A 72,089-nucleotide genomic window follows, 5' to 3' on the forward strand; every position below is an offset into this window, starting at 1 on the left:
TCGAATGGGATGATTTATACAATTCAGAAAATCAAAATAACCTGTCCATTGTTAAACAAAGCAAATAGGTACCATACTTCATTCCCCACTGGTTATATGTACATGAGTCAAATCTTGGACTCATCTTCATTAGTTAGGGGATTGTACTGCCCCCTAACTACAAGGAGTTTGACCAAATTAATTTTTCTAAACTGCCAGCTTGGCACATTTAATTTTCATTTACTCACCCCACTTCTTTTAGGGGCATTCTCTATTCTGTTCCTGCTCTCCTGTCCCCTAGTGCATCTAGCCCCACTTGGCCCTGGACTTTCTCACTGGCTAGAAAAAGATGTTCTTACAGTTACCAAGTGCCCTAGTGCCACGGTCCCAGTCAGTACTGTCCTCACTGAAGTCCAGTTCCCCTCCTGCGGGCGTTGAGCCTCCTCCTGGATCTCATGGGTTAGGCCGCTGGCTGCCGGGATCAAGGCCGTTTTCTGGTGCAGGAGCTGGGAGTGGTGTAGCCAGGTCTGGATGCCGTCAGCCTTAACAGCCGTGGGCATGCTTAGGGCGACAGTGTATAGTCCTTTCCAAGTTGGGGTGAGTCCTTGGGTCGTGAACTTCTTTACCCACACCGAATCCTCAGGCTGGAAAGGATGTACAGTGTCTGAGGTGGCACTGGCAGGGCGTCTCGAACAAGCTTATGGGTGGCTCTCTGGATATACTGCAGAGCCTGCAAGGACTTGAGCAAGGAATGGTTATGACTTTTAACTTATAATTCCTCCCCTAACTTTGGGCAGGATAGGGGGAGGTCTACCAAACATAATTTCAAAGGGAGAGAACCCCTCCAGGTTGGGGGTACACCTGGCCTGTAAGTAGGCAAAGGGCAGGAGGTTGGTCCAGTTTTCACCGGTTTCTGGGATAAATTTAGTTAAAATCCTTTTAGAGTCCTGTTCATACCTGCCCTGAATCTGTGGCCGGTATGCACAATGGAGTTTCCAATTTAAGCCTAAGACCTTAGCTGTACTTTGAGATACCTTGACTACAAGGCGGGGCTGTTATTTGATCCTATAACTGCTGATAGTCCAAATTTAGGTATAGGCAGTTTCTGTCCTGGTGGCATAGGCTTAAATCCATCCCGAGAAAGAGTCTATAAAAACTAGCAGGTACTTATACCCTGATGCCGGTGGCTTAATCTCTGTGAAATCTACCTCCCAATGCTCTCCTGGGGAGTTCCTCCAGGCCTGAATTCCTAGGGGGACCCTCTTACCTTGCTTAGCATTTATCTGTGACCTGCCTCACAAAAGTTCAGAAGTCTTGGTGATACCTATGTGGGTAGCCTGGTGTAACTGGGCAACTAAAGTCTGACCTAGAGCCTCTGGGACCAACAGTCTGCCGTCTGGTAGAGTCCACCAACCATTTGGTCCTCTGATAGCTTGCTTCTGTTCTGCCAATTCCTCCTCTTGTAAAGGCCCCACTGGTTTTTGGGCGGCTTCCTTGGCAGCTTGGTCTGCAACTCAGTTTCCTTGAGCAGTCTAGGGTAACTACCACCTCCTACTGCATACCAGATTTCATCCTGAACATAACTGCTCCCATCTTGTACATAACAGTACCTTGTCTGGTGATGATAGCAGGACATCTGTCAAGTCTGGGCGAGCTGCGTCTGTTACCTCTATGCAGTCATGGATGGCTCCTCTGGATCATCATCTGGGAGCAGGCTGGCAGGGTTGATGGCCAGTGCAGGGCTGATCCAGGAGAAGAACTTGGCACTGGGTCACCCTGGTGTTTGACATCCATCTCTTCAGAGCATCTCAAAGGAGGGCTTCCACAGCATGGGGTGTTGTCAGGACTAGTTCCTCCTCAAAGGCCTGTTGCTCCACTTTGGTCCAGTTTAGCAATCTCCGCGAACCCCAGTATCCACAGGCGGCAGTATCCAACTGTCCCGTGTTCTTTCCAAGGTCCACAGTCCTCTTTGATGTCCAAGGAAAAAGGCAGTTTGTCCGGTGGCTCCCTGGACTGATGTCTTCTTAGATGTTACAGGTCCCATTGGCTCTGTCAAGACTGAATAGGCTGCTCCAGAATACACCAGGAAACTAACAAATTATTATTCTGGGCTCTAAGGGGTTCAAGGTAAAGGAGTCCTGGCCCTATTAGTCCCCTTCCCTGAGTGTAAATCCTTCAGAGTCTGAGTTTTCCCTTCAGCCTTCCGCTTTCCTTTGTTAACCTCCCAGGATATTCTCTCTTCCAGTGCCCCTACTTCCTACAATAGGCATACTAATGCCTTCCTAGTTTGCTGCTGGCCTTTCCTTTCCTTAAGCCCTGTTTCTCCTCTGGGGTGTCCCTACTGTTAAAGACTTTCTGGGCTACCTCTACCAGCTGTGACCAATTCATTCCTTCAAATCCTTCTAATTTTTGAAGTTTTTTTCTAACTGCTGCCTTTTAAGCCCTCGCCCCCCACCCCAAACCCCCAACAGAACACGGTGAAAAGTGTCCAAGGAGGCCTTGTCCCCGGGGGTTCTTGGGTCTCATTGGGGCGCAGGGAGGCACAGGGAAATTTCCTCCTCACCACCTACTCAAACTAACCCCTCGGGGGATGAGAGGCTATTACAACCCTGGTAAGCAGAGGGCGCGGAGATGGGAGCCTGATAGGTGGAGGTGGGGAGCTTGGCGCAGGTCCCCAGGTGACCAGTGGAGGTGCTCCTGCCACGGGGGAAAAGCATTTTCATCTGGCAGCCCTTTTCTCTCTGTTCCCACTGGGAAAAAGCGCTTGCCTCCAGCCAGCAATGGTGGCATGGTGGGGGCCAGCAGCCCTTAGCTGGCCAGGGGAAATACGCCCGGCATGTTACAAAGCACTCCTGTGGCAGTGGGTTGGGTACCAGGCCCCTGCCATCTTACCGGTCCCCTGTGACAGAGCAGCAGTCAGGTCTCTCCCAAGGGAGTGCACTGGAAGGGGATTTCAGCCCCTCCTCTGCTAGCAGCAACCCTTTCAATACATTAGACCAGCTTCATTCCCGCCCACCTTTACAGATTAATTCAGCACAGGCAGGGGGAAGGGCCCATAAAATCTCTGCCCTGAGGAACTGTGAGCCCCACCCCTGAATGTCCCAATCAGACAAGAAAAGCCACAAATACCTTTAAATCTACCCCAGAATTCTAAAATCTCAACCCAACACAGAAATATCACAGAGCAAATCAAAGTCCCTAGTACACAAACATAGACAGAAATTTTTACTAGTTAGGCGGGCAGATTCCACCTCTGACAGAGAGCAAGCGCCCTTGGGAAAAGGCATTTTGCTATCGGTCAGAGCATTCAGCTGAAATTAAACATTTTTTCCCACAGACTTCTACACTTACATGAAAATAATTATATCTAAGTAGACATACAAATTTCAAATAAACATCTACACTTACCCCTTTTCAGGGAACAAATACTTTTACAGTCTTGGGATCTGGAGCAGATAACAGAAACCCTGCCCAAGTCCCCTGATGGGGCCCTGACAGAAACAAATGTGGGGGCCTTTGGCGGGGGGGGGGGGGGTATAAAGTCTCCATTCTTCCTTTCTCGGCACTGCTAAGGACAGGATCATTGGAGAGGTCTCTTCACCTAGGCAAGGCTGTGCTGAACTATCTGGGGCAAAAGTGGTTTCTGCTTTCATTTTGGCTAAAAGGTCTTTGCCCATTAGAGGGACCAGGCAATTTGGCAAATACAGGAATTCATGAACCACCTGATGGCCGCCTAACTGACATCGGCGGGGGCGGCAGAACAGTCTGCAGCTGTGGTCCCGGTAGCTCCAATAATGCCTGTCCTGAGAGGGGAGCTACCTTCTGAGTAACTACCGAGTGCTCTGCCCCTGTATCACCCATAAAGTTCACAGTCTGGCCCCCGATTTTCATTTCGACCATCGGCTCATGGGGGCCCAGTTGGAAAGAGCCCAGCCTGTCCTAGTCAGAGTCAGTTGTTGCCAGTCCGAGGAGGTCTGCCTCAGGCGGCTTTGGTCAATAGCGGCTGGGTGGTTTGGATGGCCTTGCCAGCTTCTTCTGGCCTGCTCCTGCCCTGCCTGCCTCTTCACTTCTGCTACCAAACCTTACTCTGTCCCTTCTTACACATGCAGAACCGGACCCAAGGCGGCGAGGTTTGAGCAATTTTAAAATTCCTTAACATACATTTTAAGACAGTCAAGTTTGAGTTTGAGGAGGAGCTATTACCCATGTTGCAGGGAGGGACCGGGTTGCCTCCTCCTTAAAAAATACCAGAATAAAAGAACTAATCAAAACAAGGCTTATTTTCTAACTTCATTTGTCCTTGGGTGTGGACAGCAAATGACACTAATCAGATTGACATGATATATTTAACCTTTGTTTAGGGAAGATAAGATTTCTGCTCAGTTTCCCTATTTTACTGGTCCCAGCTTACTGGCCTATCATGCATTCAACTTTCTTTGAACATTTCTCTTTTCCTTCTCATCACATACAAAACCTTCACAAATTTCACACTTTCAAATTAGCCTTCAAACTTTCTTTCTATGTCCTTCAAAAATGCATAACCATGCCTCAGACCTTCCATTAAGTATTTCTCTTCATCTTCCTCCCATGGCACCAAAGCCATACTTTCCAGTTAGTTAGAACTCTTAACCTTAATTTTTAGGTGACATGTAAATAATTGACATTCCTCAGATTAGCAATACATTCATATTTTCTAAGAGACACAAACAGAAATTTCACTAGCTAAACATTTTAAAGAAAACAAGACTAAATAGACACGACAACTAGATACATTCCCCATTAAGAACTTTGAATCACCATGGAAACTCAGGAGATGTTTAGAAGGTGTTTTTTCAAAGGAAACAAAACAGAAACAAACATAAAAACACTTTTACACAGGCGCATGCCACATTTATACCACAAAATACCAACAAATCAGTTTCAATTGTGCCGAGATACAGAACAAGTCCCTGAACAGAGGCAGTAGAAAACTGCCTAGGAACGCTTCTCTTCTACCTTTTTTAAAAGATAGGCCAGATTCGAACCCTTTTCCAGTCCGAGTTTTGACTTCCCTCCTGGAAGTCCCAGAGACGGTGAATACCGTCTAGAAGCCATTCCTCCAGATACAGGACAAGTCCCTTAGAGATCCTTGATAATCTAGATCAGTAATCCATTCACACAATCCCCCAAAAGTTAAAGAGGAAGGAAAGAACCATTCAATATCCTCCAAGAGGATTTCGGCGAAATGACAAAATCGACAGACTGAACACATTGGACTCACAAACAATAACCAGAACCAAAAAAAGCTAACAAATAAAACCAAAAAAGACTCACAAAAACCAAAGCCAAAAAGGCTTACAAACAAATCTAAATCCAAAAACCAAGCACAAACAAACAAACAAATCCAAAACCAAAAACCAAGAAAACCAAGGCCAGAAGTACCCTCTGACGTCTCAGGGGTACCAGGGAAGGAGAAGTCAGGCCGCGTCCAGCCCTTCTCACAATCCACCACCAGTGACCGGTCCCAGAAATCCAGAGCTTACCTCTAGAGGTTTTTCAGGTGACTCCGATGAAAATTTTTTAGGGACGGGCGAACGTCCCCTGCCTGTTCGCTGGATCCGAAGGGAGTTCTCCGGGGCCCTGGAACTTCTCAGGGTGCGCACCCCCTAGAGATCCCTCAGTCTCCACGAACAGCTCAGGGGAGGTTTTGCCTCCCTTTGCGTCCAAAACAGCACCCCTAAGGGGCTGCATCTCACTGGAGCCTCCAAATGTTGTAATGTACCCCGCGAATCACAGAAGGACGCCTCAATTAAAGAGTCGAATTAAAGAGTCACATTTATTGCAATCCGGGACTATGAGGGGACATTCCCAAATCTCATAGTAATAAGATGGTGGCAAAACCAGACTTATATAGGCAAAAATCACAAAGGTATTGATTACATCTCAGGGTTTGGAATGAGGCACCTGGCTCGCAAAAAAAGCAGATTACAGAAGCAGAATTAAGCATGTTAATTACAGTTTCGGGTCTCGGGGTCGCTGAGTTGATAGAAACACGTTATCTAGAGCCATCGAGGTAATTTAGAGTAATTGTGCTGTTCTGGCCTCGGGACCACTAAGTCAGGTGGAACGCACCACCTGTGGCCACTAAAACAATTTAGGGTAATTGTGCTGTCCTGTTTCCCAGGTACAGAAGAATGTGCTTCGATAACCAGTAAGATCACAATCAATGGGATAGTCATTCAATCAATAAGGCATTCAATCGAATGGGATGATTTATACAATTCAGAAAATCAAAATAACCTGTCCATTGTTAAACAAAGCAAATAGGTACCATACTTCACTAGTCTCTATCAATTTATGCGTTAGCCCCTTCTCCCCTTGCTACAAAAAAGACTGCAGCATTTATGGCCCCTAAACAAGGGGCATCTGGAGAAGAAGATTGTCCACCTGAGTGAAAAGGGATCCCTGGTAAAGGTGGGGATCACTGGAAAATTCGGTGAGGAGGTTCACTGCATATAAAGCTTTCACCAAGCTTTGGAATTCCCAATACAGAGTGGGTGAGAACATCTTTTTCAAGCCAGGCTATAATGGGGAAGAATTTGTTTAAAAGGCAAAATTGTAAAGAAATTGAAATGTGAAAAGGTACTCTTTTAAATCGGGCTCAAGGAAAATGAGGGGCCTTGTCATATTTAACTACATGGGGTCTTGTTCAAATTGCAAAATGCCTAATTTGTATTGGGAATCATAGGTCTGTAATAACTAAAAAGGCCCCTGATGCTCCACCTCTGGTGTGGAAAACCTCCTCAGCTAGAGAGATTAAAGCTGTCAGCTCCCTAACAGGGGGACTCTGATGCTTTGTTTGAAAATTATCATATGACGCCTTGGGAAAGGCAGAGTTTAGCTAAAATAATTTTAAAGGGTAGTCAATGTTATGGAGAGAAATTTCCAAGAACTGTGATATATAAATTCTTGTCTATACGTTTGTTGATCTGTCCTTTTTCTTTGGTTTAATGTGTTTCTTGTTAGTCTATTAAGCATGCCTTTAATTTAATAAGAAAGGAAGCCTGGGTGGCCACGCCAGTTGCTAAATTTCCCCAGAGCAAGCAGGATGTGAGGGTGGGGAGACACGTGGTGATCCTGTAAAATCTATGCCTACTCCTGAGAGTGCTATTAAAAAGTCTCATTTTTGCCATGTTTTTTTTTTTTTAATTCCCTGCTCTGTCATTTAAAATTTTGAAGAATTTAAAAATGCATCTGGGATTTCTGTACTCATGAATAGAAACAAGCTAACTTAACAGAAAAGTGCACCGTTCGTTTTTGGATGGGTTTTGGGCTGAGCTCAATCTCTTTATGGATGCTATAGAATAAACTGAAGATTGTTTTTTCCTCAAAAAGATGGTGAAAATGACCCAAGGAAAAAATACAGGCAAGGTTCTAAGCAACAAGATTAGTAGTTACATAATAATGGATAGTTTTTGAATAATAATGGACCACATTTGAAGGTTAACACTAAAAGCCACTAAAAGTCAATAAGTTATCTCTGTTATAGAATTTGCCAAAGAAAATGCCTTAGATAATAATAATTGGCTTTCAAATCTCAAAATTTTTGAAACATGGATAAATAGATGTAACTGAAATGAAGGATTTGTAGTAGAGGTTTTCAGTGATAAGTACAGGTATATTAACAGAGGAGGGGGCTGGTCGTATTTCCTGCAGCAGAAACATAGTTTTCCAAAGTTTTTGGCAACTTAAAGCTTTGGAGTTTTCTAAATTAAATAATAAAACTTATTAAATATCTAGGTAAATATGTCCTTAAAAATGTGCAGTTAATATTAATCTGAGAAATGCTAAGTATTTAACTTGCCATCTAAAATTTAAGGTTTCTAAGAGTTTAAAGTTCAAATTAAGTTGGGAGAAATTATATAGTTGTGATAACAAAATGCATAAAGTATGGAAATATATTTTTGAGAAAATAATTCTTATATTTTCTCTGGAGAAATTGGTAGTGTAAAATATATTGTAGTCATTATGTATACTATGTGTAGTAAAATTTCAACCTAAAATATAATATGTTATATGGTCCAATTAAAAAAGATGATTAATTCTGTGATCTGAATCACATTTTTAATATAAAAACCAGTTTGAATTTAATTGATATCTTTTAAGATAATTATAAAAAGTATATAATATAATTATATAATCATTGGGATATATATAATTTGATGGTCTTTGCAAGTTAAATTTCAAGACTTTAACCAAGAGATGGCCTTTGGAATATTCCAAGGGCCCTGGAATGATTTAAGTATTTATTCTCTCTTCTTAAAATAAATATTTTTTTAATTAGGCCAATCTAATATATTTGAAATCCCGTGGACAGCTTTATCAAATAAACATTAATAACTATATTACATTTATATACATATATTTTAAATGTTATAAAAGTTTTAAGCTCTAAGAGAGGGCAAGGAAGATTACTGAATATTTCTTCAGCAGTGGAATTTTAAAAACAAAAGCAAACAAAAGCCCCAAGCAGCCTGCTTCTCAAATAGGCTGGGAGATAGGATGGCATCTGTACTTCATAGGTCAAATGTCTAAGTTTACTTACTTTACTTTTTCAATAAAGATGCCTACTTTAATTACTTAATAAATTAGCTTTTTAAAATATAATCAAAGTCTCATATAATTTCAGATATATGAGAAGCCAAAATGTTAAACAATTGATTCTAGTAAAGTCCTCTGAAATAGTTACTGAGACCTCCCATAACCCCTCTGTGTATGCAAATGATCACTAGCCAAAAAGATTGCTGTCTAAAAGTAAATTTTAAGACTAATAAAAGGAGAAATTTTAAAATCTCCTCCACTACTATTTACAGGATAAACTCTAGGTTATTATTCAAGCATTAAATCTGATCATTAATGAGTCACCATAAGTAAAAAGAGAGTCACTGGAAGGCAGTATGAGCCAGCATCTGAAAAGCAATCAAGTTTGTTGTTTAGTTTAAAAGAAAGAGTTTTAAAAGAAGCGCTCTAAATGTGGCTTAGAAATTACTCTGGAAGGAAATAAAGGGAGATTTCCTTCAAATATCTGGAAAACTGAAGTTAAATGTTAATGTATTAGGTCTCAATAAATAAATAAATAGTTTACATTTTGCCTCCCTAAGAAAAGCTTGTGCTCAAACATTGTAGCAGAAATTCAATTAGTGTCCTTAAGGTAGAAAATAAGCCTTATTTCAGACTGATTTAAATTGGAAAATTGAAATAAGTGAATATTCAGGGGAACTTAGTTCTACTAGGCAGGAATTTATTCTTGGAGCATTAACTATTTTTTACTGGTAGTTCATCTCATAGTAAAAGCTGCTTATTATACAATGAATGAAGGCCAGTCATACTTCTGTGCAAAGAATTGAATTAAAAGCTACCAATACTTCATTGCAGGATTTACAAAAGCCTCTTAATATTATTTAACACAAAGAAGGGGGGATAGTAGAGTAATTTCCTGTAAATAAATTACATCAGCCTTAATTACTTAAATTTTTTCACTTTAATTTTTTTTTTTCACTTGTAATGCTGATGGCGAGACACCCATGGAATTACACTGGTGTCAGAATAAGCCAAATGAAAATGGTCTGGAAAAATGAAAAACTTCTGAGTCTAGTTTATAGAGGGAATGGTCCCTTTACTAACCTTTGGTCTAGGACAGTGATGGTGAACCTTTTGAGCTCGGTGTATCAGCATTTTGAAAAACCCTAACTTAACTCTGGTGCCATGTCAGATATAGAAATGTTTTGATATTTGCAACCATAGTAATACAAAGACTTATATTTTTGATATTTATTTTATATATTTAAATGCCATTTAACAAAGAAAAACCAACCAAAAAAATGAGTTCGCGTGTCACCTCTGACACACGTGTCATAGGTTCACCATCACTGGTCTAGGATATGCTTATGTATTTCCAGAAAAATCCTCCAAGCCCATGTGAATTCCTGTAACAATGGATCTGAGAGAGGAACTGACCAGACTCCAGCCCCAGATAGCAGTAGCCCCAAGCAACATGCTGATGAGACAGAGGAGAGTCTAGAGATGGGGGATCATAAAGACGACTTGCCATGCTGTGTGTTGCTGCAGGTTGCCCAGGACAAAGCCAAAGAAGGATGGACCTGCATTGCCATTGCTCACCATTTGTCCACCATCCAGAACTGAAATATCATTGATGTCGTATGACAGCGGACAGTGATTGAGAAGGGAACCCATAAAAAAATGTTGGACAGTGATTGGAAAGGTAACTCAAAGAACTGTTGACCCAGAAAGGAGCTTACTGCAGACTGATTCCTTTGATGCCTGGCAGCAATTTAAAAGGACATGAAAGAACTCATTCCTTTTTTATTGAATTTAAAAATCTTAAGAGGATCCGAGCACTGCAAATAGCATACATTCTTGTTAAAATTATTAAAAATCAAAAAGGGGGATATGCTGATGGCTAAGAACAGTGGTCAGCATAATAAATGTGAGAAGTTCATCAGAAGGCTGATGGACTTTTTCACCAGGGCTGAAAATCTGCATATTATTACCTGCTGCTAGTTGAATGGCTGAAGGCAGTTCCCCTAACCTGATAATCCTTTGTTTACCAACCGATACCATTGATGTGTGTTTCCTTTGCTGAAGGGCAAAATGTGTTAATAAATGTGCCTGGGTCTGGACATTTGGGGATTCACTGCACTAGAGAGCTGGTTTCCCCCTGGCCCCCAAATGCCTTCCAACTATATATTTCTTGTCCAGTCTATATCCATTTATGCTTCAGACTCTTCTCCAGATTCCTGAACGCTTGCTGTGAAAAGACTGAGGCACACTTTTTTCACTTTTTGTGTTACAACTACTTTCCTCATTTATGTTGTAAGTTCACCTTCACAAAACTCCTCTGGATGCATACCTAGAGTCTCCAGAATTGCAGCTTTATCAACATTCCATCACATCCAATTTCACTCCTAGAAATATCAGTTTACCTTTCTTGGCAATTTCAGCTTTATTGGACCATTCCCTCTTTCAGTCATCCAATTTTGTACAATGTCATATGAGTTTATCAGTGGGAGACAATGAAGCAACAAAGCAACTACATACTTTGCTAGACTGTGGAAACTGAATAACAGATGCACAGACTCTGAAAGAATTCATGAGATTGGCCACTGATCATGATGCACATCTGTTATTTTTCTAGTGCTTTGAAGACAGTGAAGTTGGTACAATGTAGTTACTCACAGGTAATATACTATGGTGACTACAATTTGCACCTTGTTGCTGAGAGACTGGTCTTAATTTAACTAGACTGAAATTTAGGCATCTCAGGACTGTGCAAAACCAGGATCGCCTATACTCATTTCCCGATTGGTTCCTAGCAGAGAGGTTACCAACACAGAAGCTCTCAACATTATTCATTTTGTAGTCTTTGGAACCAATTCAATCAGGTCAAAGGTGGCCAAAGCCGAATTTTGATATTTGCAAAAGTAAGTCCATACTTAGGAGAAACAAAGTTACAATCTAATTTCTAAGAAACAAACAAGTAGTCTGAAACAAAACCTTTCCCTTAACAAACAGGTAATTTGAATGTCCCATTGGGCATATCCCTTTCCCTATTAGTCCCTCACTCCTCAGGCCTCTCCCTTTTGTCATCAAAACAATTCTTTTAATCAGAGATCCTTAAAGCTTAGCCTTCAGACTCAACCAGGGCTTTCTAATGTACAGATTGCTGAAAATTTGCATTTCTAACAATTGCCCAGATAAAGTTGATGCTACTTGACTGAGGACCATCTTGAAAACCACTGCTTTGGGTGGTAAGCTCAGGAATGGAATTGAAATGTTTTCATTTAAGTAGAGAATTTGTACATTTTTGACTATCAAAACTTTGTGATTAAAGGATTAAGTGATGAGACAGATAGTACCTTCTTCAAGCCAGTTCCACAATTCTACAGCATACCATTGTTTGCAGTATAAATTCAGTCTGTACACATATAGGGTGTCCCAAAAATGTACACGCACACTTTGAATAATTATATTAATGTTTATTTAAAAAACATTTCATTTTCATAATTGATCTATCAGCTGTTACAATGTGTATACATTTTTTGGGACACCCTGTATACACAAATTTTAAAATTTTCAAAATAGCTATTTTGAACATTTGCAAAGTCTTTTGTGACAAAAGTTAAAATCCAAGGACAAAAAATACAAAAGTTTTGCTGTATAGCAGAAATAAATAATGTGTTTATGTTCCCACAAATGGCTTGCTTTTTGAATCAAGTAAGCTTGGAAGATAATTTAAAAGATCACAGGAAATCAGAATAAAGTATGTAGTATAGTTAATAGAATTATATCAATATTAATTTCTTAATTTTGATAATTGTACTATGATTGTATATGATATTTACATTGCAGGAAGTTGGGTAAAAGGAGGTATACAAGAATTATTTGTATTATTTTTGCAACTCTTCTTTAAGTCTAAAATTTTGTCAAAATTTAAGAAGTTTAAAAAACTCACAGGAAGAAGAGCACTCTGGCATACCTATACTTGTACATCAAAGAAAGTTTTCACCTATGAAAAACTACTTGGGTTTCATTGTTTATTTCTGTATAAGTACCGCGAGCTAACCGATTGCGCCACTGGAGATCCATTCATTGTTTATTTCTACAGGTTAGTTCAGTTGTCATGTTCTTTCTCAGGTTATTTTCGGAGATGGTTTAATTGAGTTTTACTGGGACACCAACTGAACTTTGGTAGAGGTGTTCAAAATGCCTGCAGATGAAGTTTTTTGAAATTGGTAACATTTCACTCTTATCTTCATCTTCTGAAAAATTTTATTTCTCAAACGGATAATATATCTATAAGATTAAAGTCAAAAAAGGTATAAAAGTACTTACAGTGGAGAGTCATCCTCTTACTATTGTCTAACTGACACCTAATTACGTACTGTATTCTCTCCAGATTCCACCAATGATATTAAATTCTTCTGTATCCTTCAGTATTTGTTAAGGCACAAGGAAGGAAATGGTGTCTATTTTACAGAAAATAAGAGCATACTTTACTTTTCATCATCACTCATCCTTTTTTTTAAAACTTAATATATTTTCGAGGCATCATTTCCATATCTGTATAATAAACTTGTTGATCCCTTCTTAGGGCTGCATTGTATTCCATTGCATGGATGTACACAGTTCATTTCACTGATCCCCTTCAATGGACATTTAGATACTTTCCATCTTTTGCTACTATACACATCACTCTATGAACCGCTTTGCAATTTAGGAGAGTGTTGTTTTAGTATACTCACTTTTTTGATAAACAATAATAAAACTTGTACAAAATGCAACAGAGCATGAGGGTCAATGGTGCAAAAGAAGTCTTCCTCATAGCCCCTTCCTTCCAGCCCCTCCCCCCAGAGGTAACCACTACTACTTGCTTCTTTGCCATGAGTACTATTTCCAGCCACTTTTATCTAATTTTTAAAAAATCCTTGGCTACTGGATTGGTCCTTCCTTCCTTGTTAGCTCACTCGTCTCCTGCCTTGTTCTACTCCTTTTCTCTTTCTCCTTCTCCTCCTTTTTCTTCTTGAAGATTTCTACTTTGAAATTTCATTTATGCTGGGCATTAAAACAAAATTCTTTTATATACTACTAGAGGCCCTGTGCACAAAAATTTGTGCACTGGTGGGGGGGGTTGTCCCTCAGCCCCACTTGTGCCCTCTCACAGTCTGGGACCCCTCGAGAGATAACAATCTGCTGGCTTAGGCCCACTCCCGGGTGGCAGAGGCCAGGCCCAATCCCTAGGTGCAGCCCCTGGTTGGGCTCAGAGCAGGGCCGATTGGGGAGTTGGAGTGCCGCCCCCTGTCATGCAGAGAGCAGGGCGGATCGGGAGGTTGCAATGCCACCCCCAGTCATGCACAGAGCAGGGCCAATCAGGGGGTTGGGGCGCTGCCCCCTGTCACACACAGAGCAGGGCCAATCAGGGGGTTGGGGAGCTCCCCCCAACATGCACTGAGTAGGGTCAATCAGGGGGTTGGGGAGCTCCCCTCATCACACACAGAGCAGGGCAGATCAGGGGGTTGGGGAGCTCCCCCCTGTCATGCACAGAGTAGGGCCGATAGGGGAGTTGGGGCACCGCCCCCTGTCACACACAGAGCAGGGTGGATCAGGGGGTCGGGGTGCTGCCCCCGTCACCCACAGAGCAGGGCCGATCAGGGGGTTGGGGTGCCACTGCTGTCACACTCAGGGCAGAGCCGATGGGGAGGTTGCGGCTCTATCCCATCACACACAGAGCAGGGCCCATGGCGGGGGGGGTGGTTAGGGCGCCTTCCCCTGTCACACACAGAGCAAGGCCAATCAGGGGGTTGGGGAGCTCCGCCCTATCAGGCACAGAGTAGGGCCGATCAGGGGGTTGGGGCGCCTTCCCCTGTCAGGAACAAAGCAGGGCGGATAGGGAGGTTGTGGCCCTGTCCCCTGTCACACATAGAGCTGGAGTGTGATCAGGGGGTTTGGGCGCTGCCCCCTGTCACGCTGCTCCAGGGGCCAGGAGGCCTCACGGCTCCACTGATCCCAGGCCAGGAGGTCTCGTGGCTCCGCTTGACACTGGGGCAGTGAGGCCTCACGGCTCTGCTGATCCTGGGTTTGGGAGGCCTCACGGCTCTGCTGATCCTGGGTTCGGGAGGCCTCATGTCTCTGCTGATCCTGGTGCTGGGAGGCATATTACCCTTTTACTATATGGGATAGAGGCCTGGGGCACAGGTGGGGGCCCGCTGGTTTGCCCTGAAGGGTGTCCCGGATCAGGATGGGGGTCCCGCTTGGGTGCCTGGCCAGCCTGGATGAGGGGATGATGGCTGTTTGCAGCTGGTCACACCCCCTTCAGGATGGGAGTCCCCACTGGGGTGCCTGGCCAGTCTGGGTGAGGGGCTGAGGGCTGTTTTCAGGCTGGCGGGCAACTGAAACTCCCAACCTCTCCTTTTTTCTTTTTCTTTTTTTATTCTGGGATTTATTTACCTTCTATAGCTGTCACTGGAGCTGAGAGCCGGCTTTAGCTCTGAGGCCAGCTCCAGCTTGAGGCCTCGGCTGCTGAAAGCAGGGATCTGGGTTTGTTTGGGTTCTATAATTGTAACACTGTTTGGTCCTGCTCGCTCCAGCTCTGATGGATGAAAGCTGGTATCTGGAGTTTCGTTTAGCTTCTATGTTTGCAACAATGTTTCTTAGAGAGCAAGCTCAGAGTCCAGAAAGGAAGGCGGGGAACCTTGGCTTCCTCCGTCACTGTTGCAAGCAAGCCTCCTGTTCACTTCAGCTGCCTGGCAGCCGGCTGCCATCTTGGTTGGCAGTTAATTTGCATATCGCCCTGATTAGCCAATGGGAAGGGTAGCGAAGTTATGGCTAATTACCATGTTTCTCTTTTATTAGATAGGATCTGTCCTATAAAGTGTATCTCAACATTGTTAACAGACAAGGGTATTCCAAACCTGGGGGTACATTATCGTTTAGAAGTCTTCTGTGGACAGCCATTGTGCCCACTCATTCTAACAGGTCCTCACAAGCGTGAGTGTGCTCATATGAGCCACTCTTCACTAGGTTCCCTAGGAGGGGAGGAGTGCTTCCCTTAGTCTTAACACTGTTCTCAACATTGAGGGGCTCACAAGAAAGTGCAGATTTTACAGGACAGGACAGCAATTCTGGGAAAATACTATAGCATACAAGTCATGCCTGTTCACTCTTGTTCCCCCCTCCTAGTTGGTGAGTGCTGAGCTGGACAAGGTGAGGGAGCCAATCTTTGTTATTCTGGGGAGCAGCAAAGACCATTGGAGTAAAAGTAACAACCTGTAAATGTCCAAAGTTACCGAATTTGCAGTCAATTTGTAGAAATGAATAACATATGAAAAAGTAGGCCTAAGAGACTGGACAGTTGATAAACAATAGTAGCAAAGGTTATAAACAATAGAAGCAAAGGTGACTGAAAATGACAAATGGATATTTGATACTGGCTACACAGAGGTAACAGTGAAAATTGTCATTCTTTCAGTAGTAGGAAACTGCATTGTTTTTACACTCATGTTCAATCATGAAGTACTCAGAAGCATCACAAGGATTTGTGTAAAGATGGCACTCTTATGAAAAGTGAGAGTACACACCCAGAAGGGTGACAAAAATTTTGCTACCATTTCAGAACATAATTTAGGCAAAGAACTTTTATTTGCTTCATGTTGACAACAGCTGACATACCTTGAAACATACCCTATTTCTTTTCTCAAACTACAAGTCATCGCTCCTTGATTATATGTAACTAAACAATGCTATTGGCCTTAATATAGCTTTAATATGTACATATGTACTTAGATAGTCATGTTAGTTTGAATAACAATACTTAAGACTTTAAAACACTAGCTTTAGCCTGGCTGGCATGGCCCAATGGTTGAGCACTGACCTATGAACCAGGAGGTCACAGTTCAATTCCCGGTCAGGGCACATGCCTGGGTTGTGGGCTCAATCCCCATTGAAGGGCCTGCAGGAGGCAGCCAATCAATGATTCTCTCTCATCTTTCTAAATTTCTCTCTGCCTCTCCATACCTCTCTGAAATCAATACAAAGAAAATAAAAAAAATAAAAAAACGGTAGCTTTAAACAACTTTATCAAGTCCAGAGTGGGTCAAAAGTAGGTTTACAATTGTGAGTATATGAAATAGAGTTTATTTGTATATTACTATTTATTAATTATTGTTTTAATTTCCATACAAACAAGTGTAAATCTACTTTTTCCCCACCCTGTATATCATAATTGTATGTTTCTATTTAATTCATCTCAATTTGAGTTTTCTGAAGGAAAAAGTGTTCGTGCATAAAGATACATACATAAAAACATGCAAGATGTTGTGTAGGAACTATGCATTTTATTTTTTCTCTGTATTGGAAAACAATTTTTTTATGAGTTTCTGCATGATTCTGCACATCTTAAGAGCAGAGGCAATGACTAATTTTGTTCTGGACTATCTTTCAAAGCTGTTTGTACAAAGAACAGCCCTAGGAGATAAGAGACTCTGACTCCATCCAGAGCAAAGGGAAATTTTACTTATTGTCCTTTATAATAATGTCTCCTTCTAGCACAAGGGTCATGCTGTCTTAGTGCTCATCCTATATAATAAAAGGATAATATGCTAATTAGACCGGACGTCCTTCTGGACATCCTTCCTGATGAAACCAGGGCCAGAGGTAAGCCAGCCCAAGTCCCGGGCGCCTGTGAGCAGCCTGAAGAAAGCCAGCCCAGGTGCAGGAGGGAAGCTGCTGCCGGCAGGCGGGAAAAGTAAGGCCTATTCTTGCATGAATTTGCATGCATCGGGCCTCCAGCCTATACTATTAAACGGGTAATATGCTAAATAGACTGGGTCAACTGGACATCTCTGGTCATCCATACATCTACTAGTCTTCCAGTCCTCCTTGCAGACAAAGCCATGGTGGTGGGGGACGAGGCAGATGTGGTTAGGGGCGATCAGGTGAGCAGTTAGAGGTGATATGGCCGGCAGGGGAGGACAATTAGGGGCAATCAGGCTGGCAGTCGGAGGTGGTTAGGAGCTATCAGGCAGGCAGGCAGAGTTGTTAGGGGCAATCAGGTGGCAGGCGGGAGCAGTTAGGAGCCAGCGGTACTGGATTGCTAAAGAGATGTCTGGCAGTCAGACATGCCCGAGGGTCCCAGATTAGAGAAGGTGCAGGCCAGGCTGAAGGACCCACCTCCCGTGAACGGATTTTGAAATCTGGGCAGGCACATTCAGCTCCAGAGGAACTATGAGGGGAGTTAGTGAAGAAATCCACAGAAGGCTGTTGCCCTAGAGCGCCTCCTGTGGCTCTAGGTCAACATGGCCAGCGGTGGGGGAGAGCTACTCTCCAAATAAGGAAGGATGAGGCCAGGCCTGAGCTCTTGCCTCTGAGTCCTCACTCACTGCATCTCACTGTGTGACTTTCTGAGAGTCATGGCTCTGCTTCATTCCATCTTCTTGTTCAAACACAAATGTTTCCTTTGAACAAAGCTAACCCAGAACCATACAGAAAAGGGGCTTCTTGGGCACAATTCCTGTTTAGCTAAGTTGACCAAAGCTCCCAGTTGGTAAATATAGCTTAGGTAAAAAAAAAACAAAAACAAACAAACAAAAAAAAACCTGGTACCTTTATTTTTTCCAAGAGCTACTATTTTATCTGTTTTTAATAATAGTGGTATTTCCACACACTCAGAAATGCCATGTAGACAAGATAGGAGACAGAAAAGCTGCCAGAATAAAGGTCTTTTGCTAGGTTCAGGCTTCTAATTCATCAGTCAAATAGAAGTTAAGATTACTTTCAGAAAATAATTTCTCTCCTTTCTGTTCTTTTTGATGGGAGGAGTCCTGTAATTGTAGTTTTCTCACTTGTTTTTCACAAGCTTAGTCCATGAGTATCTAATGGTACTTCCCTGTTAATATGGCAGGTGCCACAGGTATTGCAGTAAATGAAATAATTTGAGGTGGGTCCTAGCAGTGTTTTATATCCATAATGATTTCATATGCTTATTCAGTTGTTGAAATATCTTAAATTATGTGCATTTGGGGTCAGTCTGGTTGTTAGAGTTACTAGGAACCACAGATCAGCTCCCAGTTTCCTTGTTTGTGTTAATGGCATTACTATTCCCTTAGACACCTAGACTGGAAAACTTTTGTCATCTTTGACTTATTCCTGTCCTTCACTTCTCATACTCAGTAAATAATCTGTTTATAAGTCTTTGAAAGGCCATTCATACTCATATTATACTCTTCATTTTTATTGCAACAAACCTAGTGAATATAATGCTTAGTTAATTGTCTGTCTGTCTGTCCATCCATCCATCTGTCCATCTATCCATCCATCCCTCTATCCATCCATCCATCTATGCCTTGTCAATCTCATAACCTTCTTATTTTTTAAAAAAATTGAAAGACAATAAAGAGGAACATTGTAAACTTGGATTAAAAGGAAACAGTAGGCTTAAATCAATTGTTCTCACCTTGGGATGCATTAGAATCAAGGGAGAAGTTTTGAAAAATACTGATACTCAGAAAAACTCACAGAGATTTGGATTACTATGGTCTAGAGCTCCCCCGGTTATTCTAATGTGCAGCCAGGTTGGGAACTGTGGAATTGAAAATGAGGGAGTGGCTATTAGTAGCCACTTGATATAAGCTGATTACAACCTTTGAAACATGTATGGCTGCAAAGACAAAAGGGGATATATGCTCTGTTAAATACATCTCACTGTCTGACAAAATATTTTCCCCCAGAATTAAATTCTAAAAGTAACACAGTTATGTTCCAGTAATGCAACAATAGCTACCCTTTACTGAATGGTTGCCATGTGCTAAGCATTATGGCAGTTACAGGAATTACCTCTTTTAAGTCTCACCAGACACCTATGATGTGAGCATATTATTATTTTTTTTTAAAAAAAATATATTTTATTGATTTTTTACAGATAGGAAGGGAGAGAGACAGAGAGCTAGAAACATTGATGAGAAAGAAACATCGATCAGCTGCCTCCTGCACATCCCCCACTGGGGATGTGCCCGCAACCCAGGTACATGCCCTTGACCGGAATCGAACCCGGGACCCTCCAGTCCGCAGGCCGACGCTCTATCCGCTGAGCCAAACCAGTCTCGGCGTGAGCATATTATTAACCTAATATTTCAGATGAGGACACGGGGATGTTGATAGGACTTAAGTAAATTTCCAGCTTTTGGATTCAGGCTGCCTAATAGCCAATGCCAGTGCTTGACTCTGTCATAGTTTGCCCTGACCAGTACTCAGAACAGCATCAGACACAATAAGATACTTAATAAGGGTTTTTGTATTGAGATAATGATCATCTCAGATTCAGAAATGTGTTTTTGTAATGCCGACATTGATAATAATACCTCATGGTAACTTGGTGTCATGAAGTCCAAAAGATCTGACTATGAATGCCAGCTCTGTCATGTAGTAACTGTGTGACCCTGAGCAGGGCACTGGGAGCTAGTTTCCTCATTGTAAATGAAAGGTGGTCCTGGGGACCTGAGAGTTGTTGTGAGGACTAAGTCACACACCAAACAGAAACTGTTTAGGATGGTAAGTGGCTCCAATAGGCACTCAGTAAATACCTATCACAGAAAATTAAAAATCTCTTATCACTTTTGATTCTATTAGATTTCTACTTTTTACCATTATTTGAACCAGAAAGATAATTTTAAATTTTCTTTAAACTTTTTTGAGCTTTGATACATTTTGCTAGTGAAAATTGGTAGGTATCCTATTAACATAGAATATTTTTTGTTTTCTTTTTTGGTGATTATCTAGATCTTTTTAAAAAAATAACAAAACAAGACAAATCACTCTTAACTTTGAACTGGAAATAAGGAGAGAGTGAAAAAAAAAGAGAGAGAGAAAGAAGGGAAGGTAGAGAGATTCCTTAGATTACTGGTGGAAACATCACCCACAAATCCTTGATTTAGAGCCATGTTGAGGTCCTGGTGGTAGGGAAGGCCCACTTAAGGGATCCTCTCATGTTCCAGAGTTGCACTATGAGTCTCCATGGTAGAGCGTGCTCTCTGATCAACTGGACTTTGCTGCAGGATGGGTGTGAATGAACCAGGAGTGTGAACATTAAGATCAAACTTTATTTCACCCAGAAACAGAATGATAAAATGGCATTCTTCTCTATTGATATTCTATCCCATCTTCTTGTCCTTCCATTCAGGGCTGCTGACTGGTTGCTGGGGCTATTGTGCCAGGCGTGGAGATTCTGCCCACTGGTCAAGAGGCCACACTCTTAGATGTTGGCTCTGCCCCTGCCTGCCGAGGTCGGCCCTTGTACACGCAGGGTCTTAGTTGCTTCTGTAAGTATAGTAAAATTTTGTTAGTATGGTGTTATCATTCAAAAAGAGAAGAGTGAAGCAACCAGTTGACAAGAGGAGACTTTTTCCTGATATCATTGGTTCTTTATTGAAAAGTACAGATAATATTTGAAATGGAATAAAATCTCAGATGCTCAAGTGCATCCGATAACTTGAAGTTGCAGTGGCACATGCCTCAACAGGCCACTGTAGCTGTTTAAAGCCCTGTCCTGTTTCACTAGCCAGAACACAGCAAGGATTATGAAATGCATACTTCCCTCATATTAGAAACAATTAAAGACCATCATATTGTCCCTTTTTTGTAAAAATCAGCGCTCTTCAAAGCCCTAGCAAAAGATGATTTGATAATAAGTTGTGGCTAGAGAGGCATTTCCTCATAAAATTTCTGAATAAATTTTCTGTCACATCTTATGATATTCCCTTCTCAACTATAAAAAAAGATTTCCTTCTATGTCACTACTCCTGCTTTCCATTGTTATCATTAAACTCAGAGCTGCTAAAAACTAAGGATTGCTCATTCTAGCCTCAGCAACAAATACACAAACAGAAAACTCCTATTTCAAAGCCTTGTTGCAAAGAGTAGTTTATGAGTTAATAGAAATTATTGACTTCTGAGAAACACTCTGACAGAAAGAGAATTATCAGAATAGCTTTGTGAAGTGGGAGTAACTATTTGATATGACTAGCCCGTTTGGAAACAGAAAGTCAATTAGTTTACTTCCCCCTGTCCTCCCTTTGGCCAGTCTGTCTTTCTTCTTGTCCCTCTTTGACCTCTCATAGCTTTTATTATTATTTTTGCCCTATTAAGAAGTTCACATTCAGTCTCTTGACTTTCCTTCTTTTCACATATGTTCAGGGACCAGATGCCACCATTTATTCAGAATGGCAAGAATCTATGTATGAAAGTCGATGACATCCATTCTAAGGTACATATTTGTTATTAGAAAAGCAAGTAGTAGTAGGCCACAAGGCACATTTGTTTGTCCACTTCCTGTGCTAGTTAAGAAAACTCGTGAGGAAGACTCAGAAAGGATGTAGAATCCTGCACACAGTTTTGTGTTGTTCATAGAAATTGACGGTGTCCCCATTGGGAGTTTCACCACTTCTCTCTAGGCTGTTTGAAGCTTCATGGTTTTTGGTGCATTATATCAGGGTGTGTGGACAATGGTTAAAGGGGATGGTGAATTATTAAAGAAACACCCATGGCTGCATACATTAATAAAAAGCATCAGAGAGATCGAAATCATGAAATTCTTTTGTTGCCACAGTTGGATTCATTCCATTAACTGGCTTCCAGGGGCGTCCAGGACACTTGCAGGAAGTTGTTTCTGGGAAGTCAGATATCAGGTTAAATGAAAGGCTATTGGGCTCTATCTGGATTTCAGGGATCCAAGAATCATCATTCTCTGTGGGAGTTGGTGGTGTATTAGTCATCATAGCTGCAGTGAGATCTAAGTCCCGAAATTCAGGAAAGGCAACTTCTACACCTGACTGGGCTAGGGAGGGGAGGGGTATTGGCCCTTCTGTCTTCTCTTGTGTCTGTGTAGATATAGTACTATCTTCAGAAGAACTTGTTCTCCAACCATTGTGCTTTCTATTCTGTTTTCCTTTATTTTTATGTTTTTCATGGCCATGACCTTGCTCATATTTATGTCTATGTGCTAGGCCATATTACCTTTTTTTTTTTTGAGCTTTAGTTGTTTTTATTTTTTTAAAAATGGAGTAGGATATTGAATCAAATGATATCATGTATGTAAAAAACAGAACTCTTAATTATTATACAACAAGAAAACAAATAATCTTATATAATATAAGCATTGTATGCTAATTAGACCGGACGTCCTTCCGGATGGCCTTTCAGACGAAGCTGGGGCTGTGAAGGAAGCCCGGGTCCTGGTGCCAGAGGGAAGCTGGTGCGTGCATCAGGCCCGTAGTGTTGAATATATAAACTATGCCTAACACAATTTCTGACACATATTGGGTTCTCAATAGATGTTGGGAGGAAGAAAAAAATGTGAAGGAGAAAGAGTAGAAGAAGGCAGATGTAATGTTAAATGACTTGGGCATTTACATGAGACAGAACAGATCTGTGACCTTAACTAAACAAAGTATTTTTTTCTCATGTGCAAGATCATATCATGGCCTTTATCATGCTCATTTTCATGGCCATGGCCAAAGCCATATTTTATTTGCTTTTCATGGCCCCAGCCATGGTCATGAATGATTCCTTATTCTTTTTCTGAATCCTTATCTTCGTCTTGAGCAGGTGCCATGGAAGTGTGGGGTGGACTTACAGTTGTTCCTTCTTTTGTTTCCGCCACTTTTACTGATCAGAAAGATGAAAAACCTGAAGGTCTTTTTAGCAATGTGGTCTAACCAGGAAATATTAAAATGAATGGATTACTGTGGAAACCACACTCTCAATGAAGAAAGAAAGGACTGAGACCTGGCAATGTTAACTTGGTTTACAATGGAGCAAGTCTTTAGCCAGGTTTTAAATACTATGTTAATATTGCAGAAATGATGAGAATGAATATCTTTTCCTCTTTTGATTGATTTTATAATTTGTGGACATTTCTTAATAATACTCTCTAAACTTGAGAGGTTTTTCTTCATCTGGAAAAATTGGGAGTTTGAACTACATAATACCATGGCACATTATTTATTAATTGATACTGGTTCTATTAGCACAATTACAGTTTTTATACCAAAAGACCCTAAATAGCTTTATGGACTGAATATATATGCAGCATGTGCCCACAATTACTTTTTTGGGATGAAACACATTAGGACATATTCACAAGCTTGAAATGCAGCCTTTGTATAACGTCTGTGTTAGAGTACATATATACCTATACAGGGCAAAAATCTAAATCAGAAAAAAAGAAAGACAAGAGGCAACTCGCTTTGAAGATCTGGATGATTTCTATCTACATTTCACTACTGGTGAGAACAGGATGCTGGAGGCAGTGTCAGTGGTGCAAAGAGCATGGTCTTTTGCGTCAAATAAGCCAGAGCCTAGTTATTAGCATCATGTGAACACGGATGACTCTGATTTGACCTACACTTGCATCCGTGCACCACTAGCTTCACTTTTCTCATCTCTAAAATAGGAATAACAGCAGCACCTGCCTCAGAGAGTTGTCAAGAGAAAAATATGTGTGAAGCCCTCAGTTCAGTGCCTGGGACAGAGCAAGCACTTGATTATGTTATTATTCACTCCAGGATCTCAGCATCTTTGTAATTTTTAGTGTCTCATCCTTGACAATGGGAAAAGTCTTACTTACCTCCCAAGGTTCTCTTTAGAATTGGAAAACATGATACAAACTAATGCTTCTCACACTTGAATGTGGGTATGAAACCCTGGGGACCATGCTAAAATGCAGATTTGGATTCAATCAAAGTGGAGTGGGGTCTAAGATCTGTATTTCTCCCAAGTCCCTTGGATGGAGGCAGATGCCAGTGAAGCATCTCAGGCACATCTTAAAGCCCCAGAGCTAGTATTGGCTCTGCACAGCAGGGGCTGCCCTTCATTAAGGGACAGTCTCCTGAAGGATGGGACACTGACAAAGGGTGAGATCAGGGGACTGACTGTTGTTTTCCTTTCTAGACATAAAAAGGAGAGGTCAGCACAGAAATGTGAGAGTTCTCTCTATTCTAAAAGGATAGTCCCCCAATTCATTTAAATAGTGGTTCATTTTCAACCCCAAATAGGACATTGCAGAATGATCAAAATTTACCCAAGCTGACTAATTAGAATCATACCTTTCCTGGTGATTGACATTCGAAAGTAGAGTCAATTCTATTCTTCTCACCTACTGGATAGTAAACATCAAAAGTGCATCTTAGAATTGCCTATCAGTGAAAAAAAAAAGTCAAAAGAGAAAAGTGTTATTCATGAAATACTTATACAAGTATAAAACATCAAGTAGATATCCAGGGAATAACTAGAGAGTTGCATGACTACTTACTCCATGTTTTTTGATCTCACAACTTTCGCTCAACTCTTCATGTCTTTGCTTGGAACATGTGGTTTCCCTGGCTGTGAAGTCAATAAAATATTTGAATCCACCCACCACCTGGAAAATTAATTAACACAAAGTAGAACCTCCATTAATATTATATAATAAATGATATGTTTTTACCCTAAGGGATCTTAGGGGAGAATATTAAAATTTTAATTATACACTGCTCAAATGAAAGGTATACAAATAAAGTACAAATGTTTGACAATTAACTTTTAGTTTGTATGCATGTGTAAAATATTTGGCTATTGGTTGGTCTTGTTTCCTTTTGTGTAAAAGGAAACAAGGCTACAATTTTTATTTTATACTTTCTGAGTTTTATTATTCAATAACATTCAAGCGCTCAAGTAATAGAATCTAAGAAGAATAGGAAGAAAAATTTAAACATTTTCTTTAAGTATGCCTTATTGACATGCCAAGACCTGAATCAGAGAAATACCGAGTTAGTGTCACTACAGAAATTGTGGGTTAAATTTTGTGATTAGGAAAATTCTTTGGATTTTGTAGTTTGCCTCTCTTAATTGTTTTATATTAAGAAACAGTTTTAGTCTATCAATAGTTTTTTAAAATGGATTTTTAGAGGGACAGGAAGGAAGAGGGAGAGAGAGAAACATCAATCAGCTGCCTCCTGCAGGCCCCTTACTCGGGATCAAGCTCTCAATCTGGGCATGTGCCCTTACTGGGAATTGAATCCACAAACTTTTGGTGCTCAGGGCATTGTTCAACCAACTGAGTGACACTGGCCAGTACTGTAGCAGAAGTTTTAATCTTTATATATACAATGCTGTGTCCACAATGAATAGTTTGTGGCCCAATTTATTTATTTTCATATAAAAGAGGCACATTTTATTTATTTAAAATATTAAACTCATGCTTTTTAAAATGCACTGACTTCAATAAAATTGCACATATGGCTTTTTAAAAGTCATTTCAAAATGCCATATCTTACATCTCTTACACCTAAAAAATATACTCGGTAAAAAGTGACTTTAAATTGTGTGTTAAAAAGTTATTTGATATGGCGAATTTCTAGTCCAAGTTATTCAATACTTGATTCTAGTAGCTAAATATGTGTGTGTCTGTGTGTGTGTGTAATAGAATACATGAATATATCAGTTGACCTAGAGAAATGACTATTATTTTTAAAAATTAAGTTACAGCCCTGGTTGGTGTGGCTCAATTCATTGAGTGTCATCCCATGCACCAAAGGGTCCTGAGTTTGATTCTCAGTCCAGGTACATGCCCAAGTTGTGGGTTTAATCCCAGGTGGGGTGAGAGGGTATGAAGGAGCCAGCAGATTGATGGTTCTCTCTCCTCCCTTCTTTTCTCTCTAAAATCAATAAAAGTGTATTAAGAAATAAAATAAATGAAATTACAGGGTAATAGTAGAATCTCGTTTGAAAAACCAAAGCACAATAGTCTTCCCTTTCTCTGTGTTTTTTAAAGGCATGGAAATCGTGTGGCGGGAGGAAGAGAGCAGGAGAACAGAGTCATAGGAAGAGCTAAGCTCCCCTCTACTTTTTCTGGCATTGATCTGCTGGGTAAACATGGTTACATTTTTAAGAAAAATTTGATACTTAACTTTTAAGACTCCAGGTATAGGTGTAAATGGGGAGGAAGGTTCTAAGAGGGTTATAGGGTCTATTTTTGGTGATCATAAGTTTTCTTGCTCATTTCAGAATATATCTTAATCCAATTTTCCATAGTAACAATAATGTTGATCACAGTAATGTTGCCTAATAAACTTGACAATATGTGACACAAACCACAACTGATGGCTCAACTCTATTCAGGGATAAGAAGAAGGAATTAAATAGATGTAAATCTCCCATTTGAGGGCCTCATGATGGCATCTATGTTGCCGTTATTATCAAGTGTCATTCTTAACAAAAGTCTTCCCTGCTCAAACCCATCCTGCTCAACCTTTTTTTTTTTTAAAGTAGAGATAACCACATAGCAAAATAAATTCCAAACGTATTAACAATTTAAATTAAATCAATAAACTCAGGGGAGACAAGATGGCAGCGGAATAGGTGGACGCATCCCAAGGCTTGTCCCGGAGCAAATAGAATGAGCAGCTGAAACAAATAACATCCACCCGGAATTGGCGTAGGAGACTCAGCTGGTGAGACAGTTTGTAGCCGGGAAGGACAGAGTTCCCCTGGAAAGGTAAAAACCAGGGATCTGGGCAGAAACGTTTGCCAGATCCCTGAACCCAGAGGGTCAGAGGGAAACTGCGCAGCACACAGCCACGTCCCTTGGGACAGGCACAGCCTCTGACTGGGAAAAAAGATCCGCAGGACTGTTGGCGCCGGGGGATTTGAGATCTGGGTGCCATAATTACAGAGAACTGAGCCCAGAGGGAGCAGCCTAAAGCGCTGAGCAGACCATGCAATGCCGGTAAGAGAGGAGCTTACAGAGATTCAGCCTTCCCCGTTTCTGCAGCCAACGTTTGTTTATTTTTTTCACTGAACCCTGTTCATAGGACATTTCAGATACAGACACTCACCCATGCTGAGGAGCGGGAGAAGGTGGGGACGAGTGGAATCTGGGGAGAGGCAGGGAAAGAAGGGGGTCCAGGAGAGGTGGCAGAAAGTTGAGTGCTGAGTCACGCCTGAGCGCAGGACCTGGGCAGCCATTTTCTACTGAACCTATAACCCCTCCCTCCAGTCTCCAGGCAAGGAATACACCACACCCAGATTCCACCCTGAATGGTACGAAGGATTTAAAAAATCTGATTAGTCCCTGGGAGTTAACAGGGTCTGGCCTATAGAGAGGCTGTCAGTCCCAGCAACAACGACAACAACAAACAACCCACAGACATTCCAGAAAACTGGGATCTTAAGCCAGCCAAAGGAATGACATTTCAATTTTTCATTTTATTTTTTTATTATTATTTTGTTATCTATTTTTTTGCTTTTTTCTTTGTTTTCCTTTTTTTGTTTGTTGCTTTATTTTTTACTTCTTTTCACATTATTTTTATCATTTAATTTATTTTCTATTTTTATACCATTTTTAAATCAGTTTTTTAAAAATATATTATTTTGTTCCCCTTCTTTCTCTTCTTATCCACTCATCCCTTTTCTTCTTCCTCTAAACTGAATTGAGGTCCCGCCCATATTTATCCAATTCTTAACCTTATTTCCTGTATATCAGGTCAGCCTCTACAGATTCTGCCCCCACCCTCTTTACTGGGTGTTTGGTGTTTGTATTTGTTTGGTTTATCTATTGGTTATGTGGTGTTCTCTCTCTCTCTCTCTCTCTCTCTCTCTCTCTCTCTATATATATATATATATATATATATATATATATATATATTCTCCTTTTTATTTTCTCCCCTATCTTTTTTTTTCTCTCTTAGATATCATTTGTGCTCTCTTTTCTCCCCCCTAATTCTCTTTTCTCAGGTGGTCACTTATATTGGGGTTATCAGTATCGTGAGAATATTCATGCTTTGTTCCCTTTGGGTCATGTCTTGTTAAGGTGAATTTTATCCTGTCTGGCTAAAGTGCTAGAGAGCAATCCACATAACCAGACACCTGGAGAGGAAACTTCATTAGCAAACGGGTGAATTACACCCTAGACCCAGCTACAGAGGCAGGAAGAAGGCGGCAGCAAGGGAGCAAAAGAGGAGTGTGTGTGTGTGTGTGTGTGTGTGGTGTATGTGTGTGTGTGTGTGTGTGTGTGTGGGTGTGTGTGTGTGAATGAGGCACAGTTAGACCCTGCAGGACCTTCGAGGGCAGGCTATCCGGGCTAGCCTAACTAGGCAGCCTCTGCTACCATTGCAAACAGTACCAGGAGGCCAGCTCTTCTTCAGAGACCTTGCCTTTTTGAAGGGGAGAGTTGATGTAACTGAGAGCCCAGCCTCACCTCCACAGAGGGTGCCCTCAGGTAACACCTGGGACTCTACAGCCACCCCTGACAGGGACCTGCTACCTCGGCTGTGGTCCCACTGTCAAGGACTCTCCAGCCACCCAGACGCAGGTTCCTGTGAGTTCTGAAGCATGCACCCCTCTGACCAGCCCAACGCTTCAGTCCAGGGCACTGCAACCATGTGAGCAGCAGACACGTGAGCAGGATGCTCCTGTCCAAGGAGCATCAGCCCCACGAGCAGCCTGCCCCAGGCCTAAGAGCAGCAGCCTCATGTGGCCTGCCCCTGTCCAAGGAGCAGCAGCTGTGTGTGCGGCCTGCTCCCCCATCCGAGGAGCAGCAACCACGCAAGCAGCCCAACCTGTCCAAGGAGCAGCAGCCGCACGAGCAGTCTGCCTACGTCTGAGGAGCGGAAGCCCTGCATAGCCCGCCCCCATCTGAGGAGCAGCAGCTGTGCACAGCCCGTACCCTGCACCAGTCCGAGGAGAGCAGCTGTGCAAGCATCTTGCTCTCATCCAAGCAGCAGCAGCCACACTAGCAGCCTGCCCAATCTGAGGAGCAGCACCTGTGTGAACAGCCCGCCCCCATCTGAGGAGCAGCAGTTCTGCAAGCAGCCCATCCCCATTTGAGGAGCAGTAGCATCCCACTCCGGTGGAGGAGCAGCAGCCACATGAGCAAACCACCCATGTCTGAGGAGTGGCAGCCCTGCACAGCATGCACTGGTCCGAGGAGCAGAGCCACACACAGCCTCCACCTGTCCGATGAGCAGCAGCCGGGTAAGTGGCTTGTCCCCATCCGAGGATGAGCAGCCACGCATGCAGCTCACTCCCATCCAAAGAGCAGCAGCGTGCGGCCTGCTCCCCCATCCGAGGAGCAGCAACCACGCAAGCAGCCCAACCTGTCCAAGGAGCAGCAGCCGCACGAGCAGTCCACCACATCAGAGGAACAACAGCAGTGTGCAGCCAGCCCCCATCCAAGGAACATCAGCCATGTGAGCAGTCCGCCCCAGTTCAAGGAGTAGCAGCTGTGTGGGTAGCCCGCCCCCATCCAAGGAACAGCAGCCTCATGATCAGCACACTCTCTGTCTGAGGAACAGCAGCTGTGTGAGAAGCCTCCCACCACCAGCCAGAGGAACCACCACGGCTGTGATCAGCACCCACCAGAGGAGCTGCTGCCAACTGAAGATACCACAACTGCCCAAGGAGCAACCATAGCCTGAGGAGCCACTGCCACCCAGAACGACTCAACATCTAGATCTGTTGGTGAGATCAAACATAGGTAGACAAAAAAAACCCCAAAGGAAAGAAAAGGAGCAATCGCCAGAAAAGCAGCTAAGTGAAACAGAGGCATGCAACATGTCAGAAAAAGGATTCAGAATAAGGGTCCCAGAGTGCATAAACCGGATGGAGGAAAAAATCAACAACTTATGCAAGAATCAAGAAGAAATGGATGAAAAAATCAATAACTTATGTAAGAATCAAGAAGAAATGAAGAGTGATATAGCTGCAATAAAAAACACCATGGAAAGTTTCAACAGTAGATTAGGAGAAGCAGAGAACTGAATTAGCGAATTAGAAGACAGGGAACCAAACACACCCAAACTGAACTGCAATTGGAGAAAAAAATTAAAAGACAGGAGGAGAGCCTAAGAGAGCTATGGGACAACATGAAACGAAGCAACATACGAATAATAGGGGTGCCAGAACAACAGGAAGAGGAACACGGGTTAGAAAACCTATTTGAGGAAATAATGTCAGACAACTTCCCTGAGGTGGGGAAGAAAAAAGTCACACAAGCACAGAGAGTCCCAAACAAGAGGAACCTGAAAAGATCCACACCAAGACACATCATAATTACCATAGCAAATGTTCAGGACAGAGAGAGAATCTTAAAGGCTACAAGAGAGAGATGGAAAGTTACATACAAGAGATCTCCCATTAGATTATCAAATGATTTCTCAACAGAAACACATCAGGCCAGAAAAGAATGCACGGAAATTTACAAAGTGATGTAAAGCAAGGGACTAAATCCAAGAATACTCTATCCAGCAAGGCTATCATTCAAAATTGAAGGGGAAATAAGAAGCTTCACAGACAAAAAAAAAAAGGCTAAGGGAGTTTATCACCACCAAGCCAGCAATGCAAGAAATGCTAAAGGGACTGGTGTAAAAAGAAGAAAAAAATATCTAAGAAAGAAAATCACAAAAAATAGAAAAGGCTAAAACAAGTACCTTTCAATAATAACTTTAAACGTAAATGGACTAAATGCTCCAATCAAAAGACAGCGAGTGGCTGAATGGATAAAAAAACATGGCCCTGACTGGTTTGGCTCAGTGGATAGAGCGTCGGCCTGAGGACTGAAGGGTCCCAGGTTCGATTCCGGTCAAGGGCATGTACCTTGGTTGTGGGCGCATCCCTAGTAGGGGGTGTGCAGGAGGCAGCTAATCAATGTTTCTCTCTCATTGATGTTTCTAACTCTCTATCCCTGTCCCTTCCTCTCTGTAAAAATTCAATAAAATATATATTAAAAAAAAAACATGACCCATATATATGCTGTCTACAAGAGACCCACCTCAGAATAAGGGACTCACACAGACTGAAAGTGTAGGGATGGAAAAATATCTTTCAGGCAAATGGAAATGAAAAAAAAAGCTGGGGTAGCAATACTTATATTGGACAAAATAGACCTCAAAGTGAAGGCCATAAGAGATAAGGAAGGCCACTTCATAATACTAAAGGAATTGATACAACAAGAGGATATGACTCTGATAAACATATATACACCCAATGCAGGAGCACCCAAAAACATAAAAAGAATCCTGGAAGATATCAAGGGAGAGATCAACAACAATACAATCATAGTAGGGGACTTTAATACACCACTGACATCACTGGATAAATCCTCTAGACCAGGGGTCCTCAAACTGCGGCCCACGGGCCACATGCGGCCCACCGAAAACATTTATCTGGCCTGCCAGGTGTTTTTGCCACCGCTGTGTGCATAGGAATTTGTTCATAGTTTTTTTAAACTATAGTCTGGCCCTTCAACAGTCTGAGGGACAGTGAACTGGCCCCCTGTTTAAAAATTTGAGGACCCCTGCTCTAGACAAAAAATCAGCAAAGAAACAGCAATCCTAAATGACTTACTAGATCAGATGGACTTAATTGACATCTTCAGAACATTTCACCCCAAAGCCACAGAATATATGTTCTTCGCAAGTGCACATAGGATATTTTCAAAAATAGACCACATTTTGGATTCAAGAAGATTGAAATCATACCAAGCATCTTCTTAGACCACAATGGCATAATATCTACACTAATAAAAGAGAAACATGGTAATTAGCCTACGACCGATACCCTTTTCATTGGCTAATCAGTGAGTATATGCAAATTAACTGTCAGCCAAGATGGTGGCTGGCAGCCAGGCAGCTGGAAGCGAACATGAGGCTTGCTTGCTTCAGTGAAGGAGGACTCCAACGTTCCCCGCCTGCCTTGCCGGCCTCTGAGCTGGCAGTTTGAAACTTTGTAACAAATATAGAAGCTAAACAAAACCCCAGAAACCAGCTTTCAGCCGCAGGGATCTCAGAGCTGGAGTTATACATTGTTTCGATTATAGAACGCAAACAAACCAGATACCAGCTTTCAGCAGCCAAAGCCTCAGAGCTAGAGCCAGAGCTAAAACTGGCCCAGAATAAAAAAAAAAAAGAAAAAAAGGAGCAGTTGGGAGCTTCAGTCAATTGCCAGCCTGAAGGCAGCCCTCAGCCCCTCACTCAGACTGGCCAGGCACCCCAGTGGGGACCCCCACCATGAAGGGTGTGTGACCAGCTGCAAACAGCCATCATCCCCTCATCCAGGCTGGCCAGGCACCCCAGTGGGGACCCCACCCTGATCCAGGACACCCTTCAGGTCAAACCAGCCTGTCCCCAGGCCTCTATCCTATATAGTAAAAGGGTAATATGCCTCCCAGCACCGGGATCAGCGGAGCCTCGAGGCCTCCTGGCACCGGATCAGCGTGACAGGGTGCGGCCTCCCAACCCCCTGATCAGCCCTGCTCTGTGTGTGACAGGGTAGAGCCATAACCTCCCCATCGGCCCTGCTCTGTGGGTGATAGAAGGCGGCGCCCCAACCTCCTGATCCGCCCTGCTCTGTGTGTGACAGGGGGCGGTGCCCTAACTCCCCTATTGGCCCTACTCTGTGAGTGACAGGGGGGAGCTCCTCAACCCCCTGATCAGCCCTGCTCTGTGTGTGACAGGGGGGAGCTCCCCAAACCCCTGATGGGCCCTGCTCTGTGCATGACAGGGGGCAGCGCCCAACCCCCTGATTAGCCCTGCTCTGTGCATGACAGGGGGGAGCTCCCCAACCCCCTGATGGGCCCTGTTCTCTGCATGACAGGGGGCAGCGCTCCAACCCCCTGATGGGCCCTGCTCTGTCCGTGACAGGGGGTGGCGCCGCAACCTCCCCATAGACCCTGCCTTGAGTGTGACAGGGGGCGGTGCCCCAACCCCCCAATTGGCCCTACCCTGAGCGTGACTGAGGGTGGCATCGCAACCTTCCAATCCACCCTGTTCTGTGCATGACAGGGGGCGGCGGCCCAACTCCCCAATCGGCCCTGCTCTGAGCCTGATCAGGAGCTGCACCTAGGGATTGGGCCTGCCCTCTGCCACCCATGAGCAGGCCTAAGCCAGCAGGTCGTTATCTCCCAAGGGGTCCCAGACTGGAGAGGGCACAGGCTGGGCTGAGGGACCCCCCCCTTCCCCACCTAGTGCACAAATTTTTGTGCACCGGGACTCTAGTTAGAAATAAACTACAATAAAAACAACCCAAAACACTCAAACACTTGGAAGCTTAATAACATGTTATTAAATATTGGTTGGGTTACCAATGAGATCAAAGGAGAAATTTAAAACATCCTGGAAACTAATGACAATGAAAACAAAATAATCTAAAACCTATGGGACACAATGAAAGCAGTCCTGAGAGGGAAGTTTATAGCTCTGCAGGCCTACTTCAAAAAACAAGAAAAAATTGTAGTAAATCATCTAACTCTACATCTCAAAGAATTAGAAAGAGAGCAACAAGAAAACCCCAGAGTGAGCAGAAGGAAGGAGATAATAAAGATTAGAGCAGAGCCGAAACCGGTTTGGCTCAGTGGATAGAGCGTTGGCCTGCGGACTGAAGGGTCCCGGGTTCGATTCCGGTCAAGGGCATGTACCTGGGTTGCAGGCACATCCCCAGTGGGAGATGTGTAGGAGGCAGCTGGTCAATGTTTCTCTCTCATCGATGTTTCTAGCTCTCTATCTCTCTCTCCCTTCCTCTCTGTAAAAAATCAATAAAATATATTAAAAAAAAAAGATTAGAGCAGAAATAAAAAAACCCTAAAGACTCCATGAAAAAACTATTAGGCTTAATAAATGAATTTGGCAATGTAGCAGGATACAAAATTAACGCCACAAAATCTATGGCATTTCTATACACCAATAGTGAACTTACAGAAAGAGAGACTAAAAAAGCAATCCCATTTACCATCGCACCCAAAAAATTAAGATACCTAGGAATAAACTTAACTAAAGAGGTAAAAGGCCTCTACTCAGAAAACTACATGATGTTAGAAAAAGAGATAGAGGAAGACATAGACAGATGGAAGAACATACCATGTTCATGGATTGGTAGAATCAACATCATTAAAATGTTCATACTACCCAAAGCACTCTATAAATTCAACGCACTTCCCATTAAAATACCAATGGCATATTTCACAGACCTAGAATGAACTCTCCAAAAATTCATCTGGAATAAAAAAAGACCCCGAATAGCTGCAGTGATCCTGAGAAAGAAGAACAAAGTAGGTGGGATGTCAATACCAGATATCAAGCTGTATTATAAAGCCACTCTTAAAACAGCTTGGTACTGGCACAAAAACAGACTTATAGATCAATGGAATAGAACAGAGAGCCCAGAAATCGACCTGAACCAATATGCTAAATTAATATTTGACAAAGAAGGCAAGAACATACAATGGAGTCAAGACAGTTTCTTCAATAAATGGTGTTGGGAAAATTGGACAGATACATGCAAAAAAATGAAACTAGACCACCAACTTACACCATACACAAAAATAAACTCAAAATGGATAAAGGACTTAAATGTAAGACAGGAAACTATAAAAATACTAGAGGAATCCTGCCGGAAGCCGGTCCATCCTTGCTGCTTGACACAGTCGCTGCAGGAAAGAAACATCTGCACAGCATATGTTTCAAGGGACCTGGCATATATAGCATATTGTTCTTAATGTTTGCTCTCCCTAGCGCCATGTGTTTTAACCAAGGTCACCTCTCCGAGAAAGGTATTTTCCCCAGGTGGGGATTTTTCCCTGAGGTTAGGGAGGGGATACAACCCCTTAAATAAGTGCCAGGTGGGTAGTTAATCACTTTAACTACAAACAATCACACTTAAGCTACATAATCTTTAATCCCTGGAATGGATATAAGAAATGCCCTAACCTTTGCAATAGAAATTGACAGGATTAAAATCAACAGGTATATATACAGTTGTAACAAGACAATAAACATCAGATCCTAACCAGAACTTTGGCTGGAGATCCTGGCTAGAGATCCTGGCTAGGCTGCTGATCAACTGAAGGCTGTCTCTGTGTCATTCCTTCTTTGCCGACTCCGTCCACACCTTTGGGGACCCCTGGACCTGCTGGGGATGGACCCCAACAGAATCCAAAGCCAACAAAATCTCAGACATATGCCGAAGCAATTTCTTCACCGATACAGCTCCTAGGGCATTGGAAACTAAAGAGAAAATAAACAAATGGGACTACATCAAAATAAAAAGCTTCTGCACAGCAAAAGAAACCATCAACAATACAACTAGAAAGCCCACTTCATGGGAGAACATATTTGCCAATGTTATCACTGATAAGGGTTTAATCTCCAACATTTATAGGGAACTCATACAACTTAACAAAAGGAAGATAAAAAATCCAATCAAAAAATGGGCAAAGTACCTAAATAGACACTTTTCAAAAGAGGACATTCAGAAAGCCAAGAGACATATGAAAACATGCTCAATGTCACTAATCATCCAAGAAATGCAAATCAAAACAACAATGAGGTACCATCTCACACCTGTCAGAATGGCTATCATCAACAAATCAACAAACGACAAGTGCTGGAGAGGATGTGGAGAAAAAGGAATACTTGTGCACTGCTGGTGGGAATGCAGACTGGTGCAGCCACTATGGAAGACAGTATGGAGTTACCTCAAAAAGTTAAAAATGGAACTCCCATTTGACCCAGTGATCCCACTTCTAGGAATATATCCCAAGAAACCAGAAACACCAATCAGAAAGGATATATGCACCCCTATGTTCATAACAGCACAATTTACCATAGCTAAGATTTGGAAACAGCCTAAGTGCCCATCAGCAGATGAATGGATTAGAAAACAGTGGTACATCTACATGATGGAATACTATGCTGCTGTAGATAAGAACGAATTCTTACCATTTGCAACAGCATGGATGGAACTGGAGATCATTATGCTAAGTGAAACAAGCCAGTCAATGAAAGAAAAATACCACATGATCTCAATCATTTATAGATAATTAAGACCATTATAAAGTGATGAACAAAAAATAGATTCAGAGGCAGAGCAACATCAAACAGACTGTCAAACTACAACACGAAGGCCGGAAGGCCGGGGAGGTTTGGGGGGGGGGGTAAGAGATCAACTGAAGGACTTGTATGCATGCATATAAGCATAACCAATGGACACAAGACACTGGGGGTTATGGGAGGCTAGGGGAAGGTCGAGAGGAGAAAAAAAAGGAGACATATATAATACTCTTTGTAATACTTTAAGCAATAAAACAATTAAAAAAAGAGAGAGCGAATGGTGGAGAGAGTCAAATAAAATAAAAATTTTGGTTCAAATTTTTTTAAAAAAGGAAGAAATAAACTCAGAAGATACAAATATGGATCCATCAGGTCTCAGGACGAAGAAGGCCTTTCTTAGGTGAAAAGCAGAGGAAGAAAAACCTAAATGGAGAAAAAAATGTCTAAATTTGTTCAGATAGAAAAGACAACTGATTCTCAAAAATCACAGCAAGCAAAGTAAAAAAATAAACGCTGGGAAAAATATGGTATAAGATTAATATCTTATGAATATAAAGCCCAACATGAAAAAATGAACAAAAGACATGAACAAGTATTTCAGAAAAGAAGCTAAAATGGTCATTAAGCCAGAAATATATAACTATCTTCATTAATAATCAAAGATTAAAAAAACAACAATGCAACAGCATTTTTAATCTTCCATATGTTGGCAAAGATAAAAACAGTGGTGATACCTGGTATTGGCTACATGTGGGAAGCATGCAGCCTCAGTCACTGTTGGTAGTAATAGAACTCAAAGCAAGATGATCAAGGTCCTAGAGCCAGGTGGTCTGAATGTAAATTGGCATTATTGCAAATAGTTTGGCAATTGGGCAATTTGCATCAGAAGTCTTAGACATACTATACATATGCCTTGACATTTCTAGTACTTTGTTAAAGGAAAACTTCCTGAATGTGCACACACAGATCCTTGAAGTATATTCATCTGAGCAAAGACAGGGAGGAATATGGACAATAGTGGGGACAGTGGCGGCAGAGGCAGGGCAAAATAAACAGCCTGTGACAGAAATCACATCATTCACATGTGAAAACGGAGAATTTAAGAAATATTTGGCATCTGAAACCAGCTTGAAATGGGCATGCATCCAAATAGGACTAAATATGCAAAGCCAAGGCAAGACCAAATCTGTAAAATAAATCTTTGGCAAAAATTGGTCATTTGGCAAATTCATCACATGGTAAATGGATTTCCATTAACTCAGATGCTTCCAGCAGGGCTTCCTGGAATAATCATGTCAGAACAGACAAATTGTTCTCTTTAAATGTAAAAACCAGTAAAGATTCATCTTTTGTAAGTAAGTTTGAGATTCTCAGCATATTTCAAATTGACTTGGCAAGTGAAGGAATGTCAGTTCCCTTCAATTAACAGCATTACCTGTTGTTGTTCCCCTGCCAACCTTAGCATAAATAAATACACACCAAGCTTGGATATTGATTCATTAATTTACAGAGAACTGTAAGTACGATGAAGACTAGATAGTCATATATAAAATGAGTGATTCTCTCCTGACGGCAAACCTCTGATATGCAATATATGGTGGAGTAGAGGGTATTCCTGCATTGAGAATAAGGGAGATTCACAAGAAAGCAGAAATATGAAGTGAGAAGAAAAGCTGACAAACACAAGAAGAGCATTCGGGGGTGTGGATGGGTAAGAGAGCAACCAAGGGAGTTGTTTGCATGCCTATAAGCATAACCAAGGAAACAGACACTAGGGGGTTGAGGGCATGTGCTGGGGGTGGGAGTGACCAGGGAGAGGTTAATGGGGGGAAAAGGAGACATATGTAATACTTTAGACAATAAAGAATTTAAATTTAAAAAAGAATACAATGATTGGTGTATCATGTGAGTACACCACTAACATGGGTCATGTTTCCCGTGAAATGAGGGAGAAAAGGTTGTGGTGTCAGGGGCAGGAATAAGTAGGAGAGAGAGCAAAGTGTCAGTTTTGACTTACTTTAATAACATTTGGTTATGTTTCCCCTGCAGTAGAGAAACTAATACAGGAAATCAGAAGATGACAATAAATAGCCCATTGTGCCATCACCTAAAGCCACCACTGTGAATAGTTGGAGGCATTTGTTTCCTTTCTAATTGTTTTCTATACTTTTTATAAAACACCTGACAAAGGAATGTATAGTCAATTTTATGGCCTCTTTTTTCCCCACTGCATATTTTAACACAAGGTATTTCCCACATCAAGAACTCCTCACAAAGATACTTTAAAATTATTCCTTCATACTATATTTTAAGGATATGCCAGACATTATTTGATCATTTCTATATTATTGATAGTTTTGACAGTTTACCATGTTGTGTTTTATAGTTAAAGCTGCAATGAGTATCATGTCTATAAAGACTCTATTTTAAATTTCTAGAAATTCAATAACTGAGCCAAAAGTATGAATTGTTATAAGTGAAGTCCTTCCTCCCATCAGATTATGTTGTTTTGCTGAAACACTTTGCTTCTATTTTGATTACTTTTGTTGGTTCTTTTTTGTTTACATTTAAGGAGGCCAGTTTTGAGGTTTACAATAGGAATCTGCCCATGAATAGATTACTCAGATGCTGTTAGAATTGGCAGAAATTTGGGCTCTTCTCACCCAGCCACTCATTTTACAGATGAGGCCCCAAAGACTGAGTGAGTCTAAATGACAGCCCGGGGTTACCCAGGACATGAGGGCTGGTGCTCTGGTAGAACTGGGTCTCCTGACCCCACACTAGGATGCTCCTTATCTATTGACAGGGCATGGAAGGAAAGATGAATCCCTAGAGGGTACATTTGTGGGCTGTTACGACACGTAGGCAGCGGGGAAGTGACCTGGAGGGGAGAGTGTGAAGAGAGTCTGGGTGATGATAGACTGACATGTGGCTGATCCCAAGGCACTAAGTGATGCTACAACAAGAAACAACTCTAGAAAGGCAGAGAATAAGAGTAGCTTTTCCTTGCCATACATTTTATTAATAATATAAAGTTGCTATAGTTTATATAACACTTTAAATTTCAAGAAGATAATGTATTGACATATATTATCTCTCTTTTTGTGTTCCACTTATTTATGCATTCACTGGTTGCTTCTTGTATGTGCCCTGACTGGGGATAGAACCTGCAACCTTGGCATATCGGGACAATGCTCTACCCAACTGAGCTACCCGGTCAAGGCTTGACATATATTATCTTATTTGAGTCTCACCCCAATCCTTTGCAGACAGAAAATAGAATGTTCTAAATGACTTTTCCAAGATCACATAGCAAGCATGTAGTGAGGTTGAGACTTGACATTCAATTCCGTTTACCAGGTATACTATTTCCCAACCCAAGATCAGTGGCAATATTAGTAAGCAGTTCGCACATAGATTATAATATCACTATTTTTGTAGCTTAATTTACAGACCTGTGATGTTGCGCTGTGCACAATGTCAATCTTGAACAAGAACATTGCATTAATCTGTGCATTAAGTGTTGTAATGGAATGATTCAGAGCATCCTTCAGATCAGGGCTGTCGACAGGTTTCTCGTCGGGGCAGCCAAGGCAACCTTTGGGAAAATCCTCCCCTGAAAGAAGAATCAGGTTTTAAGTCAGTGTGTGTACTGAAGGAGCAGTCTAGCCTAGGACCTCTCCTGCACATTGGCCAGCACTCATTTATAGGGGGCCATGTGCAGCCTAAAGGCCAGTAGTGAGTGAGTAGAGGTTGTCTCTATGACCTTCACCTTACTCCCTGCCCTCTTTTCCTCTCCTCAGAGTCAAGGGCATTTAGGGAAACCTTCCATCAGAAGGTGTTAGTTAGTTCACCTTCAATATCAATGTGCTGCACTGTTCCTAAGTTTTTGCATTTTTGAAAGACTGTGTAAGAAAGCAACGCTTAATTTAAAAGAATGATTCTCTAGTGGGAAAATTTTAAGTCCTCTGATTCTGGTGAGCAGGGAGCTTCAATGATGCTTCTCACTGTGGAATGTATGCAAATATCTTCCTTCCAAGTATGAAAAAAGCCAACTCTTGGTATAAGAAACACTGGTGTGACCATAAACTTGCACTATCTCACTTTTCCCCCATTATAACATGCAGGAGAAAAAAGTTTTTAATTGAAAGGATTTTATTCTGAGTGATTCAATATTAGATACAGCTTCCCCAATTTATAACACCTGATGTAGTGACATCTTATACACAAGGAAGACCAGCTGACATTGCATCTGGAGATCAGCTTTGCCCAAAGGACATAAATCTTTCCTTTTGTCACCATATTCCCTCTGGCCATTTGAAGAGCAGTCCTAGCTGCATCAGCTACAACACAGCTGTGCAGAAATGGGGTACAGCTATAAGGTTTGTTGATTATATCATGGGACCTAAAGCACAATTCCTGTAAAAAGACGTAGCCAGTTATCTGGGATCAACAGGTACTACTAGAGGATAAACATGTATTATCGCATACCTGGTAAAATCTGACACTTCTGTGAGAAGGAAGCAATTCTTAGCTGAGGATCCACGTATGCAAGATCTGTACATTCACCAGTATCCTAGTTTTTCAAGAGTAAATAAGTTAAAAACGTTTTTAAGAACTTATAAAGTAAACAACTTGTAACATTAAATATAGGCTGCATGGGGTGACCAGGCCAGCGGTGGGGGCAGTTGGGGGAGACTAGGCTGGCAGGAGGGACAGTAACGGGTGACCAGGCCGGCAGGGGGACAGTTAGGAGCAACCAGGCTGGCAGGGAGGGGGTAATTGGAAGCAATCATGCCGGCACACAGAGACAGTGAGGGGCAATAAGGCTGGCGGGGGCGGGGGGGAGGGGGCGGGCAAGTAGGGGCCACCAGGCAGGCAGGTAGGCAGGTGAGCAATCAGGAGCCAGCGGTCCAGGATCATGAGAGGGATGTCCGACTGCCGGTTTAGGCCCACCAGTCGGACATCCCCCAAGTGTCCCAGATTGGAGAGGGTGCAGGCAGGGCTGAGGGGACCCTGCCCCCCACCCCCTCCCTTCCACCCCCAGGGCACAAATTTTGTTCACTGGGCCTCTAGTTAAAAATAAAGAAAGGAGAGGTGAGGGGAGGGGAGAAAATAAGCAAAGGCAAGTTTGAAGTTAAGGAGTGCCCTGCGCAGAGCTCAGGAGCACCGAGAAGGACCTTAAGCAGGTGGGAAGAAAGGGAGACAGGAAAGTTTAAGACATGATCAGACAAACTTGACATGGCATCATTTTATCTCAAACCCTGGTTATATGTGTAAATGCTTATTGCCAGATGTACAGATATTTTGACCAGGTAGGTAAGGCAGCTTGACTAGTGACATGGAGAGTGTGGCTGTGAATTCATGCATGCCATCTAATATCTTAGTGACCAAGTCTTCCTGTGTAGCTGAGTATTCCCATACCTGCAAATACTGGACACCAAATGCTAATAACTTTATAATTCAATTTTTGCCTACTTACACCATTGGGAAGGGCCTTGCAGTCTTGGTTTAAGAATTTAAAATTCTCCTTGGAACAATTAGTCTGCTCAATTAAATAAGTAACTTCATAATTCCATCCAGACACCATCTGAAACAATGTTGAATTAAATAGTTAAAGGGAAGTTTAAACATTATTCACTGTGTTATGAGGAACTTGGAATACTGCCTGGCATATTGCAAGTACTCAAAAATATAAACTCTTAGTACTAAGCAAAAGTCATGACTGAATAAACATTGAGCACTTTACGACTCTCACACTCCTCAACACACACACACACACACACACACACACACACACTTCGACACATCTGAAAATAAAAAGCAATATATATGTAAGTGGAATTACTATATCTTCTTAAGAAAAACTTAAGCAATATTTCCTCTGCCAGGCAACAGAAAAATAATGTCCTTTTGAATTTTGTGAAATATGAATAATACTCTTCTAGATGGTTAAAAACACTTTGGAGCTAGAATGGCCTTTGCTGATAAGTTCTCAGGTTCCCAGATAGTCAGGCAGTAAGTTTTGTGCTGCTTTATCTTGGGTTAGTTCAGCCGTGGGCAAACTACGGCCCGCAGGCCGGATCCGGCCCATTTGAAATGAATAAAACTAAAAAAAAAAAAGACCGTACCCTTTTATGTAATGATGTTTACTTTGAACTTATATTAGTTCACACAAACACTCCATCCATGCTTTTGTTCCGGCCCTCCGGTCCAGTTTAAGAACCCATTGTGGCCCTCGAGTCAAAAAGTTTGCCCACCCCTGGGTTAGTCCCACCCCGATAGCTGGCTATGAACGTAATTGAGTAGAACATGCATCTTGCATGAAGGGAAGTTGGATGGTCTATTAAAAGCAGGGAATGTTACTGACTAAAGTAAGTCCCTCATAATTAGACAATGAAATACAAGGAACCCAGTCAACTGTCAGTAAAGACTTAGTGAACTGCGTCAATGAAAAGGCCAGAATTTCTAAGTGTTTACATTCTTTTAATGATATAAAAACTATAATTTAGAGAGTGCTCAGAAAGCCATGCCAACTGTTTAAGTTCCATTGCATATTTTGGAACCATGTTTGACTCATGCTGCCTAAGTGATAATGTAATTTTCTTAAAACCTTAAGGCTAGAATGATCTTTTCATCTCACCATCTCTAAGAAAAACATGTATTTCTGCCTACCCATTCATTAAAACCAGCCTCAGAATCAGGGGTCTGCTTAGCCACACTTTTGCCCTTTATATATTGCAGTATACTAATTGCTTTGACTCAAGAGAAAGCTCTTTACCTCCTATGCTAGTCAGATGCGGACATAAAAGAGCTCCCTCACCACCACTTACGGAATCATAGGTTTTCTATTGACCAATGGTTTATTTTAAGTAATGAAACCCTAAACATAAATATCCAACAAATTTTAACAATACTGTGAGAAAAGGAAACTAAAGCACAAACCTGTCTCTGTGCCCTTTTTACTTCTTTAAGAGCAAAGAGGTGGGAATGATTAGTGTGGTTGTTAAAATGTTCCATGGCATGTCTCAGAACAGGGTTGAAGTCAGCGGGTACAGTCTTTATGGGGTGCAGGCAACCATGGCATTCATACTGGGAGGTCACCACAGGGCCCTTGGCTTGACAAAGAAAGAGTAGGCAAAAGGGCAACATTAATGTGCAAAACCCACATTCAGATACATTGTCCTAAATAAGTAAGGTAATTTCAAAGACCCTGGCAAACAAACTTTCTAGTACATTCTGGTATGTATTAGAAAAAGAGAACACGTGACTGCTTTTTTGTCAGAGGAGAAAAAAAACCTACCATTGACTTAGGAACATCTTATGTGCATATTATTTTTCATAATTATTTTAAATTTATTTAAAAATCATTGTAAATTATAGCACAATACATTAATTTATCCTCTTATAAAAAAGTAAAATGCTACAGATATAGTATCATTTATTTTTCAGTGTTCATTAAAGCTCCTTGAAACCTAGTTCAGGATATAATATGTTTTGTATCAATTCATTTCAACAACCATGTACATATTTTGTTCTTTCTGTAATATGTCAGGTGCTGAGTTAGACTGTGTGGTTACGTTAACTTGTTAGTGATGGTCAATGTGGTGTGTTGGGGAGCACAAGAAATTTCATTGGAAAGTTTGTAAGGAGGACATTCTGATAAAAGGGAAGTGTGTGGAATGCTGCCTGCCCTGTTTATTGAAATTCCAACTTAGGGGAGACATAGGGGAGTGTCGAAGGTGGCACCCCTAATTATTCCTTGACCTTTTCAAACAAGTCTGATTACATACAGACCCCAGGTGTTTACTGGAATCCTTATGCTTCAACCCTGGATGCCCTTACCTAGAGGACAATGTAAACACATGTGTCCTCCCAAGATTACTCACCCTTCTGATTGTATCTAAAGATAAAAAATGCAATACAAGGATAACAAGGCAGGCAATCCAGGCTGCTCTGGCTGCTAGAGCCAGGAGCCCCTCAGCCCTCAAACTGTATCTGAGTAATCTGTTCATTCATCGTTCAGGGGCTGCTGGTCAGCCCCCCCACTGGTGAAGGTGTTAAGCAAAGTGGAGTGGGAGAGACAGAACTGCAGATGGATATTTCAAAATAATTCGGCAACAGCTTGGGAAGGCAGGAGCCCAGAGTGAGCTCAAGAAAGACTTTCGTGAGGAGAAGAGGCCTGAGCTAAGAAGGGTGTAAAGTGGTCAAGGTCACCTGGGCAACATAAAGTGTGAGCCTGAGAAGGAGGAACAAAGGGAGGAATGGCTCCAAGAAAGCAGGATGAGTCAGGGGCAGCGTGTGGGATGCAGTGTATACTTTTTACCGGGGCTTAAAGCAGGAGGCAGGGACTGGCGATGGAGGTCTGTACAATTAATAGACAGTCCTCTGCTGTGGAGCCTGGGCCACTCTCTGGAGTCCAAGGGTTATGAACTATATTCCAAGGGTCATGGGCTTCTTGGTGAACCTGATGAGAACTAGGGTGCCCTCTGCGGGAAAATGCCGGTACTCACAACGTACTCCATATAATTTCAGGGTGTGCATTAACTCACTGAATTAAGAGTGGTCGGCAGTAATGATGGGGTGCCACTGATGGGGTTTTAATAAAATATTAAAACAGGATCGAGCTTGTATTAAGTTTCCAAGCAATGTTTATAACAGACTAGAGGCCCAGTGCATGAAAACATGAACCGGGTGGAGGGGTCCCTCAGCCTGGCCTGCAACCTATCACAGTCAGGGATGCCTTAGAGACTGTCCGCCTAAGCCGGCAGTCAGACATCCTTCTCGCAGTCCAGGACCCCCTTGCTCCTTACTGCCCGCCTGCTCACTGTTCCTTACCGCTCAGCCAGCTGTTCCTTAGTGCTGTTATGGAGGTGGGAGAGGCTCCTGCCTCCACTGCTGTGCTCGCCAGTCATTAGCCCAGCTCCTGGCTGAGCGATGCTCCCCCTATGGGAGCACACTGACCACCAGGGGGCAGCTCCTGCGTTGAGTGTCTGTCCCCTGGTGGTCAGGGCACATCACAGTGACCGGTCCTTCTGGTCGTTCAGCCATAACGGTCACTTAGGCTTTTATTATATGGATAGCCTTAACACGCTGGTCAGTAGAGGCACACGCTGTAGAGGGGAAACCATCAAGGCACCCTGGGCCCCTTTGCCTTCGGCTCTCATTGTCTGAGTGTGCAGGACCCAAAGAGAATCAGGAGCAACAGTGTTCTACAACAGTGTCCCTCAGTTGCGAGTAGGTCAACACAACTCCCCTTGCAGCTGTTTCTTGGTACTCACTCCATAAGCATGTGTGTCAGAAAAAAGATTTACTGGGTGAATATTCATAGCTTTCCTCTCTGCTCTCCCGTTGCAGAAGGCATGTTGCAACAGGGCAGTGGACAAAGTTAACAGACTGGAGGGGACTTACATGGGAAAGGAGAGAGAATTACTGAGGGGAGAAGAAAAGATTGATGAACACAGAAGGGGGAGGGGGAAGGGAGTAGAGATCAGAGGCTGGTTTGCTGACCTCAAGGGCAGCTCTGACTGGGGTAAGAGGAGAGATGGAGCAGTCTTTTGAGGGTGAAAGATACAAATTCAGTTTTTCCAGGCAATGGAATAAGTTTTCATCCTGCTCCAACATTTCTGGGGAGAGTTTAAATTTTGAATTCTGAAACATATTTTGCCAAAAATGTTTCAGATAAGGGATTACCTTGTAGTAATCACCTTGTAGTAATTGTGGATCTACAAGGTGTGGCAAAGAGTTTTTTCTCTCATAGTATATAAGTGCTGTGTTCTGGATCATGTGAAAATTTGCTTATGAGCTAAAGATCTTAAACTAAATAATAAAAAACTACTCCAATTTTTTTTTTAAAAAATGTGATTTCTTTTCTGTTTTTGACTGTTTTTCTTTCAATGCCACTTCTTGCAAGAGCTGAAACTCAAGAAATATAGTTTTTGTGGGTTCCTTATGGAATACTAAGGCCAATATAGAACAATTGCTCCTAAACTGATGTTCACCAGTGTGGCTAAAGATGCTGTTCTGGAGCCTCCTATATTAAAACCCTATCTTGCAAAAGGCCAGTTCTGGGTTGGCTTTTGTGACTGACAGTCCCTAGATGTGCCATTCTTCTGCACCTAGCCACTCTGCCACCAGAGGGAAGGAGCTAATGGTTATATCTGCATAAGTTGCTCTATTCTTATAAGGTCTACTATACCAACTCTGCTAATTGCTAGCTATGGGATACTGGGCAAGATACTTAACTGTGGTGGGCCTGGGTTTCCTCATTTGTAAAATGAGAATATTAACACTGCCTCATAGAATTGTTGTGAGGATTAAATAAATCAACATATGTAAAACGATTAGCACTGTGGCTAGCAATAAGTGCTCAATAAATGTCAGCTATGATTACTTTTATTTTTATGATCATCAATACAGTATTATGCTTTAACTTCAAGCCTACCATCTAGCTTCAGTCTACAATAACCCTCTGCAGTGAGAATTACTGTGATCCCCTTTTAAGGAAAAGGGAAACCAAAAAGGTGAAGAGCTTTTGAAAGATTACAGCCTAGGTCTGACCTCAAAGCCTGTGCTTTTCTGGCTCTAGGACACCCCCACAATTGAAGCATGTGGCATGTTTTCTAGTCCTTTCCCAGGGCCTTTGCACACATCTAATTCAGCCCTACTGTCCAGGGAGGGGCCAGGAGATGATTGGCAGGAGCCTGGCCCCACCTCAGGACTCTGTCACTACAGCCCCCCCCCCGCCAACCCCCTTCACCAAGGCTGCAAATAGCATTGCACAGCCACCCATTGCCCTCTGGGAAAGGGCTTTGTCCAGTTTATGCTCCTGGCCCCACTCAGAAATGGTTCATTTCCCCCCAGGGCAGCGCCACCCTATATATCAGCTACCTGGAGTAATGTGGCAGGTCTGGGTAGTCACGGAGAATTCCACATTCCGTCTCTTCCCTAAGGTCGCCATGCATTCTCCTGTGGCCTAGAAAGAAAGAAAGAAGAAAGAAGAAGAAAGGAAGAAGAAGAAAGAAAGAAGAAGAATGAAAGAAAGAAAGAGGGAAAGAGAGAGAGAGGGAGGGAGGGAGGGAGGGAGGGAGGAGGGAAGGAGGGAAGGAAGGAAGGAAGGAAGGAAGGAAGGAAGGAAGGAAGGAAGGAAGGAAGGAAGGAAGGAAGGGAGAAAGAAAGAAAAAGAAGAACATTTATCTTAATCTTTCAGATGGAGAAGTGCACCTAGTGCTGTTGCTACTAGTAAGTATGGGTTTTCTCTTATTTAAAACTTAATATTTTTTCTAACAGAGTTTTGAGATACAAGAATGAATGTTTTTGTAGCCTAATCATTATTATTTACAAGTCATTGATATGCATGAGGTGTCCAGAGGAGAGGCAGTATAGATAGTGAGGTTTTAAAATAATGTTATGTTTGGAGCACTGGAGATATTTCTTTTTCACCAAGCTGAACACAGTGCCCTAAAACTAGCCTGCCGAACTCTCCTCTTACAGTTCAACTTCAGGGTTCAGCTGCACAGTGGATGCGGTGCTTTTGATACCATTGTAATAACCAGGTATTAACTGAAAAGGAGCAAAGGGAAGGCCAAATAGACACATGCCCAGAAAAGTCTGGGTGACCTAGGGAAGGTACTTGTCTGTCAGTCACCCCTGGGAACATAGTTGGTGTGGCCACTGCAAGCACAGGAAGATTTCAGATATTAAACTCCTAAACAAAGGAGTTCTCTCTCTTGCCTCTCTTGCACACTATGGCTTCTGGTTCTCTTGTTGCATGGGACACACTTCCCTGCATGCACCCACATGGCCCACAGCCATATGTCCCCCCACACCCACACAGACAATGGACTAATGGATGGGAACTAGCCTGGTGCTGTGCCAGACCCAACTCCACCATGGAATGGAAACTTGGGACATTGGTTTGGATTTTGGCTCTGCTGATTCCCCAGCTGCACCTCTTTTAGGACTAGTTTAAGGGAAATGGGACTTTAGAAATGCAGATATGGAATTCCAAAGAAATAAAGATCTCTTATCTTCCTGTGTGAGTCTTAGGAAGTTCTTTTTATCAAGATATCGTGAGGACCGGACCCCCAGCATCCAGTGGGAAAAGGGATCCCCATTTCCACCAATAACATTTGACAGATTAAAGAGGTGAGTCCATGGACTATGGAAAGAGTGTCTTCCTTCCTGGCAGATACTGGCTGTTAGCTCCCTCAGGTAAGGCTAAACAACCAGCTGTGGTGTGGCAAACAGATGTTATGCATTTGGTTAAGATATCTTGTTATTAATACAAGGTCTTTTCATATGTATCTCCTTTCATCTTTCAATTTGTGTCAATTTTACAGGGAGCCCAAGGGTTAAAAGTGGTCAGCTAATTAGAGGCAGAGTAGAATTCCAACTCAGGTCTCCACAAATAAAGCACCCAATTGGTCATAGGAGTCCCCTCTTCATGGGAGGGCTTTCTCCAATCTCATGGCTGGCCTCTCATGCCCTTTCTGTCTGTGCAAGCACATAGACATCAACCATTTGCCTTTTGTACACATATGAGCGTTTATGTGCACCCCTCACAAACAGGCTCCACAGTACTCATCACCCCCAGCACTAACAGAATAATTTGGCAGTGTCGATTGAGAAAACTGGAGGCTCCGGACCATCACACTTACAGCTTGCTCAGCCTCTTTGTAGTCACAGTCCTGCCAGGTTTTGCCACTTTGAACAGGACAGTCGCCCTCCTTCATTTCGTACTTGACAGAATAAAATATGTCATTATCTACCTGGAAAAAAGCAATCAAAGATACATAGGGCTCATTCAACTGCCAACAGCAGACCATCGGAGAGGGATCTGGTGCAGTTATGTATATTTGATATTGGTTTAATTCAACAAGAGCAAAACATTTACTAAAAATAATGAAAGTTATAAATACTTGGAAGAATGTTCCTAATATATTTATAAACATGTATTTTCAAATAACAAAGTAGTATACATAGTATTAGCCTATTTTTGTAGAAAGCAATTTACATGCACATATATCATTTTTAAACCCTGAAAAGTTATGCAGCAAAGCTGTTAACATCATGCATCTCAGTGGTGGGTGTATGGTTATCTTTTATTCTCTTCTTTAATCAAACATTCCTAAATGTTCTGAGTATTTCTTGAAAAAAAATATATATTACTTTTACAATTAGAAAACAAACCAACAAACAAGAGTACTTTCTTTTTTCGTTTTTTGAAAAAAAATGTCAACAGGTATCTCTGGATGATGAGATTAGTTAAGGGTAATTTTAATATTTTTATTTGGTTTGTTTGGTTTTCTATTTTTTTCTAACATGTCATAAAATAATAAATAAAGCTGTTAAAGCTCAAGGTACCGAGCTAGATGAGCTTTTTTTATGCAAAATCCTGGCATGGTGGAGCAGCAAGAGACCTGAGAGGTGCTGCTGCCCAGCCCCTCACTTTGCAGGTGAGAGAACGGAGGCCCAAGTAGAGAGGGCAGAGCTTAGGCAGCCTCCCACCTTGGAAAGGCAAAGCCAACCCAGACCCTGGTTCTCCTGAGTCCAGGGGCAGTGCTCTCTCAGGGCCTGCACTCGTCAGAGTATTTGCATCTGAGAGATGATGGAGTCAAACACTATAGTTCCGAGGTTCGTTTCAGGTCTCAGATTTAGATAAAGCAGCAGGTGATAGTGATTCTGTGGACATTTTAGAAAAAAAAATACCCAACAACAACACATTTGCCACAGATGTCTGCCAATGACCACAACACCAATAAAACATTGCCGAAGGCACCAGGACTCGCATGACTACAATAGCTGGTAAAACAGAATGGCTCAATGTCACTTTCAGAAAAGAAATAAAAATAAAAAGCCCACTGGGCTTTTTTTCTTTAATCTCATCATGTCAAATGGATGGATTTTTTCTTCCACCGAAGTAAACTATCACAGAGACATAGTGAAATTCATTTGAACAAAGTATTGAAAGCTTGTATTTTTTAACTTTGCTTTTTTTAAAAAAAAAATAATTTGTTTTCTTTTGCATGACAAAAGACTTCTAGTTTAAAAACAGGGTACATCAAAAACAAAAATATCCTCCTGTGTCCCATCTTTATTTTCACCAATGCAAGAAATCCTTCTGGAATATCAGCACCCGATTAAATAGGTATCAAACCACTGAACCTACATGTTAATACATATTCTGTTACGGCAGAATAACCAAGAATTTCCCCCAAAGAAAGATTTTAATTTTCTAAATTAAAGGGGCCTAAGAGGATTCTTTGAGAACAAACAAAAATCTCTTATGCCAGGTTTTTTAGGCTAAATATGGATAACACACTGGCAGCTGAAGAAAACTGAAACTATAAATAGATCCAAACTAAGAATTTCTACATTTCTTTAGAAAACAGAACCAGAGTTCCTTTTTAAAAAATGACCCTGTGGAATGGCTTTGCTTCCATATTTACCTAATATTGTAACAGTAAAACAGACACAAGAACATTGATGACAGCTCAACAATGCTGGATGCAGGACGTTTACACATGCACTTTTGTTTAAACGTCCCACAGGTTTATTGACTAAGGCTAGACAGCAAGTCATATGATCCTATTTGATGCCTTTTCTACAGTGTCCAAGATCAGTATACGGATACAGCCAAAGACTGGGCCCTGACTTTCAGGAAAAAGACCACAAAGAAGAAAATCAGGTTAGTTATTTTGTCCCCCTAGTTAATTGTTTGAACTGGAACAACAAAAGGTGGAAAACAGGGACTGCAATGAATTAAAGGAGTTGGAAAAGTTGGTGGAGAGACGCATGGGGTACGAGTAACATCATTGGGCTTTGGATGTCAAGGACAGTGCAAAAAAGAGCATCTATGGGACCAAGTACTTATAATGTCCTGTGGTGTCACTCCCTCAACAACGTTAGGTTATCTGCAGGTGATAATAAATATATTAGTTATGCAATAGGCAGTGTGTCAAATATGCATTCATCCTGTGGAATGAACCACCACAGAGATACATGATACCATACACATTCTTTAAATGCTCTTGTGTTGTGTCTGATTTGCTTGTTTTCAAAGCCAGGCAGGCAAACTCTTCCCGGGGATGTCCTTGGAGAGAAGAGTGGTCCACTGAGCCTGGTTTGTTTAATTTTTCCTTTATCAAGAGATGATGATTGACATCTGAGAGATGCAAATCAAAACCACAATGAGATACCATCTCACACCTATCAGAATGGCTATTATCAACAAATCAACAAAGGGCAAGTGCTAGCTAGGATGTGGACAAAAAGGAACCCTCCTGCACTGCTGTTGAGAATGCAGCCTGGTGCAGCCACTGTGGAAGACAGTATGGAGTTTCCTCAAAAGGTTAAAAATGGAACTCCCATTAGACCCAGTAATCCCACTTCTAGGACTATATCGCAAGAAACCAGAAACACCAATCAGAAAGGATATATGCACCCCTATGTTCATAGCAGCACCATTTATAATGGCTAAGATTTAGAAACAGCCTAAGTGCCCATCAGCAGATGAATGGATTAAAAAGCTGTGGTACATCTACACAATGAAATACTATGCTGCTATAAAAAAGAAGAAACTTTTAGCATTTCCAATAGCATGGATGGAACTGGAGAGCATTATGCTAAGGGAAATAAGACAGTTGAAGAAAGATAAATATCATATGTGGGATATAATGATCAACATAATGTGATGAAGAAGAAAAGATCCAGAGACTAATGGTGGGGGGGGGGAGTAGAAAGCAACCAAAGGACTCATATGCATACATATTAGCATAACCAATGGGACACAGACACTGGGGCGGTGGGGGCTCGCCCGGGTGGGAATGGCTGGGAGGGGGTGTGGTCAATTGGGGGAAAAGGAGACATATGTAAAACTTTAGATAATTAAAAAAATGGGGGGAGAGAGGATGATTGACTCTAAAGAGAAATAAAGCTAAATGTTGTTTGATTTTGATTTTTTCCCCCTTTCAGTTGCATCATTCTGAATGTTTCCATATAAACAACAACAAAAAATCACAACTAAACCCTCTGCCACCCCCTTCCCCCGCAACCTAATAGTTTTGATGCATCCAGTTGTATTTCTTGGAATCACACATCCTATCAGGATTTATCTTCAACCTGAGTGTATCCATCAGTGATAAAGAATATTCTAAACCAACTAGAACATTGCTGTTACCCTTGATGCATTCAGCCATTGGGACTTCATGGTAGATATTTTATCTAATATAGTAGAACTATATTAATTTATTTTCTGACTCCTCTTGACATACCCCACTGTCCCTCATTTACCCTAAATTTATTGAGGTATAATTTATAGAGGTATATTTATTGAAGTATAAGTAAATCACATATATTTAAGATATACAAAAAGATGATTTGCTATATGTATACATTGTGAAATGATTACCACAAATAAGCTAATTAGCACATTGTCACCTCACATAATTACCTCTTTTGTGTGTGTGGTGAGAACTCTTAAAATCTAGCCCTTTAGCAATTTCAAGTATACAATACATTATTATTAATTCTATTCACCATGCTGTACATTAGACCCCCAGGACCTACTCATCTTATTTTTTTTAAATATATTTTTATTGATTTCAAAGAGGAAGGGAAAAGGAGAGAGAGATAGAAACATCAATGATGAGAGAGAATCACTGATTGGCTGCCTCCAGAACACCCCACACTGGGGATCAAGCCTGCAACCCGGGCATGTGCCCTGACCAGAAATTGAACCATTACCTCCTGGTTCATAGGTTGACACTCAACCATTGAGCAAAGCGACCAGGCTCATCTTATAACTGAAAGTTTGTACCCTTGACAAACACCCCCCAATTTCTCCCATCCCACAGTCCCTGGCAACCATCCTTCTACTTTATGCTTCTGTTAATTTGACTTCTTTAGATTCCATTTATATGTGAGATTATACAGTATGTGTTAGACATACTCCCTTAAATACCTCCTCCCCTTTGAGTTCTGGAGGTCTTTATATTTTAGTTTAAGGATGGTCACCCAGTAAATCCTCTTGCTATGGCCTCACTGAGTTGCTGGATTTTCCCACTCAACATAATCCCTTTCAAATGACTCCATCTACCTTTCTTTAATTTCAGCCTAGGATACTTGTCCTCTGATCACCCAGGAGGCCAACCTTGGAGGCTTGAGGACTAGTCATGCCCTGCCCAAGTCCCAGCCCAGAAAGTATGGTTGGTCTTTTCTAAGAGCTGTAAGCCTCTACCTTTAATTATCAGGAATTTTTTGTGGTGTGTGTGTGTGTGTGTGTGTGTGTGTCCTAGGTTCAAGTGATAACATAAATCCCAAATGACCTCAAGGTTAAATTCAACTCACTCACCGTCTTGTTGCCTTCAGTTATGCGGTACAATACAAACTGGTTGCCACTTTTGTTTCTATCATTGTATTTCTTCAGAGCTGCATCCACAGCCTTGAATACATCCTCATTATTGCAGTCAATTTCTTGTGGTTGGTCCTCTTGGGCAAAACTTGTTAGCAGCCTGGAACAAAGGAAAAGGATGGCAATTAACTTCATGATTTGTCAGTCTCCCTCTGGGAGTTTCACCAAGAATTGGAAGCTAACTTGGAGGCTGATGTTAACCCTCTTCAGCCTCTTATCTCTTCTGTCTCTCCTCTCTCTGCCTTAGCACTTTAGGGTTCTGCTTGGCTTCCTGCTGCCCTCCACTATTTGCCCTCTTATAAAGGACAAATGGCTCCGCTGGATTACCCAAGCAGATCTCAGGCTGGTCCATTTCAACACTGGGTCGTTGACCTCCTTGCTTGTATTTGGGAGGTATGTGTGAACACATTTCCAGGAAATTGTACAGCTTTGTATAGCAAATCAGAGTACAATCCAATAAAGGAGGAGAGAAAAAAACATCACCCGCCTGTTATTCCCTTTCCAAAATGACTTTCCCAAAGCTATTTATGAAGGTTACTACACGTGACAACAATGCAACCATGAGGAGACACCTTTCAATAAATTTCTTTGCACTCCTGGAGAGCACATGCACAGGGACATAGTTTGTGCAGGGAGTCTCACCAGGACATTGGCATGACTGAAAATTAAAAATGGGCATCCTATCTGGTCTCTGGCTAAGCCAGCATCTCTCCACTCAACTGGATCTGCTGTAGAAAGGAAAATGTTTCCCAGGGTGGAGGAGACAGGAGAGAAACTTAAGGAGAGATGGTTTGAGTGAAGCCTCCTTAACCTGTCCTTCCTTCTTGTTTCTGGATTGGTGGACTTTATAGGGGTCTTTCATTCACCAAGACTAAGTGACCTTTCAGATAAAGTTAGACTATTCAGGGAGAGGAGGTCTGAAGGTAGGTTAAAGATATGGGCTAGAACTGTTTTCCTTCAAGTCTTACCCTCTACCCCCCCCAAAAATGTTCGACTTCTTTGTTGATCAGGTATCTATCTTGGCAAGCCAATCTCCCTGAGAACCTTTGGAAAAGAGGGATCAATGGGGGCTGAATGATGGCCTTGTAACAGAGTGGCAGGAACATGAACTTGGCAGTAAGCCCAACCTTGATTCCCATCCAGCTCTGCTACTTAACTGCTAAGTGATCCTGAGCAAATCAGGGTTATATAGCCTTTCTGGGCCTCAATTTCCTGATCTGGAAAAGTGAGATATCATAACATCTTATGAGGTTTTCTGAGGAGTAATGAGATAAAACATGTGCAGAGCCTGGTAATTAGATCATATAAATTATATCTAATACTAGTGGCCCAGTGTACGAAATTCATGCATGGGGAGGGGGGATTCCCTGAGCCCAGCCTTCACCCTCTCCAATCGGTGACCCCTTGGGGGATCGAGCCTAAACCTGCAGTCAGACATCCCTCTCATAATCTGGGACCGCTGGCTCCTAACCGCTCACCTGCCTGCCTGCCTGATGGCCCCTAACTGCCTCTGCCTGCTTGTCTGATTGCCCCTAACAGCCCTCTCCTTCCTGCCTGATTGCCCCTAACTGCTCTCCCCTGCCGGCCTGATTTTGCACCCAATTGCCCTCCCCTGAAGGCCTGGTCACCCTCAACTGCCCTCCCCTGCTGGTCTGATCTTGCCCCCAATGGCGCTCCTCTGCCGGCATGATTTCTCCCCCAATTGCCCTCTCCTGCTGGCCTGATCGCCCCTTACTGCCTCTGCCTCGACCCCCACCACCATGGCTTTGTCTGGAAGGAAGTCAGACATCCAGAAGATGGCTTGATGACCTGGTCTAATTAGCATATTACCCTTTTATTAGTATAGATAGATTATATAGTATAGGATTGCTTAAATGGTGGGGGGGGGGGGCCTTTTTCAGCAGGAGGAGATGCTCTTGGCAGACAAAAACACATAATCCTTATATCTGGACTGATAGCCAGCCATATGCACTATACTGTCAAACCAGTAATTAAAAAATTGAACCCCTTTCTTTTTTTTTTAAATATATTTTATTGATTTTTTTACAGAGAGGAAGGGAGAGAGAGAGTTAGAAACATCGATGAGAGAGAAACATCGATCAGCTGCCTCCCGCACATCTCCTACTGGGGATGTGCCCGCAACCCAGGTACATGCCCTTGACCAGAATCGAACCTGGGACCTTTCAGTCCACAGGCCAAGGCTCTATCCACTGAGCCAAACCGGTTTCGGCTGAACCCCTTTCTTACACCTTACACCAAACAGCTGTTGCCCTTAAAACCCCTCCTCAGCCCCCACCTTAGATTCTGCCTTTGCAGTTCACCCAGATTTGGTTCTGATTTGTCGGTTTCATGTAGCCTGAAAGACAGCAAGATCCCAGAGGGAGATGAATATGGTATTCTTTGCAGTCATTTCATCAGTAGTCTTAGAGAGACTCCTGCATCCCAGTTTGATTCAGAAGAAGCAGATACACTAGACCAAAGAGTGATGTGAACATGATAGTAAGCATTCCTTAGCAGGGGGACCTGGGGAACCAGTGAGGAAGAATCAGACCTTCTTCTCATGCCCACCACCCAAACACCTGGGACTATGTGAGACTCTTGAAATGAGGCATACCTTTGTGTGGGGAGGAGCGGGGTGGGGAAACTCTAAGAGGGACTGAGGTTAAGTTTTCTATTATCCCAGCAGGATGTCAACTTGAAATATAAATCCATGTTTTAAAAATACAGTGATATTTCTGGGGCATTTGAATTTATGGTCATGATTCATGCCTATGAACTTCTTTGAAAATTATATCCTGAGCTTTGTTTGCTTTATAATTAAATTTAGAATTTATTTCTCCAAAATAAAGGGAATATAGAGAACTAGAAATAAGAAGTAGGAGAGAATTTGGATCACTTTATAAGAACAATCCTTTATATGACAATACATGCTTTCTTGGCATGCCCAGCTACAGCATAAGTACTAAAAGGGGAATGATGCTAGAATTGAAGGAGTTGAGCCCAGGAAGTAAAGAAATTCTGAGGATCAGAGATTTGTCTTGAGTGGTGTAGTAGCCAGTGAGAGAATTAACATTTGACTTGGGACCCTAGGATTTTTTCCTCTCCTCTCCATTTTTATTGTTCTTCTCATGTCATCTCCTCTCCTACACACATTTTTAAAAAATATATTTTATTGATTTTTTACAGAGAGGAAGGGAGAGGGATAGAGAGTTAGAAACTTCGATGAGAGAGAAACATCTATCAGCTGCCTCCTGCACAGCCCCCACTGGGGATGGTCCCGCAACCAAGGTACGTGCCCTTGACCGGAATTGAACCTGGGACCCTTCAGTCCGCAGGCCGACGTTCTATCCAGTGAGCCAAACCGGTCAAGGCAACACATTTTGTCCTATTCTGAATATGAAAGGTAAGATTACAATAACCTGTAATGTTGCATTTATTATTGCTTACATTTTATTTATGGTTCTAATTCAGAACATTACTCATTCTTCAAGGAACTCAGATTTCTTTTTGGAAATGTCTCTTCAAAAAACTTTGAAACTTGTGAAAATTCACTGTTGAACATCCCTGGACATAATTCAGAGGCTGATTGAGGGAAGGGCTGATTTTCTGGCTTTAGAGGATAGTTGTGGTTTGGCAATGAGAAGCTGAGAAAATTGGCTACAGGAAGAGGAAGATCTTCACCTTTCTTTGATGGAGGGAGTCAGTAAACATATCCAATTTGTCTCCATTTTAAGGGAAAGTGTCCTTTGCCTGGACCTCTTTCTTCTGAGTGCCTAGGTGGTGGGCCATGGCCCCGGTGATGGTGATCTTGGGGACCTTGCCTATGGGGTGGTGGGTCACAGGGTCCATTGTCATGAAAACCATGGCCATCAGGATGCTGTCCATGGAGATGGTGTCCATGGGGTTGGTGTCCATGAGGTTGATGCTCATGAGGATGATGTCCATGGGAATGGTGCTCATTGGAACTATGATTATGAGGAGGTGCATGTGTGCCATTGGTGCCAAAATGGAAGTGATGACATCTTGAAGGGGACAGTTGTGAAGGAGCTCCTGCTTGAAGTGGTGGTCTATCTGAGTGATTTTTGTTGTCCAGAGGAGGTGGGCATCCAGGTTTATGTGACTTGTGGGGATGGGTTATCTCTGGATCTACTGTGTGTAAATGAAAGCTTGTGGGCAGAGGAATGCCCATGGCCTCCAGAGTGGAGGAGATGGTCCAAATGGGGTTGAACATCACTGATGTTTCTATGTTCCTGGTGAAGGACACCACAGAAAAGTGACTATCATCATGTAAAGAAGAAATTAGATGTTTAACTTGATTTAATTCAACTAAATCCATACTTTTGGATTGCAGAAATAAATTTTTAAAGTAGGATATCAAAGAAGGGTTCTCAAATTTTTATCGAGGCAAATTGGCATTTAAAATACAAACAAAAATCATCATCTACCACCATCATTTCACAATAGCAATAATATTATATAACAACAGTCAGAAAGATAATCTCAGAGTAAAGGATGGTTCTTTTATATGTAATATGTTATACCACAAACAACTTTTCTTATTATCTTTATTTTTCTCATTTCCATATAAAGTGATAAAATTATATTACAGAATGGTACTCATCTGTAGATCAACATTTCAAAAACTTGTGCCTTATAATTTAGGTTCGGGATCTGAAGAAGGGACCAACGCACAATGGAAAATACTATACAGGAAATATGACTTTAGAAGGCAAGGGGGGCCTGATGTAGACTTCACTCTTGGAGAGGCACACTGAAGCCTGGCCTTATCTGCTTTTTATTCAATTTTAGATACACATCTTGCCCTCAGTAAAGCACGGCAAACAGGTAGCAGACAGACCATCTCTAAGGTCAATAAAGATCAATAAGGTCCAGTAAACATTTATTTTGAGGCTATTAGGTCAGGAAATTGCTTTGAGCCACTGCTATCTCAACACTGCCCTGCTAACGCCCAAGGTCCATCGGCCTACGTGCACTCTTATGAGAGTATTGGGAAAGCGGTGGCTTCCTGCTTCTCCCCCTATTTGTTTTCTTAATAAATCTTGAAAAGTGTATGTCGTCTGTAGGGCTTGAGTCCTTTTAAGAATCTTCATTCCACATCTGCAGACTAGAAATAAACATATAAGAACAAGAATGAGACAGACAATAGTGGTTATGATAAGATGCAAATGTAAGGAGATCCAATGAAAAGGATTGAGTTCTTTTATGTTCTTTTTAAATTGTTGCCAGGCATCTAAGGAACTAGTTTGTAGTAGGCTTCTTTCTGAGCCATCAGTTCCTTATGGGTCCCCTTCTCAATCACTGTCCCCTGTGATATGACAGAAACAATATTCAAGTCCTGGAAGGTGGACAATTGGTGGGCAATGACAATGCAGGTCTGACCTTTTCTGGCTTTGTCCTGGGCAACCTGTACCATTGCACGACTAATGACTGCTAGCATGGCAAGGCTTCTTTACAATCCCCCAGGTCATCTTTGGACTATTTCTCCTCTGTCTCATTCTCCTTCTATTTCTGATCTTTAGCTTATTGCTTGGGATGACTACTATCTTTGGCTGGAGTAGTCAATTGTCTGCAGCCACAGGTACAGGATGAGGCTCCAGATGCAAGGTCCTCATTAGTGTGGTGAGTCCTCTCTGGGGTCCATGTTGAAGTTTAATATACCTTGCAGGAATCCACATGGGCTTGGAGGAGTTTTCTGGAAATACACCAGCATATCCTTGACAAATAGTTAACAAAGGGACCCTTCCATAAACCAGACTCAGGATCTTTCCATTTAACGAGACCATTTTCCTTTGGCTTATTCTTACACCAGAGTAATTCCATAGGTGTCTTCCCATCAGTGTTACAAGTGAAAAAATTTAAAATAATTAAGGCTTGGTGTAGTCTACTTACAGATTTCACCACTATTCTCCCTTTTTGTTTTTCAAGTTGTTTTTCAAGTTGGGATTTTAGCCACTAATGGTGTTCTATAATTGCCTGTCTTTGGGAATTGTATGGTACAGTGGGGCCTTGACTTACAAGTGTCCTAACTAATGAGTTTTTCGAGATACCAGCCGTCTCTCGGCCAATTTTTTGCTTTGAGTTGCGAGCTAAAATTCGGGTTATGAGCCAGCTTCAGATACCCCACCGCTAGTTGGCGCAGCGAACGTCACAGTAAACGCCACAACATCAGCCCAGCATCACGTGTCTCACTCGTTCACTTTTTGATTTGACATACGAGTAATTTGAGTTACGAGCTCCGTCACTGAACGAATTAAACTCGTAAGTCAAGGCCCCACTGTATTCCCGTAATGTGCTGAATTTTCCACTTTTTACAAAATTGCTGGAAATGACAGCTTGTGTATGCAGGTCCATTATCAGTTTTAATAATTTTTGGAAATCCCATGATGGCAAAAGCAGCCAGGCAATGATTAATGACCTGTTTTGCCATTTCCCCTGTAGATGCAGTGGCCCATAAAACCTTTGAAAAGGTGTCTACAGAGACATGCAATGCCCCAAGGCGTCCAAAAGGAGTATAGTATGTTACATCCATTTGCCAGATATGGTCCCTTATAATCCTCGAAGGTTAATTCCTATATTAGGCAGATGTAACATGCAAGTGGGACATTCCTTGATAATCTCTTTTGCCTGCTTTGTGGAGTGATTGAGAATATTTTAGACAACATTTTGGCAGGCTGATGTAAAAGCTGATGAGATTATGTGGCCTGTTTTAATAAAGCAATGAATTGATCAGCATATGCATTTCCTTTTGTTAAAGGACCAGGCAGGGTGGTATGAGCCCTGATATGAGTAATATAAAAGGGGTATTGTCTTTGCTGTACAATTTGCTGTACCTGTTTAAATAGTATAAATAGACTTTGGTCACTGAGCCATCTTAATTGAGCAATCTCAATTCTGTTCACCAGGACAGTAGTATGGGCAGAATCAGAAATAATATTAAGAGGCTCTTGGAAATCCTGCAATGCAGTCTTGATAGTTTCTAATTCAATTCCTTGCACAGAAGTATGACTGGTCTGGATGACTCGGTCTGAATTCATTGCATGATAAGCAGCTTTACCATTAGATGAACCATCAGTAGAAACAGTTAATGCTCCAGGGGGTTCCTACCTAGTATTTTTTTTTTAGTATAAATAATAGGGGTGTAATATAAAAATTGTAGTAACTTGTTTTTTAGTAGGTAACAACCAAGTTCCCCTGAATATTCACTTATTTCAATTTGCCAGTTCAAATGAGTCTGAAATAACATTTCTAATTGCTTCCCCGTGAGGGGAAGATAGATGCATTGGGGTTCTGCTCCTCAAAAATTTCAAAGTATTAGGCAGGTCATTGTACTCCACAGTAGGTTAATGATAATCTGGTGATACCAGGAAAAAGGAGACCAGACTGGTGGAGAAATGGTCTTATTTAATTACTACTGACCCAGTGCACAGATTCATACACATTGAAAGAAAATTAATTAGAAGGTAGCCAGTGCAGTGAAACCGGGATTGGAACAGGCGAGAAGGGCAGATATGCCTTAGAGCCAACCTTCTGTGGTGCCTCCCCGGCCAGTCGCACCTGGGGTGGTGCCATGGCTGGAAGGGCCATCCCACACCTGGAGTGGCGCCATGGCTCCAGGGGCCATCTGCAGAGTAAGTGGAGTCTCTCCGGCAGGTAGGGTCCCTCGGCCTGGCCTGTGGGGATCGGGCTGAAACCGGCTCTCTGACATCCCCCTAGGGGTCCCAGAGTGCAAGAGGGCACTCTGCAAAGTTGCTATCGTATAGGATGTGGAACGCAAGTGAAAGTGTGCAGTAAACCAGATTTGGGCCTACAGTGCCCCAGCAACAACATAACCCATGGTCAAAGGTGGAATCATGTGGCCCCACAAGAAATCAGGCTCCTTCCTCCCTGGTTGCAGGGTGTCATGAAACTCTGCTGCCAAGTCACTGCAACTCGACAGCTTCTGCATTGAGCATCTGCCCCTTAGTGGTCAGTACATATCATAGCTACCAATCAGATGGACACTTAGCATATTAGCCTTTTATATATATAGACTAGAGGCCCGGTGCACAAAAATTTGTGCACTGGCGGGCGGGGGCGGTGTCCCTCAGCCCCACTTGTGCCCTCTCACAGTCTGGGACCCTTCGGGAGATAACGACCTGCTGGCTTAGGCCCACTCCCGGGTGGCAGAGGGCAGGCCCAATCCCTAGGTGCCTGCCCCACAGCTCCTGGTCGGGCTCAGAGCAGGGCCAATTGGGGAGTTGGGGTGCCACCCCCTGTCATGCACAGAGCAGGGTGGATCAGGAGGTTGCGATGCCACCCTCAGTCACGCTCAGGGTAGGGACAATTGGGGGGTTGGGGCGCCGCCCCCTGTCACCCACAGAGCAGGGCCTATCAGGGGGTTGGGGCACTCCCCCCTGTCACACTCAGGGCAGGGCCGATGGGGAGGTGGCGGCTCCACCCCGTCACACACAAAGCAGGGCCCATGGGGGGGTTGGGGCACCATACCCTGTCACACACAGAGCAGGGCCGATCAGGGGATTGGGGAGCTCCCCCTATCAGGCACAGAGCAGGGCCGATCAGGGGGTTGGGGCGCCTTCCCCAACCCCTGCTCACAAACAGAGCAGGGCGGATAGGGAGGTTGTGGCCCCGCCCCCTGTCACACACAGAGCCGCAGGGCGATCAGGGGGTTTGGGCGCTGCATCCTGTCATGCTGTTCCAGGGACCAGGAGGCCTCATGGCTCCGCTGATCCCGGTGCTGGGAGGCCTCACGGCTCCTCTTGACACAGGGGCAGTGAGGCCTCACAGCTCCGCTGATCCCGGGTTCAGGAGGCCTTGTGGCTCCACTGATCCCAGGCCGGGAGGCCTCATGGCTCCTCTGATCCCGGTGCTGGGAGCCTCGCTGCTCCACTGATCCCGGTGCTGGGAGGCCTCGCTGCTCCACTGATCCCAGTGCTGGGAGGCGTATTACCCTTTTACTATATAGGATAGAGGCCTGGTGCACGGGTGGGGGCCAGCTGGTTTGCCCTGAAGGGTGTCCTGGATCAGGGTGGGGGTCCCGCTTGGGTGCCTGGCCAGCCTGGGTGAGAGGATGATGGCTGTTTGCAGGTGGTCACACCCCCTTCAGGGTGGGGGTCCCCACGGGGGTGCCTGGCCAGTCTGGATGAGGGGCTGAGGGCCATTTTCAGGCTGGCGGGTGACTGAAGCTCCCAACATCTCCTTTTTTCCTTTTTTTTTTTTTATTCTGGGATTTATTTACCTTCTATGGCTGTCACTGGAGCTGAGAGCTGGCTTTAGCTGTGAGACCTCGGCTGCTGAATGCAGGTTTCTGGACTTTATTTACCTTCTGTATTTGAAACTTTGTTGCGATTCCAGCTCTGAGATCCTGGCTGACTGAAAGCAGGTTTCTGGGGTTTTGTTTAGCTTCTATATTTGTAACAATGTTTCTTAGAGAGCAAGCTCAGAGGCCGGCAGCAGCAGGTGGGGAACGTTGGCTTCCTCCGTCACTGGAGCAAGCAAGCTTCCTGTTCCCGTCAGTTGCCTGGCTGCCTGCCGCCATCTTGGTTGGCAGTTAACACATTGTATGCGGGAAATGTATTTATATGTTTTACGTTGACTGTAAGTAGTAGAGCCACCTGTTAGCGCGCGATAAAAACTACCCGCAAACAATGTATTCATTTGCATATCGCCCTGATTAGCCAATGGGAAGGGTAGCGAAGTTACAGCTAATTAACATGTTTCTCTTTTATTAGATAGGACTAGGGGCCCATTGCAGGAATATTCCTGCAAGAATAGGGCTTCGTGTGGCTGGAGCAAAGCAGAGAAGGGAGCAAAACTTGCTGAGGCAGGCTTCGCTCCCGCTTCAAGCCCCTGCAGCTGGTCTTGCCCTCCCGCTCCCAGCCGCTGCCCCTTCCCCTCCAAGCCGCTGCCCTTTATGCTCCCAGCCACAGTGGTTGGGCTTGCCCTCCTGCTCCCATCCACTGGGGCTGGTCTTGTCCTCCCGATCCCAGTCGCTGGGGCTGGGCTTGCCCTCCCGCACCCATCCCCTAGGGCTGGGCTTGCCCTTCCAATCCCAGTGGCTTGGGCTGAGCTTTCCCTCCTGCCCCCAGCTGCTTCCCCTTCCCCTCCAAGCCGCTGCCCCTCCCTCTCACAGCCACTGTGGCTGTGCTTGGCCTCCCACCTCCCGCCTCCCACCTCCACAGCCTTGGCTCCATTTCTGTCCTCACAGCCTCTACTTAGCTCCCTTTTGTACCGCTTGGCCTCCATGTTGTCCTCAGTCTTCGCTCGCAGCTTGTATATGCAAATTAACCGCCATCTTTTAGCTTCTATAATTGAAACATTGTATCTTTTTGGAGCTGTTGCTTCAGGAGCTCAGAGCCGGAGGCGGCAGGCAGGGAACCTTGGCTTCCTCCATCACTGGAGCAAGCAAGCCTCCTGTTCGCTTCAGCTGCCTGGCTGCCAGCCGCCATCTTGGTTGGCAGTTAATTTGCATATCGCCCTGATTAGCCAATGGGAAGCATGTCAGAGGTACGGTTAATTACCATGTTTGTCTATTATTAGATAGGATAATTTATAAGGCTCTGTCTCTGGTTAGGTTCAATAAGAAAGACCAAAAATTTTCCCAAGATGCTTTATTTTGTTTTATTTACTGATTGATTGATTTGAGAGAGAGAGAGAGAGAGAGAGAGAGAGAGTGATTTGTTGCTCCACTTATTTATGCATTCATTGTTTGATTCTTGTATGTGCCCTGACTAGGGATGGAACCTTACCCTTAGTGTATTAGAATGATGCTCTAACAAACTGAGCTACCTGACCAGGCCCCTGAGATGTTCAATGCTTCTTACATGTTTACTAATCTCCCTTCTATTGCAAAATAAATACAATTTTGCAGTGTTTCTACAATCTACAGAATATGTTTATAGTAGAAAATGGAATTGGTTTGCTTAAATTGTAGTTAAACCAGTCTGGTCTCTTTACACCTGATATGACTTACCTTTCTATATAAGCTGATGTCTCTCTATTAGTGGATTAAAAGAAAACCCCAGACCCTGTGTCTAGCTGTCTTTTTCACAGCTAAAATGAAACATGATTCTAATAGATTTAATTCTAAATACACTTCAAAACCTCATTCTTGGACAAGATGGTGCTATGGTAAACTCAGTTGTTAAACTCCCTCCCTCCTGAGGCCCATAGGTCAACGAATCTCCAGGAGCTGTGGACTGAGCTCCTGGCATGCCAAAAGAAGTAGAAGGCAGAGTATTCTATGGGAAGCTTCCTGTCTTTTTCTGCCTATCTCTAACATGGGATTAGCTGCTGAATCAATTAGACACTTCAAAGTAAATAATGACAAAAAATCTGTCACATGAACTAAATGAGGTTCCTAGATTTAAAAAGTAGAATCAATATGCTAATTTCTATATTAATTGATAAGATAGAGGTAAGTATACTAGTGAATAGTGGGAACCACTGAGAGATAGACAGCACCAGGGTATGTGTATTGAGGTATAATTACTACATTTTTATTTGGGACATGTATTTTCTAACTTTGGTTGCCCTCCTCCTTTGCACTGACTTGGGTTCCTAAAGGTAAAAACACTGGGGGGGATAGGATTTGCACAGGGATTAAATGATTTATTGCAAGATGCTTGCTTTTGTTTTGTTTGTTCTTTTTTTAAATTATTGTTGAAAGTATTGCAAATGTGCCCTTTGGTGTTTTTATTTTTTTTTGTTTTTTGTTTTTTTCTCCCCATTGACTCCCTCTGCCTCACACCCACCCCTCCCAAGCCTTCACCACACTATTGTCTGTGTCCCTGGGCTATACATATATGCATATAAATTCCCCAGTTAATTTCTCCTACCCCTACCCCCAACCCTGCCCTCCCTCTGAAATTTGTTAGTCTGTTCCATGGTTCTATTTCTCTGGATCTATGTTGTTCATCAGTTTTAGTTTATTCATCAGCTTCTACATGAGTGAGATCATGTGACACTTATCTTTCTGATCTGGAGAGTATTAAGCAAAAATGCTTGCTTTTGAATGCTTTGCTTGAGCCAACAGGGATGAGAGCCCCCTGGGCAATCCCTAAGGCTAACTTGTGGGAATCAGGTTTCAAAGCTTCCCAGGGAACTCTGAATGGTTTGTGGCTCTGAGTGGACTCTTTAGGCTCCCGGGGGCATCAATGACCCACCTTTGCTTCACCCTGCCCTCTCTCTTCAAATGGGGATATTTTTGCCCCTATATATTAAAGCCTTGATTTTTTTTTAATTTAAAAGATTGATATTTAACCTCTGCCCTCTCTTGAAAGCTCACTAAAATAATGGTAGAAGAGACAAAATGGCGGCGGTATAGACAGACGTGTCCCGTGCCTTGCCCCGGAGCAGATAGGGTGAGCAGCTGAAACGAGTAATATCCAGCCTGAATTGGAAGAGGAGATTCAGCTGAGAGATGGTTTGCAGCTGGGAAAGGCAGAGGACTCCTGGAGAAAGACACCCCTGCCAGGGACCTGCTACCTCAGCTGTGGTCCCATGGTCAACAAGTCTCCCGCCACCCTGAGCGCAGGCTCCTGTGAGTTCTGAAGTATGCTCCCCTCTGACCGGCCCAACGCCTTAGCCCAGGGCACTGCAACCTCGAAAGCAGCAGACACATGAGCAGCCCACTCCTGTCCAAGGAGCAGCAGCCCCGTGAGCAGCCTGCCCCAGGCCTAAGAGCAGAAGCCTCACGTGGCCTGCCCCTGTCCAAGGAGCAGCAGCTGTCAGCCCACACCCTCCTCCTGTCTGAGGAACAGTAGGTGTGCAAGAAACCTGCCCCCATCCGAGAAACAGCAGCCACCGAGCAGCCTGCCCCCATACGAGGAGCAGCAGCAATGTGAGCAGCCCATACCTATAGGAGGAACAGCATTGCCGCAAGCAGCCCCCTCCCATTCAAGGAGCAATAGCCTCCTGAGCAGCCTGCCCCAGTCAGAGGAGCAGCAGCCATATGAGCAGACCACCCACGTCCGAGGAGCGGCAGCCCTGCTCAGTCCACACTGGTCCGAGGAGCAGCAGACACATGCAGCCTGCACCTGTCCCACGAGCAGCAGCTGGGTGAGCAGCCTGCCCCCATCTGAGGAGCAGCAGACACACGTGCAGCTCGCTCCCGCCTAAAGAGAAGCAGCCCATCCCCTGTCCGAGGAGCAGCAGCCACACGAGCAGACCGCCCCCTGTCCGAGGAGCAGCAGCCACAAGTGCAGCTCGCTCCAGCCTGAAGAGCAGCAGCCACCCGAGCAGCTCGCCCCTGTCTGAGGAGCAGCAGCCACATGAGCAGACCACCCACATCTGAGGAGCGGCAGCCCTGCGCAGCCCACACTGGTCCAAGGAGCAGCAGCCACACACAGTCTGCACCTGTCCGATGAGCAGCAGCTGTGATCCCACGGTCAATGAGTCTCCAACTACCGAGGAGCAGCAGCCGCACTTGCAGCTCACTCCCGCCCGAGGAGCAGCAGCCATGCAAGCAGCCCGTCCCCCATCTGAGGAGTAGCAGCTGCGTGAGCAGCCCACACCTGTACGAGGAGCAGTAGCCCTGTAAGCAACCTGCCCCTGTCATGAGGCTGGCAGCCTCATGAGCAGCCCGCCCCATCTGAGGAACAGCAGCAGTGTGCAGCCAGCCTTGATCCAAGGAGCAGAAGCCATGTGAACAGCCCGCTACTGTCCAAGGAGCAGCAGCGGTGCTCAGCCCGCCCCCACCTGAAGAGCAGCAGGCTTGTGATCAGCCCCGCCCGCCCGCCCCCCCCCCTCATCCAAGGAACAGCAGCTGTGCGAGCAGCCTCCCTACCAGCCAGAGGAGACACCACTGCTGCGAACAGCACCCACCAGAGGAGCCAGTGCCAACTGAGGAATTGAAATTTTTTTTTTAAGTAGAGAATTTATACATTTTTGACTATCAAAACTTTTTGATTAAGTGATGAGACAGATAGCACCTTCTTCAAGTAGTACCTTAAGCCAGTTCCACAATTCTACAACATACCATTGTTTGCAGTATAATAGTAAATTCAGTCTGCCCACATATAGGGTTTCCCAAAAATGTATACACACACTTTGAATAATTATAATATTAGTGTTTATTAAAAAACATTTCATTTTTAAAATTGAGCTATCAGCTATTAAAGTGTGTATACATTTTTGGGGACACCCTGTATACACAAATTTTAAAATTTTCAAAGTAGCTATTTTAAAAATTTGCAAAGTCTTTGTGACAAAAGTTGAAATCCAAGGACAAAAAATATAAAATTTTTGCTGTATAGGAGAAAGAAATAATGTGTTTATGTTTCTACTAATGGCTAGCTTTCTGAATCAAGTAAGTTTGGAAGATAATTTAAAAGCTCACCGGAAATCAGAATAAAGTATGTAGTATAGTTAATAGTATTGTATCAATGTTAATTTCTTAATTTTGATAATTGTACTCTGACTGTATATTATATTTACCCTGTGGGAATCTGGGTAAAAGGTGGTAGACAAGAATTATCTGTATTATTTTTGCAACTCTTCTTTAAGTCTAAATTTTTTTTCACATTTTAATAAGTTTAAAAAACTCATAGGAAGAAGAGTACTCTGGTATGTCTATACTTGTACATCAAAGAAAGTTTTCACCTATGAAAAACTACCTGGGTTTCACTGTTTATTTCTACAGGTTAATTCAGTTGCCATGTTCTTTCTACTTCACTGTCTCAGGTTATTTTCAAAGATGGTTTAAATGAGTTTTCCTGGGATACCACTGAATTTTGGTAGAGGTGTTCAAAATGCATACAGATGAAGTTTTTTGAAATTGGTAACATTTCACTATTATTTTCCTATTCTGACAAATTTTATTTCTCAAACAGGTAATATATCTGCAAGATTAAAGTCAAAAAAAGTATAAAAGTACTTACAGTGGAGAGTCATCCTATTACTATTGTCTAACTGACACCTAATTACGTACTGTATTCTCTCCAGATTCCACCAATGGTATTAAATTCTTCAATATCCTTCAGTATTTGTTAAGGCACAAGAAAGGAAATGGTGTCTATTTTACAGAAAATAAGAGCATACTTTACTTTTCAACATCACTCATTCTTTTTTTTTTAAACTTAATATATTTTGGAAGCATCATTTCCATATCTGTATAATAAGCTTCCTGATCCTTCCTTAGGGCTGCATTGTATTCCATTGCATGGATGTGCACAGTTCATTTCACTGACCCTTCAATGGACATTTAGATACTTTCCATCTTTTGCTACTACACACATCACTCTATGAAAAGCTTTGCAATTTGGGAGAGTGTTGTTTTATTATACTCACTTTTTTGATAAACAATAATACACCCTGTACAAAATGCAACAGAGCATGAGGGTCAATGGTGCAAAAGAAGTCTTCCTCATAGCCCCTTCCTTCCAGCTCCTCTCCCCAGAGGTAACCACTGCTACTTGATTCTTTGCTATGAGTACTATTTCCAGCCACTTTTATCTAATTTTTTAAAAACCCTTGGCTACTGGATTGGTCCTTCGTTCCTTTTTACCTCCCTCCTCCCCTGCCTTGTTCTTCTACTCCTTTTCTCTTATTCTTACTCCTTTTTCTTCTTAAAGATTTCTACTTTGACATTTTATTTATGCAGGGCCTTTAAACAAAATTATTTCACTATCTGTCCTGTAAAGTGTATCCCAACATTGTTAACAGACAAGGGTATTACAAACCTGAGGGTCCATTGTTGTTTAGAAGTCTTCTGTGGACAGCCATTGTGCCCACCCATGCTAACAGGGGCTCACAAGCGTGAGTGTGCTCATATGAGCCACTCTTCACTAGGTTCCCTAGGAGGGGAGGAGTGCTTCTCTTAGTCTTAACATGGTTTTCAACATTGAGGGGCTCACAAGAAAGGGTAGCTTTAACAGGACAGTAGAGGAGTTCTGGGAAAATACCACAGCATACAAGTCATGCCTGTTCACTCCTGGTCTCCCCTCCTAGTTGGTGAGTGCTGGGCTGGACAAGGTGAGGGAGCCAATCTTTGTTAATCTGGGGAGCAGCAAAGACCGTTGGAGTGAAAGTAACAACCTGTAAATGTCCAAAGTTACCGAATTTGCAGTCAATTTGTAGAAATGAATAACATATGAAAAAGTAGGCCTAAGAAACTGGACAATTGATAAACAATAGTAGCAAAGGTGGCTGAAAATGACAAATGGATATTTGATACTGACTACACAGAGGTAACAGTGGTAATTGCCATTCTTTCAGCAGTTGGAAACTGCATTGTTTTTACACTCATGTTCAATCATGAAGTACTCAGAAGCATCGCAAGGATTTGTGTAAAGATGGCACTCTTATGAAAAGTGAGAGTACACACCCAGAAGGGTGACAAAAATTTTGCTACCATGTCAGAACATAATTTAGGCAAAGAACTTTTATCTGCTTCATGTTGACAACAGCTGACATACCTTGAGACATACCCCATTTCTTTTCTCAAACTACAAGTCATCTCTCCTTGACTATATATAATTAAACAATGTTATTGGCCTAATGTAGCTTTAATATGTACCTATGTACTTAGATAGTCATGTTAGTTTGAATAACAATACTTAAAACTTTAAAACACTAGCTTTTGTCTGGCTGGCATGTCCCAATGGTTGAGCACTGACCTATGAACCAGGAGGTCACAGTTTTATTTCCAGTCAGGGCACATGCCTGGGTTGTGGGCTCAATCCCCATTGAAGGGCCTGCAGGAGGCAGCCAATCAATGATTCTCTCTCATCTTTCTAAATTTCTCTCTGCCTCTCTATACCTCTCTGAAATCAATAAAAAGAAAATTTAAAAAATAAAAAAAAACGGTAGCTTTAACCAACTTTATCAAGTCCAGAGTGGGTCAAAAGTAGGTTTACAATTGTGAGTATATGAAATAGAGTTTATTTGTATATTACTATTTATTAATTATTGTTTTAATTTCCATACAAACAAGTGTAAATCTACTTTTTGCCCCACTCTGTATATCATAATTGTATGTTTCTATTTAATTCATCTCAATTTGAGTTTTCTGAAGGAAAAAGTGTTTGTGCATAAAGATACATACATAAAAACATGCAAGATGTTGTGTAGGAACTATGCATTTTGTTTTTTATTTTTCTCTGTATTGGAAGACAATTCTTTATGAGTTTCTGCATGATTCTGCATGTCTTAAGAGCAGAGGCAATGACTAACTTTGTTCTGGACTCTCTTTCAAAGCTGTTTGTACAAAGAACAGCCCCAGGAGATAAGAGACTGTGACTCCGTCCAGAGCAAAGGGAAATTTTACTTATTGTCCTTTATAATAATGTCTCCTTCTAGCACAAGAGTCATGCTGTCTTAGTGCTCATCCTATGTAATAACAGGGTAATATGCTAATTAGACCAGACATCCTGCCAGATGTCCTTCCTGATGAAGCCAGGGCCAGAGGGAAGCCAGCCCGGGTCCTGGATGCCTGTGGGCAGCCCTAGGGAAGCCAGCCTGAGTCCCAGGTGCCAGAGGGAAGTCAGTGCCAGCAGCCAGGGGAAGAAAGGCTTATTCTTGCATAAATTTTTGTGCATAGGGCCTCTAGTCTATACTAATAAAAGTGTAAAGCCACAGTGGCTGGGGTTGAGGCAGATGTGGTTAGGGGTGATCATGAAGGAAGGGAGCAGTTAGGGGTGATCAGATTGGCAGGGGAGGGCAGTTAGGGACGATCAGGCTGGCAGGCAGAGTGGTTAGGGGTGTTCAGGCAGGCAGGTGAGCAGTTAGGAGCAAGCGGTCGGATTGCTAGAGGGATATCTGGCAGTGAGATATCCCCGAGGGTTCCTGGATTGGAGAGGGTACAGGCCGGGCTGAGGGAACCCCCTCCCCTATACAGATTTTGTGCACAGGGCCTCTAGTTATAATATATTAGTGTTCTTTAAACTCAGGGTTCCTCTCCTGTAATGCAATCCCCTGTGTGTACCATGCAGATATCATCTGACTTTCTTGGGGTCATCTTGTGGACATTGGGACTTGCAGACTGTAAAATGCTGGGGTTGCTGGGAGTAATATTATCTCTGACCCAGGAGTCTTGTGTCTTCTGTAAGCGTCCATGAAACTATGGAAGACTACTTTGTTAGAAATTAGACTAAAATATTTGACTTTTCATAGTTCTTGGCACAATTTAAAGATTTTTAAAAGTCCTTGCTTAAATATCGGTTATTAACTAAGTATGTCAATAATCAATTAGTCCAAAATTCCAAAGACAATTTGGGATTTTAGAAAAAGATACTAAGTGAGCTAAAGTTCAATATAATACTGTTTTAAAACTTTTA

At 42.7% G+C, this 72,089-nt stretch overlaps 1 protein-coding gene across 1 annotated transcript; it reads right to left on the reverse strand.

Moving 5' to 3' along the window:
• Nucleotides 1-20,607: 20,607 nt before the first annotated feature.
• On the reverse strand, nucleotides 20,608-54,075 carry LOC102432377 (kininogen-1-like). The gene is made up of 10 exons (XM_014452245.2): nucleotides 53,737-54,075; nucleotides 49,043-49,153; nucleotides 47,274-47,358; nucleotides 43,329-43,501; nucleotides 41,866-41,973; nucleotides 40,875-40,959; nucleotides 39,839-39,999; nucleotides 24,836-24,943; nucleotides 24,630-24,719; nucleotides 20,608-20,844 (listed from the first exon to the last, which is right to left on the reverse strand). Exons 1-10 carry the CDS (start codon nucleotides 53,929-53,931, stop codon nucleotides 20,764-20,766), a joined length of 1,197 nt encoding a protein of 398 aa, XP_014307731.1. The 5' UTR covers nucleotides 53,932-54,075; the 3' UTR covers nucleotides 20,608-20,763.
• Between the last annotated feature and the right edge of the window lie 18,014 nt (nucleotides 54,076-72,089).

Source organism: Myotis lucifugus, unplaced genomic scaffold (assembly GCF_000147115.1).
Source record: "Myotis lucifugus unplaced genomic scaffold, Myoluc2.0 scaffold_14, whole genome shotgun sequence".
In the NCBI taxonomy this organism is placed as follows: domain Eukaryota; kingdom Metazoa; phylum Chordata; class Mammalia; order Chiroptera; family Vespertilionidae; genus Myotis; species Myotis lucifugus.

Excerpts from the sequence above, each read along its gene's own strand:
- LOC102432377 (XM_014452245.2), bottom strand. The coding sequence starts at position 53,931 with ATGAAGTTAATTGCCATCCTTTTCCTTTGTTCCAGGCTGCTAACAAGT. Across the intron at positions 40,000-40,874 it reads GAAGTGTCAGATTTTACCAG|GGGAGGATTTTCCCAAAGGT; the intron begins GTATGCGATAAT and ends TTCTTCTTTCAG. Across the intron at positions 24,944-39,838 it reads TGCACAGCGCAACATCACAG|GTGGTGGGTGGATTCAAATA; the intron begins GTCTGTAAATTA and ends TTAATTTTCCAG.